The sequence below is a fragment of the Chionomys nivalis genome, chromosome 2 (genome assembly GCF_950005125.1).
Source record: "Chionomys nivalis chromosome 2, mChiNiv1.1, whole genome shotgun sequence".
NCBI classification, from domain to species: Eukaryota; Metazoa; Chordata; class Mammalia; order Rodentia; family Cricetidae; genus Chionomys; species Chionomys nivalis.
Genome location: NC_080087.1, coordinates 135,758,307 through 135,830,395, shown reverse-complemented (window position 1 = coordinate 135,830,395; position 72,089 = coordinate 135,758,307). Strand labels below are relative to the sequence as shown.

Here is a 72,089-nt window from a genome sequence, read left to right as displayed (position 1 = left end):
TTCTGGCAACCTTGTATTTGAAGAACCACTGATTTGGAAAACAGATGATTATTTTACGTGGGGAATAAATTACTTTGCTATGCTACAGAAAACAGAGGTTGGAAGCTCGCTCGGTTCCAACTATGAGATTTTTCTTCTGGTATTTTAGCACAGTTAGCATTCCCTTTTACGACAAGCTCTAACATGTCCCAATAGGCATTGCACGGAAGTGACAATCTAACCTCCACTGGGGCTCTTGGCCAGGATTTCTGAGACCTTTCAAATGAAGGTGAAAAAGAGGAAGCCATTTTAATAGGTTCTCATTAGGCACGGTGGATGTTGGTTCACGATTTGACAGACATTTTTGTGTGCATGTGCAGATGGTGTATTTCTGTCTAATCACATATGTATTCTAGATAGGCTTTTCTGTGCCTGTGCGTGTGAGGGTCAGACATCAACACTGGATGCCTTTCCTCTATTGCTCGCCACCCTATTTTTGATATGAAGTTTCTCACTGAACCTGGAGCTTCCTGTTTCTGCTAGACTGGCTGGCCAGAAAGCCATCTGGATCCGCCTGTCTGCCCACTCCAGCAATCACAGGGGTTCTAGGCATGCTGCTCTACCTGGCTTTCTGTGTGGGTTCTGGGGATCTGAAAGCAAGTCCTCATGCTTGTGTAGCAAGTACTTTACCCTCTGAGCCAACTTACCAGCCGTCTTAGTTAGGGTTTCTATTGCTGTGATGAAACATTATAGCCAAAACACAAGTTGGGGAGGGAAGGTGTTTGGGATTTCTTTTTTTTTTTTTTTTTTTTTTGGCTTGCACTTCCATATTGCTGTTCATCATCAAAGCAAGCCAGATCAGGAAGTCAAACAGGACAGGATCCTGGAGGCAGGAGCTGATACAGAGACCCTGGAGGGGTGTTACTTACTGATTTGCTTTCCCTGGCTTGCTCAGCCTGTTTTCTTATAGAACCTAGGACCACCAGCCCAAGGATGGCTCCACCCACAATAGGCTGGGCCTTCCCCTGTCAATCACTAATTAAGAAAATGTCTTACAGCTGAATGTTATAGAGGTATCATCTCAGTTTTGAGGCTCCCTCCTTTCAGATCACTCTGGTTTGTGTATCAAGTTGACATAAGGCTAGCCATCACACCAGCCCTATGTGGATATTTGTATCAAGGACTTAATGTTGATAAATTTCTGAGTTGACCTAGAAATACTTGGAGGATAACATGGGTTACATGATTCCTTAAGGGTTTAACTCACAGAAACTTATTTTTACAAGTTGTGTGTGTGTGTGTGTGTGTGTCTGTCTGCCTGTCTTCAACCATGGGTTACATGATTCCTTAAGGGTTTAACTCACAGAAAATTATTTTACAAGTTGTGTGTCTGTCTGTCTGTCTTTAACTTATCCATAGGTAAAGAAAATATTAGATGAGACAATATAAAAATATATGTAAGGGAATCTTCCTAGGCTTATGAGTAGAGACCTGTCATTAGTATGTTCTGGAAGCTGATCTGTTCTCTTATGTCAGTATAGTCAAGTGGTCTCTTCAGTCTAGAGAAGGAATTTAAATGTCCATGAAACAGACTGACTTGTCCTGAAATGAAACGATTGCCTGCATTTGTCATTTGTTTCCGAGGTGGTTTGAATGAGAATGGAATGGCCCTCATAGGCTCAGATACCTGAATTCTTGGTTCCCAGTTGGCGGAACCATTTAGGAAGGATTAGGAGCCATGGCCTTGTTGGAGGAAGTGTGTCACTGGGGGTTGCTGTGAACTTTCAGAAGTATTGAGACATTTCCGGTGTGCTCTTTGCTTCCTACCTGTTGATCCAAAATGCGAGCTCTCAGCGACTCCTGCTGTCACTGCCCTCATGGAGTCCTGGCCTCTGAAACTGGAAGTCCAGATTAAACGTTGTTTTTTAAAATTGCCCCAGTCATGGGGTCTTATCTCACAGCAACAGAAAGTGACTATAACATTTACACCCTCTTCCAAACAGGACAGCATCAGCACCTGGGAGTGAGTTCCAGAGTGACCCTTAGTATGACAGTATTTATAACTTTAAAGAGATGAGGATTTCTGTTGGGGAAGTGACTCCACAAGTGAAGGAGACAAACGACCATGGACAAAACCCACTGAAATCATGAGTCAAAATGAATCTTTCTTTCCTCAATTTTTTTCTCAGATTTCTTCTTTTGCCACAACCACAGAGAACTGACACACACATCCACCCGTTTTAGAGTCATTGTGCTGAACCTAGAATCAAGTTTCCATTTAATGCGCTCTCTGAACATTTTAAGGATTGCTTTTCCTTAAAATAATTGTGGATAATTCTGAAAATGTGTCTGTCCTATTGATGTAACAGAATGGCTGACAAGAACAAGGAAGGGGGGTTTCCTTTGGCTCACAGTTTGAGGGTGAGGGACTATGGCGGCAGGAACACAAGACAGCTTCTGCACTATCTGGAATAAGGATGCAGCGAGGGAGTCAATGGGTCTCAGATCACTTTCTCTTTTATTTGTCCTTAGAGTGCCCACAACTGGGGGTAGCCTTTCCATCTCATTAGCTCAAGCTAGAACTCCCTCACAGATGTGACCAAAGGCTTGCTTCTGGGAGAGTCTAGGTGGGTTAAAAACCAGTATCAACCACCAGTTACTAACTGTGCTTTAGATTTCTCTGCCAGGATTCACCCAAGTGTGTTTTGTTTATCAGCACTTTCTAAGGTGGAAATCAAGAGTGACTATAGTTTAAGACTTGAAACTTCCAGCAGGCGGTAGCGGCGCACACCTTTAATTCCAGAGGCAGCCAGATCTCTGTGAGTTAGAGGCCAACCTGGTCTACACAGAGCTAGTTCCAGGACAGGCTCCAAAGCCACAGAGAAACCCTGTCTCGACCCCCCCCCCAAAAAAAGACTTGAAACTTCAAAAGGCTTCACCTTTGTAGCTGTCACTGTGGATTATTTCTCTATAGCTTGTAGAAATCTATAGATTATTTACAGTAAGGAAAGTTGGTTCGGACTGTCACTAACAGAGAGGATTTACACTTCAGTAGTATTCCTTTTCTTAGTTTATTTCCTCATTATCTTCAGCAGCCACTTCATTCTAGACTCAAGTACACTGTTTTATAAGGTACAACATGTATGCCTCTGAATAATATCACCATATTTGAAGCATCAGATGTTGCTGGGAGCCGATTGAGTGGCTGCCATTACAAGATGGCGCTTGGCCCCGGCCTCGCTTGCTGGACAGCTCCATATTAGGCAATGCAGTGGAACCGTGCCTCTCGTATGTGCAGTGACGATGATGTGCTTAGGGCCAATCCCGTGGCCAGGAGCATCAGCAGGCGCGCATCGGCCAATCCAGGCACGACTCGTTCCCTTACCCCTATATAAGCAGCTGCCGTTTGGTGCTCGGGGCCCCTCGCTTCCACTCTCCCTTCAACCAAGAGGCTCCAATAAAGCGTGATTTGGGAAGAATCCTCGTCTGGTGGTCGTCCTTTCCTGCTGGTCAGGGAGTTCGCGGCAACTGGTGCCAGAAACCCGGGACGCTGGGACAAGCTTTGGTACCGAGTGAGGGGCCAAAGAGGATTCAGAACTCGACACGCGGAGCGGCGACGTCGGTTAGTCTCCCAGGTATGATGATTGCTGGGGTTGCACCTGAGGTGTTTTGCTTGATCTTTGTGGCCCTCATAATTGTTGTTTTTCTGTGCTGCTTTTGGTTGCACAGGGAAGGGAGGAGGGCACAGCAAGCACACCAGGACAGCCTATCAGAGTCGGATTCAAAAGGGGGGGACTTAGGCAGGTCTAGACAGAAAAGAATAAAGATAAAAAAGAATAGTAAAAAAGAAAAGGATAACAAGATAAAGGGTATACCTAGAGAAGAAACTCAAGAGGACCCTCAACGGGAGGAAGGGGATAAAAAGCAGAAAAACCGGCTTTACCTACTCCTCACAGAGTTCACTGACTTAAATTTGTCAGACGATGAACTCAGCTCACAGGAAGAGGGGGAGCTAGAGGAGGAGGCTGCTAAGTATGAGGAAGAAAGGTATGAGCGGGACTGTCACCGTCCCCCAGCCTATAACCCACCCCGTGCTCGCGCACCGATGGAGGGTGTGTCTCACCCCTCGGCACCGCCATTAGGTGCACAAGCGGCTGAACCAGGAAGGGGTTGCCATTATATTAGCCAGAGCACTTGGGCACGCTTAGCCTCAGCATACCCAGTGATGGAGGATCCCGTCACCCATGTCAAGACCCACTGCCTAGAGGCCTGGGCGGCTTGGGGCAAACCCACCCGCCTTAAAACTGACAATGGCCCTGCTTATTCCTCAAAAGGTTTCCGTGCCTTCTGTGCACAGCTTCAGGTGGAACATTCCACTGGCATACCCTACAATCCCCAAGGTCAGGGGATTGTGGAGAGGGCAAATAGAAGCCTTAAAGAACTCCTACAGAAACAGAAAGGGGGAATAGCGGAGATAGCTTCCCCCAGGAACAGAGTTGCACTGGCACTCTTTACTTTTAACTTTTTGATAGTTGACGGCCGGGGCAGGACAGCTGCTGATCGGCATGCTGCAATGACCCTTGAAGATAAAGGAGAGGCCGTCATGTGGAAGGATGTGTTGAATAACAAATGGTATGGCCCGGATCCTGTCATCAGAAGATCCAGGGGAACTATTTGTGTTTTCCCGCAGGGTCAAGAGGTGCCTCACTGGGTTCCGTGCCGATTGACAAGAACCATTAAGGATGATTCAATTGCTCCCCAGCCAATGGAGGAAGGCCATGATCCGGTCGAAGATGACGCCACTGCTGTTCCTGATGATGGTGGCAATGACAATCCGGATTCGGGCGGAGTAGAGATGGGGAATACTGTCTGCCTTCCCTAAGCCGATTCCTGTTCGCCACAATGCCATGGTTTTCCCCCACTTTTTTATTACCAACAAGGATTTGGGCCTCCCCATGTTACAGGCTTTTTGGTTCAATGGAACCTTCTTAAAATCTGCTAACGCCCTATAATAGATGGCTCCTCTGCAGAGTTAATGGCAGTTGCTCTGATCTCTCCCCTTTTTGTGTTACTTCAGGGAGGGCAGGCTGGACAGAGCAACTTTAGTTGTGCTACCAATACCACTAATAAGTGCAAAGTGAGTAATGGTACAGTCTATTCTGGGCCTCAATGGGCCCCCGCTAATTTCACTAGAGGCTGCAACAAAAGGTTTTCAGATATAAGGATTGTTTTTTGCATGCTGCATGGGAGAATGTATAGTCTGCCTTTGGCTAATATGCCGCCTCCGAGCTCAAACATCTCGAGATAAGGTTGTGGTTCTACAAGCATTAGCCACTTTGGAGAATAGCGATTCACCCCAAGTATGGTTAAAAGGCCAGTTGATTTGTTCCTTGCACTCTCAGGGAGAAATTCTCCATTGCACTGAGGAAGGTATGCATTTTTACTCTGAGTACTGCCTTTGCACCTCCCAGGAGTTTATTCCATTGCACGGGAGAAGGAGTACCAGGAGTTTTGGGCCTCCTTTGATGGGTCCTCGCATCATGAGGTGAGGACCTGAACAGGAGTAAGACCTTCGCACTGGCCTACAGAGAAAAACAGAAAGGGGGAGCTGCTGGGAGCCGATTGAGTGGCTGCCATTACAAGATGGCGCTTGGCCCCGGCCTCGCTTGCTGGACAGCTCCATTGGATTAGGCAATGCAGTGGAACCGTGCCTCTCGTATGTGCAGTGACGATGATGTGCTTAGGGCCAATCCCGTGGCCAGGAGCATCGGCAGGCGCGCATCGGCCAATCCAGGCACGACTCGTTCCCTTACCCCCTATATAAGCAGCTGCCGTTTGGCGCTCGGGGCCCCTCGCTTCCACTCTCCCTTCAACCAAGAGGCTCCAATAAAGCGTGATTTGGGAAGAATCCTCGTCTGGTGGTCGTCCTTTCCTGCTGGTCAGGGAGTTCGCCGCAAGATGTATTTTGGTATTTCCTCCCTTCTGTTTGGTTTACTGCTAACCCTTATGAAAACAAAAACAAACACAAAATGAAGTTGCTGGAGTTCCTAGGCTTCTGAAGCTCCAAGCCCGCTGGACGGTGAATGGAGGCAGAGACTTGGGCCGAGTGCTACCCAAGTTGTTTCCAACCTGCAGTTGGCATATTAGTTACATTTAAATATTGCTTTGATAAAACACCAGGATCATGGTCATGGTCAAAGAGTCTATTTTGGCATTCAGCCTACAGGACTAGAGGTCATGATAGCAGAAGGGGGCAGCTGGGAGCAGGCATGGTGGCAGGAACAGGAAGCTAAAGGCTCACATCTGGGGCTGCAAGCAAGATGCAGAGAGTGAACGGGAAATGGCAAGAGTCTGTAAGGTGACAGAAAGCTTCCTCAAAAAAATCCATACCCCCTAAGTCTCTTCAAATAGTGCCATCTCCTGGGGACTATAGGCATCCTATGGGAGACATTATCATTCAAAGCACTACAGGTGGAACATAGGAGCTGGGGAGATGGCTCAGTGGGAAAGTGCTCATCACACAGGCGTGAACCTATAATTCCAGCACTGAGGGTAGAGTGGGGAAGACAGGGGAGAGGCAGGGCTTCTGGGACTCCTGCCAAGCCCCCTGGCTACCCAGTCAGGGAGTTCCAGTTTCAGTGATGGGACTCCCGCCAAGCTCCCTGGCTACCCAACCAGGGAGTTCCAGTTTCAGTGAAAGACCATGTCTAAAAAAGGTGGAGGAGCAACTGAGGAAAACACTGCTGTCGACCTCTGACCTGCACACCCATGTGTACCTACACACATGTACACATACAGGAACGTGTACACACACACACAGCAATCTTTGAGAAAGATTTAATTTAATCTGTAATCAGCAAATCAAATTATACATGTTTGAAATGAAAGGCTGATTGATGATTTGTTTCATCTGTTGTACATTGCAGACATAGCTATATCAGTTTCCATTTTTGTAGCGAAAAGCATCACAATCGAGACTAAAATCTAGGTCATTTAGAAACGTCCCACTTGCTGCCGTCAACTCAAGAGCTAATAAGGTGGCATCATTTCTCCCTTAAATTTGAGCTATTTTAACTTAAAGAAACTAAGATTTGTTGTTCTTGCTGTGGCGCCTCCTAGGCACATCACCACATCAAGATGAAATTGAGTGTTTCCTTCCTGGCCACCAGCTGTCAGAAACTCATTGAAATGGACAATGAAAAACACATGACAACAGAAATAACCGAATGGTGAATGGGTTCTGTGGCCTTAATCAGTGGTGAGAATGGCAAACAAGGTTTCCCCATGGCAGAGTGTGCCTGCTGTTGAGCAAGGGGCATATTTAAATACACACACACACACACACACACACACACACACACACACACACACACACCAAGGAGCACCAGAGAGAGGAAGTGTGAGTCTGTTCAAAGATGCATTGTGGATGCCGATCTGAGTGTTTCAAGCCAACTTGGTTATTTAAAAAAAAAAAAAAAAAAGAAAGAAAAGAGAGAGAATGTTTCTGAACTGACTGTCTCATAGCTTAAGCCCAAAAGAGCTAGCAAAGCCTGAAGCTTTTCAATCTCTCTGAAAAAGGTGAATGCCTCTAGTATGTTGTCAGAAAATCCTTAAACAAAGAAGGCCAGAAGCCCAGGACTAAAGCACCCAAGATTTGGCATCTTGTTACTCCATGTGTCCTGCAACACAGATGTTGGTGTGCTGCTCTGAAGAAACAATGCACTAAGAAAAACAAAGAGAAGGCTGCAGAATGTGCTGAACTTTTGGCCAAGAGAATGAAGGAGGCCAAAGACAAACACCAGGAGCAGACTGTCAAGAGACGTAGGCTGTCCTCACTGACAGCTTCCAACTTCTAAGCTGAGTCCAGTAAAAAATAAATCTTAAGAGGAACAAATAAATGGCCAAACACTGGGGGAAAAAGAAATAAACTAAGAGTAATTCTTATTTTAGGTTGGAATAAGAACCAACATGAAAGTTCAGGCCATTCCTGTTCCTTTAGTCGTTATAGTTGGTATAATAGTATAGCATTTTATGTATTGTAACTGCAGCAGAAAAATAGATACCTAATACTTAAGAAAATTCAATATTTTCTTTTGGTAATTATTTTATTCATGTTTTTTTCCAAAATAGGGTCTTACTCTGTAACCCAGGCTAGCCTTAAAAACATTATACTGTCCAGGCTGGCCTCAGACTCACAGCAATCCTCCTGCATCAGTCCCCCGAGTGCCGGGATTGCAAACATTCCTCACCACACCCAGCTCATCCCATATATAAAACCTTGAGATAGTAAGAGAAACTTGAAACTCTTTGTTTAATGCTATGCCTACTTTTAGCTAATACTCGTAAGAACCAACGTCATTCCTCCTCAGTAACTATGTTTTCTTGTTTCCTTCAAGGGTCATGTGAAAGACTGTGTAAATGCATAAATGTTATTTCTACAGTGAAAAAAATTACTTCACATTTAAATCAATCTAAGTCTGTTCCTGACATCCAGTCCGAATCTAGGACACATCTGGACAGCTGGAAACATCCAAGTTTGATTGGCTTTTCCAGATTTTAGAACATTTATTACATAAAAGACTAAGGCACTTGTCCTAATCACTATGTTTTTAAGGAGTCAACAGTGTTTCCGTGGACCTGGCAAGCCCATAGCACAACCCTTGTTTCCTGTCCCATGTCCCTGTCAGACATGCCCCATGCTGGTGGGCAAGGTTAACTTTCAAAGGGTGTGGTTTCTGAGGTTGCCACATGCCTTGCCATGACTTAAAATAACCCTCTCTGGCTGCCAGATGGCCCAAGGAGGCACCAAACTGAGGATCCACTGACAGTAGAGACTTAGGAGTGCCTTAGGACTCGCCCTCTTTCAGGATCCTTCCTATGTTCTTATTTTCAAACCCCTGGACCTCTTCCAGCCTTAAATCAGGATCTTCCTCTCCCCTCTCACTTTGTGTAAGCGAAAGCAGAGGGTAGGGTAGTTTTGGGCACCGAAAGTGATTGCTGACCTGTTGCCATTCCCCGGAGAACATTACTTTTAACTACTCTCCAAAGGAAATTGCTGCTTTTTCAGCTCAAATTCTTTGGATTCTGTGTATACAGGAGTCAAGAGAAACCCCATGGGGAAAAATTCTAGGAGTCTACAAATAGACCTGCTTCTCGTGACCACCTAAAGAAAGCATCCTTATATATGATCCTCAGGGTCAATTCTTCTCTGAGTAGAGATCCATAAAAAGAAATTTATTCCCAGTATCTGGGGCAATCAGAGAAAAAAAAATCTTGAGAGAAAAGACAAATAATATTACTTAGGGAGGGAAATAATTTTCTATTAGTTGAACGAAAGAATGAGATAAATGCATTTAAAAAGAGAAAATAAGTATACTGTAAAGGAGTTTTTTCATAAAATATTTCTTGAGCACTTACTCTGCATGAGAAACAATTGCAAGCTCTGGAGATACAATAATCAAGAAACTAGGGGCATTCTTCAGCCTTATGGGCTTTACCATCCAGTGGAAGGGATTGGCTGGTTCCCTAACACTCGTGTGTACACACACACACACACACACACACACACACACACACACACACACAGTGGAGATACTTCTAAGTGATGCCTAATTATTCATCTCGAAAGTCTCAGCAAAGAAGTCCTCCGAGTACGCTGTATCAGACAAGTGAGGACATTGGAGATGTCTGTCCTTCCCCTCATTTTCTCGCGCTTTCAGGGATGGGAATACACAGATGAGTGGTCTCTACCTAAGTGAGTCATTGTTGGAGAGTGTTTTTATTCGTTTGTCATGAGATTTTTCACAGCTGACTGTCTAATGACAGATTATTAACTCGACTCTTCAGACGGTAAAACAGAAGCTTGGCACCGTTAAGGGGCTTGCTCAGGGTCACGGAAACTAGTTAGTGTCCGAGCTAGGATTCAGATCCAGACAGTTTGACTCCTGAGCTAGCGTTCTTATCCTTCCCATGTCACAGGCCTGCTCTGGAGAGCAGATAATTACAGCGCAATGAATGAGGTAAGTGCTAATGGAGAGCTGTAGGGAGCAGCAGGAGGAATGACTGAACAGATCTGAGAGTCAGTCCTTCCTACAAATCCCTTTGCCCACTGCCAGAAACGAGCATAGCAGAGTACTTTTAGGACATGTGATAGTATTACTTTAAGCATAGCTTCAAATATGGAGGTCAATTCACGTTCTCTGCTGCCCCTCTCATACATAACAACACTTAAAATAATCTCTTACTCATACCCTGGGTCCCTTCCAAGAGTTTTGTTCCAGCTTTTGGACAAGGCAGAAACAGGAAAAGGATGTGCTAATGTTTCCTGACTAGAGACCTATGCTGGAATCTAGAAGACTTTTGTAATTAAAATATTGTTAAAGTTCTCAGGCATGTATAAGCATTATCTGCATTTTTATGTCATATAAGAATGTGCTGTATAAAATTACAAACATCAGGCGTATGACTGATTAAATCTTTCTGTGGTTTATAGGTCTAGGTTGAGTAAAAGTTGTTTGTCAATATTTCTTACATCAAATACTTTCTTTTTTTCCATGACAATTATAATTTAGTAGCAGTATCAAATGATTTCTACTTATTGCACAAAACAAATTTACCTCTCCGTCTCATCCCTCGAGGAAGAACTTGTTTCAGTGTGGTTCCCATTACTGGTTTGTCGCTCAGTCTATCTTTGAAATATCAAGCATTCATGTATTTGGTTCTTATATTACTTGATAGAAGAGCCTCATTAAATTTATTTGGCCGAGGGGACACTGAAAGCAGGTGCTGTTCAGTGCTGCCAAGAGATGGCCTACGCATACCAGGATATTAAACACATCCTGTAGTTTGGTGTAAACACCAGGTGGGATTCTAATCCATTCAGCACAGAGCCCTTTTTCACTCCTCCTTAGTGAATGAAAGTGTGGGAAGTCCCTGTGACTTCTACCTTTAGAAGTCAGTAAGTTTCACTCCAAAATGACACACCAAGAGATCTGACCCAGTCACTCCCAAGCCTCCTTTGCACATACACTTCTTTCTTGGAACAGTTCCAGAAGCTTTCAGAGAAGTCCCAAGCTGACACACATAGGTCCTTTCTTGTACTTATTTACCTTCTTTTGGAGTTTGAAGAAGTTCTATTTCCTTTCCAAAGTTGAAATTGTCTGGGAGTCAAGTCCCTGACTCATTATTGGATGACTCCCCTATTATGGATAGAGAAAAATAAAATTAAACCAGGTGACCTTCACAAGCATGGAAGTAATAGCTGGGCTATGGTGCTCAAGGTAGAGTCTTTGGTCTACGGGATCAGAGGTGGGAGGGAACACATCTGGCCAGCTGTTACCTCACAGTTGTTCTCTTGGACTGCAGCTCTGGTCTTTCGCTCTTTAGCATGCCAGTGTATCAAACTAGCACAGGGGTCTGATTTGTAGAGTAATTTGGGAGGCATGGGTACTGCCATAGCTTTGTAAGGTAAGAGTTTACATCTTCTGACAACTTACCCAGCATGAAATGAAATACTTGAAAACTGACAAGTGTGGCAGACTCCTAGCTGTCTCCTACATTGATTTTCTTTATCTTATAGTCATAGAATTCTGAACATGCAAATGGAAACAACCAGGAACAACAATGCCATGTTGGTTGCTGGGAAAGAAGCAGAAATGCTGCCATTTTTGGGTTGTGACCTGAAAGAGAAGGGCATAGCTACTTGGTGGAAGGTAACTGAGTTCTGACTCTTGAGTCAACATTTTGAGGCCTAACTTGCTCAGTTGCTGACTGTTGAATGAGGTAGGAAAACACATTTATTATCTTTAGTGTCTGCCAGTTTGAGTGTCTGTCAGGTGGTTCCAACAGGCTTTTATCCCAAGGTAGTGACTTGGGAGTTTAGCACAATCCTGTCAGTTTCAGTTAGGAACACGGCCTTAGGGCTCCAACTCTTTTGTTTTCCGCAGGTAGCCTAACTTCTCTCACAGACGAGTTGCTTAGACTCTTCATGGCTTTGCTTTAGATTGCTGCCTTTTGGGGATTATGTAATGAAAGATAGGGCCATGGTAGCTGGCCTCAGAATAGGGGATGGAGATCTTGGCTTGTCACCTAGGCTCAAAAGCTCTGCTGAAAACCTTCACTCTTTTAAACGCTGCTATATTTCTGTGCTGCGCCCTAGGATGGATGTCTGCAAGGGCAGGGCTGGTTTCTCAGCCATGACTACAGTGTTTGAATTTGTTGCTAGGACATCTGTTGAATTTCCAAATTCTATCTTAGGAAAGAAATATAATTTTTCTTTGATGCTACATCCTTCTTTAGGCAGAAATACAAGGAAACCACTGTCTGTGGTGGCATTTTGGCAGAGTTCTCAAGTGCAGCCTGGGACTGGGAACCCATAATCCAAGAATAAGGAGCCATTTACGTATAACACTGTTGGATTTGGAAGGATACTAGGTTTGGTATGCTCATGAAGCCACTGACTTACAGGGTCAAAGAGCTTATTTTTTTAAGCAAGTATATTTTACTGTTTATGGGAGACTACCAAAATAATTATTTCCTGTGCGGGTCGGCAAGAGTGAGGTAATCTCAAGGAAAATGTTCCATTGTGCATATTGGCTTGGGCGGGGCAGTGACTCCAGACTTCCCTTAAAGGAACAGTTATTGTATTAAATGGTGAAGTCTGGTTTGTACTTCTGTGGGAGACGGGTTCATCTTTCTTTTTCATACTTTCAGGGACACATGGGAGACAACAAATATGATTGATTGTTCACATATATTTTCACAGACTCATTCATTCTTCTGTGGGTACACTTACAAAGTGGTTTCATTTACATAGTGTATGGATGTGTTCTATACAACATGTCCTGTTTTCATTAATTTGGTAGGAGAAATTTACCTTGTACTTGTCTGCCTTGAGTCACTTGAGATGTTTTATTTGCCTTTATCTTCCCAGCCTATACTAAATGGCCTATAGTAACCTCATTAACCACTTTCAGGTGAATGAATGGCTTTCCAAGGAAGTTGATTCCAATGGATAGATTTGTACCTCCATTCTGACCTCTTCTGTACTCTAACTCTGGCTGAAAGTTTGCCTTGCTAGCCAGGACTAGAATTTGCCTCAGGCAACAAGCTTCATTATTCTAGAGATGAAGTAACTCTATGTTTCATATAGCCATTTGCCAGGCCTTCTTAGCCTTATCCCCCAGGGAAAGGTGAGTGCACTATCCACCCATTCTACAGCCCCGGGAGGCAGGACAATCAGACACGATAGGGAGTCAAGTCAAAGCAGGAACTCAGTTTATTACTTGTAAGCATCAGCTTGTATAGGCTAAGTGACATCGTGTGATGTGGGAGTACCTCCAGCCAATGAGAGACAGCCAAGCCCTCCCTCTGGCTGGAGGGGCATCTACCTGGATTTTGCTGTCTCATCCTTACTTGGTAGCTTTGAGACTATCCTTCGCACTCGAGCCAGGTTTTTCTCTGTTGTACAGGCCTCAAGGTACAGGCCCTGAGATAATTTTGGCCCTAAACCCATCCTTCTAAGAATCAGAGAAGCAGGCAAGAATTACCCTCACCTTGTGAGATATTGGTACTGATTATGACAGTTAGATCAACAGGTGACAGACCATCAAACCAAATCAAATAAGATTCCACTTCTGGTCCATGTACTAGAGGACTTTGGATATACACTGCCTGATATACTTCATTCTGCTTTGCTTTCTCAACTGCTATGAATAGAAGCTTAGAATACACATTACAGTTCATAGAACTTCATATTATAATAGAGAATGTTCAGTAATCACTCATTTTTTTGTGGAGTACCTGTCAGGTGCAGGCATGTATTGGTGGTGCAGGCATGCAGAAGTGAACAAGTCAGGCATGGTTCCTGTCTATAAGAAATTTGGCCTCTGACAGAAGACATACCTAAAGATACATGAAATAACTAAAAATTGCATTCATTTATGGAAAACAAACTACATGTTGAGGTAGGAAATAAGTGGAAATTCATAAGGTGGTGAAAAATGACTGTTAGGGAAAGATATGCCTACTGGTATGACTGTTATAGTAATAACCAACTGTTTCCTGGTTGAATTTGAGCTTGGTTCCACAGGGAAGAATTAACGTCTGGTACTGTAAACTTGGTTAAAAGCCCATGGCTGGAAGGAGGCATAGGGATAATGGTGTCAAACTCCCTCTAAATATCTGTGTTTATACCTATAGAGTGGCACTGTTCTTAGCCTTGGTCAGAAAAGCTTCTCTTTTTAGTAAGCAGTGGTTAATGCAGAGACTCAAAATTGGTTCAAGCACTAAGTAGTTGTCTCTCAATGGGATATCTAGGTCACTCTCTTCAAGGATGAAAGAATATTGCAGAAGTGGACAGGGAGTGTGGAAACTAGAAAGAATGAAATGCTGTCTGCGCATATCACATGGCCACTATACTCACAAATGAAGCAGGTGTGGTTACTTGCATAAGACCTGAATGAGATGAAGGCTCATCACATTAGTATCATGAGGCTGCCACCCCTGTCTGAGGATTATTGGCAGTCAGTGGTTGCTAGGAGAGGGAGACTCATATTCTTCAAGGGTGTAGTTACTCTTAAGTTAACCTACCCCATGCTCATGAAAGCAATCCTACTTAGACTCAATGAGTCACATCTACCCTCTAACAAACATAAAATACGCAAAACCACTAGGGGGAAGTGCTGAGAAGCAGCCAGTCAGCAGGGGCAGGGTTTGTGAGGGTGTGGTGGGTGAATGGGAATGTCCTGCTTTGCTTTCAATTGCTGTAAGAAACATCATGACCAAAAGCAACTTTTGGAAGAAAGGGTTTATTTCATCTTACAGCTTATAGTCATCGTGAAGGCAATGAGAGCAGGAACTCAAGACAGACACCAGAGACAAGATCTGAGGCAGAACCACAGTGGAATTTTGTTCACTGACTTGTCCCTCATGGCTTGCTCAGCCTGTTTTCCTATAAAACTTAGGAACACCTGCTTAGGGGTGGCACCACCCACAGTGGGCTGGGCCCTCCCACTTCCATTATTAATCAAGAAAATAACTCATAGATTCTCCTCTGGGCTATCCAATAGAAGCATTTTATTTTTAAAGCGTGAGTCCCTTTCCCCAGAAGACTCTAGTTAGAGTCAAATTGACAAACAAACAAACAAAAAACTGTCACAGTAAAAAGAAACAAAAACATTGTATACATGTATGAAATTGTCAAAGACTAATACATTTTTTTTTAATGAAGGAAGATAAATAAGAAGAAAAAGTAAAAACAAAAACAAAAGACTCAACAATAAAAACTACCAGGAGAAGACATAAGCCTTGGGGAGAGTAAAAAGGGAAGAACGTGAGGGCTAAAAAGAATTGGTGTTTTAGAGGAGAAAGCAAAAGGAAACACAATGTCAGGCGTCTCCTGAGATGTGAGGGTTATGCTTCCTAACTGGCAGATAATCTCCAAGGCTGTTAGATCCACACGACACAACATACAAAAGTGTGTGTTGAATGTGTACAAGAAGTTGGGGGTTTTATTTCAATATCTAGAACAAGAATTTTTTGGTCTGGAGAGAGGATTCAGTGCTTAAGAGTTCGATTTCAAGTACCCACATTGGGGGGTTCACAGGTGCTTATAACCCTAGTTCCAGATAATTCAATCTCTCTTCTGGCTTCCATAGATACTCCACACAAACATGGTGTGCAAATACGTACACATAAAAATAAAAGTAATTAAACAAACAAACAAAAAGCTAGAATGGGGTCTTCCCTTTTGAGCTTGAGTGAGGTCCTCCCACCACGGGTTTAAGTTTTTGTGTCAGCTGAGTGATAGTGGTTAGAATGGAAAGCTGTACTTCACCTAAAATGCAAGAGAAAACAGGTCCCAGACAAGAAGCTGGTGGAGATTGTGATTCTGTCCCAAGCATCAAGACCACGGTGGGAGCTGCCATCCACATTCAGCAAGCATTTGGAAATGGAGGTTTATGAGCATACTGATGCTGAAGTGTATGATGTTATTCACACTGTCTGTTTCATTAACTTTTAGTATAAAAACCATCTGGGAAACATCCTTGTTCATGGATGTCATTAAGATGGTTTCAGATTCCAGCTTGGTGTGTGTGGAGTGTGTGTTTTTATCCATATGTAGGTAGATGACATGCTGATGGCTGTCAGATGTTCTGTCTTACCCAGGACTTTTTATCTCCGGGTCTATATAATCTTGGTTGGGAGGAAAACTCTATCTTCATTTTCACTATCCTCTCTAGCTGAAATTTAACACTGCAATGATATATTTAGGCAACAAAACCACAGTAATTTTAGCTTAACTTGTGACTTTGTCATCATTAGAAATCACAGTTATTTTCTTACCACAGTATTTTGGTGCAAAATATTCCTTCTGAAAAAAAATAAAGCCAAGTGTTGAGGTGTTACATCTTTAATCCTGGCACTTAGAGGCTCAGACAGGACTGATAGGGAATCCAAGCTGGACTGGGTTATACAGTGAAACCCTGTATCAGAAAATTAAAAGGGGTTCTGGGGCTACAACTCAATGTTAAAGTACTTTTTTTTTTTTACCTGCACCTGGCCTAAAGTTTCATCCCTAGCAATACACTCACTCACCCTTACACCCACCAAAAAAAAAAAAAAAAAAAAAAAAAAACACCATGCATTGACCCCACCCTCAAATATTTGAAAATCATGTCTTTGTTTATTTGTTTGTTGGGCTTTTTTTTTTTTTTTCTTTTTCAAGACAGGGTTTCTCTGTGTAGTCCTGGCTGTTCTGCAAACCAGGCTGTCCTCAGACTCGGAGATCTGCCTGCCTCTGCTCCCCTACTGCTGACCACTAAACGTGGGTGTCACCGTTTGGAGTTGCTGAAAACTGTGTTTTAATCGTTCAGGTGGGTTTTTGATTTCACAATCATATGTATTTTATTTTATACATTTTAAAAAATATTGAGATAAGGTCTCAAATGAGTAAAGGCACTCTGAACACAAAGACCAAGGATAGTCAGGCTTAATTACCAGATATGAGTGTTGCATTTTCAGCAAATTTTATTTTCATGTCCACTTCATATCCGTACGATAGATTTCTTCAGTTTGGGTAGTAAGGAAGGAAGAGCCAAGAAGTACTTGTGAACCCCTCACCTGCACAGATATGTCATGCATATTTTATACAGTTTGTAGACCGAGTCAGACACTGGATTTCCAAGAATTAGAAAGAGCAATAGATTTAGAGATGAGACAGGTCCAAGAGACTGTGCCCATAATCTTGGGTACCAATTGTACATTTCCACAACTGTTCTCTAAGTAGTGATCTGACAAAAGAATAGACATCAATTTTTTTTTTGAAGCTACAATTTCCAGAACCTGAACAAATTCCAGCAGTCCGAGACCTCTCAGTCCCCTTGGGCTGTCCCTCAGAGTCCTCAGGGACCACATGTGAAGGCATAGTGCAAATGGTTATTCAGTCTGTTGCTTCCCACTGCTCGGCCACCTAACAGATTCTATTTTTAGGAAGTCTGATTTTCTCAGCAGAGACAGTAGCAATAGCAAGCCCGAGAGGTTAACCAAATGCCTGAGGTGGCACCCAGAATTAATTATATTGTCACTCTCTGTGGAAATGAAAATGCTCCTATTTCTGCATTTTGGAGGGAGGGAAGAGAGAGAAGAAATGTTTGATCATGTCACCAAAGATTTGAAAAACTGAATGTAAAAATTAACAATTCATTCATCATCCACCACAGTGTATGAGCTAACCAACCTCTCTCTCTCCCTCCCTCCTCCCTCCCTCCTTCCCTTCCTCCCTCCCTTTCTCCCTTCATTCTCTTTATCCCTGTCTCCCTCCCTCCTTCCTTTCTTCCAGGTTCCATGTAGCCCAGGATGACTTTGAACTCATGATCCACAGGCATATAGTGCTGGTTTCTGATGATGCTTCTTCCCCTGTCAATTCCCATAGCCTGACGGAAGTTTATCCTGAAGTTGTGATTGAACGACAAAGAACAAGAAGTCGAGACATCCACCAGCTCCCAGATCACATGCTAGGAGAAGCATGCCTGAGCTCTTTGTTGCCATTTCCTAGGTCTTTTCCTGGATAAAGTGAGCTAAAAGCTCCCACATAAAACTTTTCTTAGATAATAAGGGTGAACTGGAAAAGTGCCTGATCAATGCTTGTCAGTCTCTAGTTTCTGTTTTCCTAGACAGCTAGCACTAAGAAACTGGCATATGCTCTGGACCACTTCCTTTCCTTCTTTGACTCCCCCACCCCCACTCCCAGACCATCTCCTTCTTGGGCCTCCAGTTTTCCTCTTTCTGATGTATCTTGTTGTCGATTTGAAATCTTGCTGTTTTTTTCTCTCAACTTAAACAATCCCATCCCCAATTTCACATCTTGACTGACTCACTTGTATCTCATCCCCACTGCTGAGGTCAACCTTTCTCCGTACCATGTGCTAGCTTAGGGGTAAAAAGACTCCATCCCTGGAGGCCATGACTGCAGTTCCCCAGCAATGCTGGCAGAGAGACGTGCTGAATTCTGGAATGTGTGTTCTGGCCACAGGACTCAGCCACAGTCTCCAGTGATAGTTTTCTGCCCAGCAGCCTGGCTCCTTTGCCTTTCTTGGCCTTTCTTACTTGATTTAAAGCTGAAATTGAAAGTGGCAGACAGTAATTTATTATCCTTTCCAAACGTCCACAGTGGAAAATTACCAAGATGTAAGGGACAGGTGGGGAAGAACAGTTTGCAATCTGATCCAGGTTTACAGCTTGCCCTGGTCCTGAGCTGGGAGTCCCCCCCCACCATGCCACTGCCTAAGCTCCATCTTTTTTTCCCCCATTCTAGGAGCACTCAGAAATCAGGTTGGACACAGAGCTTAAGGTAATTGATATCAATTATGTGAAGCTGATGTTCCAAATATTAAATCTACAAAGCTGATGCCTTCTAAGTCTGTGGCAGAGAAACAGGTGTGTGCTGCGCCCTGTTGCAAGGCTTCGTCACTGAGCTCAGTTCAGATAGCAAGCTCTCCACAGGGCACAAAGAGCCGTGGTGACTAGCCTGTTACAGCTCAGGCCTTCTTCAGTGTGTAGTCATTGTGACTTCATTGAACTCCATGGGTCTGCAAGCAGGTCAGGCACTTTTAGGCCTTCATTGGTAGTGCATATTGTGCCTGAAAAGTAAAATCCCCTCCTGATTGTGGTCTGGACAGTTCTGCTGATGCTCCACATCATGGTGACTCTGCCCACACACGAGCCTCTCCAGGTAGCTTAGGACTTTCTTCCCTGATGGTTTTCCAGGGCTTAAATTCTTTGGGCATACAGAATTCCATTTGTGTTCCGTGTCTGTTCTCTGAACCGTCAGTTGGGTGAATCAATGCGTTTTTAAGTGACGTATGTGACATATAGACATTTCTAGTCTTATTTTTCTGTTTAGACGTCTGCCATACGACTGCCATTTTACCAGAAGAGACCTGTAAAAATTTGGTGCGGCAAACTGGGTAAATGTCACAATAGGAGCAAGAGCACATGAAAAGAGAGCCCAGAGCCAATTCCTGGGGCGGGGGTAAGACTTTCCCATATTTCCGGTCTCCATCCTGCGTCTGTAATGAACAGAGTGCCAGGCACTCCAAAATCTGAGCAGCCTGAGCTATCAGGGCAACTACATTCTGTGAGCACAGAAGTAGCCTGGAGGTGTTCTTTTGGCGATATGTAAAAGACACCATATGTAGTGTTATGTGTGTTTCTAGACAAGCCCTCTCCTTTCTGAGACACTGTATGTAGTGTTATGTGTGTTTCTAGACAAGCCCTCTCCTTTCTGAGACACTGTATGTAGTGTTATGTGTGTTTCTAGACAAGCCCTCTCCTTTCTGAGACACTGTATGTAGTGTTATGTGTGTTTCTAGACAAGCCCTCTCCTTTCTGAGACACTGGATGTAGTGTTATGTGTGTTTCTAGACAAGCCCTCTCCTTTCTGAGACACTGTATGTAGTGTTATGTGTGTTTCTAGACAAGCCCTCTCCTTTCTGAGACACTGTATGTAGTGTTATGTGTGTTTCTAGACAAGCCCCTCTCCTTTCTAATTGCTATTTCATCCTGTGCACCTATGGGAAATTATTAAAGACCTTCTCTCTGTCTCTGTCTCTCGTGTGCATATGTGTGTATGTGTGTGTGTGTGCACGTGGCTGTGCATGTGTGTGTATGTATATAAAGTTAATTAATCATGGTTACTTAGAAGAAAAGAATATTGATTTTTTTTAGAAAAACTATTCAAATTTTGAGATACTTCTAGCTTTGTCCTACATTGGACATACAGCAAATGCTTAATAAACTTTAACCGTAAGTATAAAATTAAATATTAGTAATAGGATACAGTTTTTAAAAGCAGGTTGCATTTATGCCACAATTAAAGCCCCGGGGAGTGCACTGTCCTGGCCCTACATTCCCCCTAGGAAGTAGAGATTGTATATATTAGCTGGAGTTCATCCAAGCTGCCTTTGGGACAAACAGGATAACGTGTTCGGAACAGAGGTCAACAGCTGTTACTCTTCTGTGACATTCTGGAAAGTGGACAGATGTGTTCACATTGACCCTTCTTATTCACTGAGTGTGGGAACTTGTGGGAAGGGTAGGAGACAGAGCCACAGAGAGGTGGGGAGGAGGAACAGATTCCCATGGGGTTCCATAACATGAGCGACCACGGAGTGCAATGTTGAAGCTAACCGCTTTATTTTCTGGAGTGTAATGCTTAAGAGGAAGGAAGGGCAGTAAAAATTGTAGCAGTGGAGGAGGAAGCCAAAGCATGAGAGTTTTCCCAAGACAGAGACAGGATTGTAGTTCCTGAAGAGGTCAGAGGTAGCCTGCTTACCCTCGCATTGATTGCACTGCCGGGAATAGAAGGGGTCAAGTCGGGTTCAACACCAAGAAGCAGGGTGAAATACCTTCCTTACCTTACCCCCCGACTGCCAGTCATATTTAACTACCATTCTGGGCTCCAAAAAATATCCAAGGATCCCAGGTTTTTGTCTGTTTGTTTTGTTCTTTTTAATGACAAATCAGTCAGACACAGGACTCTTCCTGCCGCTGTGTAATGCCAGCCTGGAGGTACGTGACTGTTTTTAGAGGGAACTCAGTGAAACCACCAGATATTCAGAAGTACAAAATTTAGGGAATGGTAGATCACTTCACTGATAACTACCTTTTTAGTGAATGATGTCAGATAAGTAAGAATAGCCCATTGTAGAGGTCTAACGAGAGTTTTGGGGCAGCACACTTTCTCCACGCTCATGATATCATGCTTCCTTTGCTTTCCTCAGACTGATAAGCACGTGAACCTTTTGTCAGAGCCCTGTTGACTGGGCTCATAATATATCTGTCATGCTGACAGTATGTGAGTTCTTTGTCTGCTCAGGATAACTTTGTTTAAGATGATAGCAAGATTGTATGGGCATTGCTTCCTCTGTTGATGGGGTCCACATGAACATAAGGTCAGCATGGAAGTGCTGAAAACCATGTCTTCCTGACTAAAGAAGACTTTAGAGCAGTGGTTTTCAGCCTGCGGGTCGAGACCCTCTGGGGGTTGTATATCAAATATTCTGCATCAGATATTTACATTAATGTAAATATCAGATATTTACATTACATCTCGTAACAGAAACAAAATTACAGTTCTGATATAGCAACAGAATAATTTTATGGTTGGGGTCACCCCAACGTGAGCTGTACTGAAGGTTCACAGCATTAGGAGGGTTGAGACCCCTGCTTTAGAGTCACATTTAGCAGAACAAAACAAACTAAGACAACTGCTTAGAGTTGCATTGTGGGTACATTACTTAACCACTTTGAGCTTTTGTTTCCTTAACCATAGAATGGAGATAATGTTGGTCCTAAGCTTCTGGGGTGGTACTGAGGATTATGTGAGATGAAGCATGCTTAGTGTTCAGCACAGAGTGGTTGGAAGCCTCTAATAAATTTTAGCTTTTATCAAAGTGATAAGCTTACCTCGCTAAGTGGTCAAAGTTTAGGTAACTGTTTTAAGGAAATTTTCTCAATATTGTTTCATGTAATTCTTGATTTAAAAAAAAACCCTCATAAATTGTTCTTGCAAAAGTTTTTTAGTGCTAGGATTAATCCTACTCAGCAAGATTAGACGGTCAGTGGAACAGCGTTTCCTTGCTTTTGATTCCTTTTGGGTTTAGCATAATTTTTGCTGTAAGACTTCGATGCTGCTGGTTTGTGGTAATATCTACCACTTTCTTAACATCACAATTGTCTATCATTTTAAATACATTCTTTAAAAGACGCTAGTAGCTGGAATAATACTATAAAGCTCAAAGACAGAATCTCTGGCTTCATTCTTTTCTTACAGCCATCATGGGAGCATTTGAACCTCTGTAAGGAGTTGTGGGAAGAAGTAGAAAAGAAAAAGAATAGCAAGTTTCCAGCTGGAATCCAGATCTTGTTCCACTTGTTCCCTGAGCCCGTAGCCATTCCTCTTCTTTCTTCTCCTCCTCTTCTTTAGTTTCTTGAGACAGGGTCTCTGTGTAACTGCTGTGGCTATCCTGGAACTCTGTAGACCAGGCTGGCCTTGAACTCACAGGAATTCTCCTGCCTCTGCCTTCCAAGGGCAGGATTAAAGGCATGAACCACCACCACCCAGTTAACTAGCTACAGGTCTTCTTATTGATAATTTGCAGCTTGACAACTGTAACTCTTGGAAGCTTTCAAGGCTACTTTGTAGCTATACCGATATGTGATAAAACTGCAAGAGTGTCCAAAAAGAAACCCAATGATAATTTCCAAAGCAGAGTTCTGGAGGAATCCACCTGTGTAGTAGAAGAGTAGATTCATCTAAACAGAGTGACCACATGTACATTCAGTCATCTGTTCTGACTGATCCAGCAAACATTTATTCAGTATCTACAAGCAGTGTGAAATGGAGATTAAATCTATCTCTGTTTTAAGGGTGTAGAATATGAGCAACATATTGAGTGAGATATTTTTATGTAAGAGAGATGAAGGCTGTAGCTCTCTCGGAACATATAGCCCCTAATTCTGTGCAGTTTCAAATACTGTGCATTTAGCTAACAGAATCCTCAAGCTCACCATCTTTCCCCTTCTGTATACAAGTTGGCAAACCAAATCTTGAGTGTGTGTCCTGTGTAGGAAACATCCCATTTTCCCTAAATCATAAGGGACCCACAGAGGGTCCTGGAGAGAGGGGGAGGGGATGCTGAGTGGCTAGATGTAACTCTGGTTTGGGCTGCAAGACGAATGATTCATGAAAGAAGCAGGACTTTGAGACTCCTACCATCTTAAAGTACATCACAGGGTAGAGGAGCAGACAAGACTACCATGCTGAGGTCCCAGCTTGAGACAAGGTAGATATTCACGATTGCAGTACTATTGACTGGAAGATTGGGAGCGTCATTGGGTGGAGGGTGTTTCATGCCTTTTGTTCCTTCATTCAATGTGTTACTGAGCACTCACTGAGTACTAGACATAGGGATGCAGCTGCGAACGACAGAGATGTGAATTCTGTCCTCATCCTTACATGGTGCTGGAGAGACATTATGCAAATAACAGCACAGAGTACATATATAGACTTTGTGGGTGCTATGTGTTATTAGACTATGCTATGAATAGTGTGATATAGGTTATAGCTGGTAGATGAGGTATATGTTTGGAAGTGGTGTTGTGTGTTGGTTTGTTGTTTGGTTGGTTGGAGAAGGTATTACTGAAGGGGTCCTATTTACTTTGAACTTGAAAGATTGAGTATGAGTTACCTAGACAGATTGCAGAGAGAGAAATATACTAACCAGGCAACAATAAATAGAGAAAGGTCTGGAATTCATTTTCACTCCCTTCATGGCTATGCCCAGTTTTACTTCCTATTATGTTTCAAAGAAAATGTACAATCTAGTTACTTTTTTTTTTTTTTTTTTTTTTTTTTTTTTTGGTTTTTTGAGACAGGGTTTCTCTATGGTTTTGGAGCCTGTCCTGGAACTAGCTATTGTAGACCAGGCTGGTCTCGATCTCACAGAAATCCGCCTGCCTCTGCCTCCCAAGTGCTGGGATTAAAGGCATGCGCCACCACCGCCCGGCTTCTAGTTACTTTCTATTATGTATTTTTTCTTCAGCAAAGCTGTGCTTGGAATTTTGATACATTAGTTGATTGATTAAATTGATTTACTTCATCACTATCTATATCTGTATCTGTATATGTTCTTAATTTTCAAAAGTATGTAGACTTTCAGTGTCTGGAATTATCTTAGTAAAATACTGATCCATTTTAATAAAGTTTTCTAATGTTATTGGGATTTTTCTCCTCTACTTGAATGACTAGTGTTACTGATAAGATAATATGTTATATGTCAGCCAAATGATGTTATAAATATTACTTTTTGTTGTTGTTGTTCTGAAGAATCTCTGATTCCAGAGAAAGTTACAGGGCCAGTATAGTGTAGTGTTTTGGTTACATGATAGCAGCTCTAGAAATGTCTAGATTCTGGTCTGGGCTCCATTGTTTGCTGAGTCTCTTTATCCTTACTGGGATCAACTTTCTCTCTGCAAATGGAGATGATTATAACTTCCTGTTGACTATCAGATGACAGCAGGAGTGTAAAGTAATCGGTACCTAGATGTTGGTGTTGCTCTGGTGGTCAACTGGTCTATAGACACATATGTTGGTTATATTATTTTCAGACATGTAGCAGGGTAGTTTTGTGTATCAGTAGGGTTAAGATTCCTTATTTCACCTCTGTCGTTTCTACTTCTTAGGATTACGTGAATGCCATTGAGTCTCAGGAGCAAATGTGAATTGACAAATAAAATAGTTGACTTTTTAAAAGAGGTCCTGTGAGTTCAAAGTGATAGACATTTCCCAAAATAAGACATCATAAATGGACAGCAAACATAGGAAAAATGATCAACATCATTAATTATCAGGAAAACACAAACCAAAGCAACAGAAAGTTACCACCTCAGTACAGTCAGAACACATATTGCTGAAAAGAAGGATGGCAAATGTTGGTAAGGGTGATTTGGCCATTCTACTAAGGGAAATTAAATCAGTAGTAGAAGAGATAATTACATTTCAAAGTACACTGCACCACTATTCACAATGGACAAGATGTGGGAACAACCTACATGTCTCTTAATAAATGGTTGAAGAGGATGTGGTAACACAGACCCAGTGGTGAAAAAGAGTAAAATGCTGTTGTATGGGCAGAAATGGAGATCATTACATTAAGAGAAGTAGGTTGAGGGCTGGAGAAATGGCTCAGTGGTTAAGAATACTTGCTGTTCTGGAAGAGGACCTGAGTTCAATTCCCAGACCCCACATTGAGTTGCTTACTTTCCAGCTCCAAAGAATCTGACATTCTCTTCTCAATTCTTTGGGCATTTGCACTCATATATACACATACACACATATATAATTTAAAATATAATAAAACATTGTTTGCCCTGAGTTAGAGTAGAACCAAGTATTGCAGTCCACATCTATAATACCAGCATTCAAGAGGTTGCGTGTCAAGATCATTACAAGTTTGAGGCCAGTCTGTGCCACATATGGAGACACTGTTTAAAAATAATCGGAAGAGCCAGGCGGTGGTGGTGTACGCCTTTAATACCAGCACTCGGGAGGCAGAGGCAGGTGGATGTCTGTGAGTTCGAGGCCAGCCTGGTTTACAAGAGCTAGTTCCAGGACAGGAACCAAAAGCTACAGAGAAACCCTGTCTCGAAAAACCAAAATAATAATAATAATAATAATAATAATAATAATAATAATCGGAAGTAGAACAGTGGTTACAAAAAGATGGGAAGAAGAGAGAGGGGAGGAAAGATTGGGGAAGAGAAGAGGAAGGTTGATTAATGTGTAGTAAGCCACAGTTAGATAAAAGCAAGAAATTTTGGTGTGCTACTATAAAATGGAATGACTGTATATAATATAATGAAAATTAAAGCTAGAAAAAAGAGTTTAAATACTTTGATCATGAAAAAAAATCATAAATGTGGCTGGGAGGTGGCTAAATTTGTAAAATATTTTCTGTGTAAGCATGAGTTCACATCCTCAGCTCCCATGAAAATCCAGTATTGCCATACTGGTGTCCACACCCCAGTGGTGTGTGGTGGGGAAGGAGTGGATATAGGTGGATTCCAGGTTCCGTGAGTGACTCTGTCTCAGCAAATAAGGTGGAGATTGGCATTAGAAGACACCTGACAGCTACCTCTGACCTGCATGCATAAACGCAGCCATCTGTACACACACACACTCACACACAGATATAACACTTGAAGAGATACTGTTTAACCTGTTTTAAACATTTAAAAATGTATACCTATATCAAAACATCATATGGTGCTCCATTCATATGTTTAATATTTAAGTTTTAAGTGCCAGCTAAAACTTAATTAATAAAAATAACTATATCATAGAGGGATGCGTTTGAAATTAACAAGTGGTAACATTTATCTCTTGAAAATGATAAACAAAGCTACATAAAGAGTAATGGCTTTGAATATTAAGTATTTTTCCATTGTAATAAGAATATAAGTAAACCTTGATTTACTTAGATTCATATTTATTCATAATTCTATTTATAAATCTTCTGCAGGCAAAATAGCTCATACTTGCATAGTCAGAATAAAAAGCAATACAAATCACTCTTAGAAATATACACAAAATCACAAATCAGGGAACTTCTGAAAAGGCTAATGAGTATAAGATAAACACAACCACAAACTACGGTGCTTATATAAAAGCCAGACTATCAGTAAACCTATTGAGTACAGATGCTGGCCAGGGAGATCAAGGAAGGCTCCAGAAGAGGAATACAAAGTTGGCACAAACCCTATCTACGGAAGGCTAGAAACGGGGGAGAGGAGTGGGGTACTATAGAGGCCATGTTTGCCTATGTTGAGCATCTTCCCATGGTCTGCTTTTAGAATGGTTCTTTGAGGGACACAAGGAACATGAGGCAGCAAGGGGATTTTGGTGGCTCTCCTGTCTCCCTGAGAAAATATGGCATTTTTAGAACTTGCTTTTTGCTTTGGAAACTTCTGCAGACACACAGATGCTTGGGGGCTTGCCAAGTGGGTGTTTGGAAGCATTTTGTAAAGTTTGTAGAAGTGAGTTGTACATACATTCCATAAGATTACGTTAAGACTATCACAAACATCGATTCTGTAACATTTATGTAGAATTTAAACACTCATGTAGAAATCTCCCAAGTCCCCAAACAACTCCCTGTGAGAACTTCTCTTCTGTGAGGTCTTCTCTCTGCCTTAGATTGCTTTGTTTGCCTGCTCTTGTCATTGCTAGACCCTAAGTACCTACTTTCACAGTGCTGTTACTCATCGACAAATAAAGCTTCTGAGCACATTGTCCTGTGATTGACACTCTTCAGTGACCAAAAAAAAAAAAAAAAAAAAAAAGAAAAAGAAAAAAAAGAAAGAATTGTTGCTAAAAGAAGTAAAAGTCTAGTCATCAAAAACAATGTAATTTCCTGTGTGAAAGTCACGAAGCCTTGTGGTGGGAGTCCTTTGATCAAGTGCCCTGTAAAGTGGCCTTGGATGACAGATACTCAAAAGACCTTTGCAGGTGTGTCTTCAGTTCATCTCACACCCTGCCCTGCTCAAGGAGGAGGGGCTGAAGTCCTGACCCTCATTAGGACAATGACACTCACGCTGCTGTTCCTGGCTCTCAGCTTCTACTCAGTTCAAGCAACAGGTATATAATTTTGATTTTATTTCTTTTCTGTTTTTTATTCATGTTCTTGTGATCAGCCTGGTTTATTTTAAAACTGTGGTGACCTGTGAAATTTGAGCACATTTAAAGTGTTTTGCTTTAATATGACAAACTACTATTGAGAAACTAATTCTCATAATACAGTATATCAAAAAAAAAGTATATCAAAAAGACCTTACCAAAAGTTTTTTTGGAAAGAGATAGCATTTTATTTAACAACTTGTTGATACTGTTCCAAGAACTTTTATATTATATTCAGGACTTTATTTTTTAAATCCTAGAAAACTCAATAAGTAGGTAAGTTCTGAAGGCTTTGGATTAGTTTGCCTCAGTTTTCATTTCAGAGTCAAGTCTTCCTAGGTGAGTTTGGGAGAGTATTTAAACTACCCAAATCTCTGTAAAATGGGACCCTTAGTAACTATCACCTCAACTTCATTGTGAGATAAAATGAAATGATCATTGTGAAAAACTTATGTTACTCAGTACTTGACCAGTAAGCATGGGATTCATTTAAGTACTATCTGAATTTAGCAAGAGCCAAGAAGATTCCAGTAGTAAACACAGATGCTAGTACAAATACCAGTAAGTTTCCTTTTACTGTTGGCTGAAACATGTTTATTTAGGTTAAAATCCTTTACACTTCCAATAGCAATGGCAAGGAGTCTGTACCTATCAGTTAGAAAGCTCACTCTGAACTACTTTCAGTTCTCAAAACTCAGAGTTGTTTCTTGTTCCAAACTCCCTTCCAGATGGGATTCACCCACTGAGGAGAATGTTCAATAATTTCCCCAGAGGATGCAGGTCCCGGCTATGGACTGCAGATTTCAAACCACCTTAGTCTGACTCGAGAACCTGTGCTCTTGACCATAATGCTCTTCCAGCTAGCATGATAAGATTTGTATTTTTACAGACTTAGACAAAGTCAGTATTATATTATCTCTAGAAATTATAATCCCTAACAGAAGGAGATAGATACATTAGCGCTGGAACAGAAGGCAGTAACACTCAGTTTGAAACTGGAATGCAAGGAGTCTATAGATGTACTTAGATAATCTCTCTGGGAAAGGTAAATTATGAAGCCAGTGTCTCCGGTTTTCTTCTCATACATTTTGACGGTACAGACTGCATTCTTGGTAGATGTTATTCTTAAATACCAATGAATGCTCACTCCAAAGAATATCATTTCCAAATTTTGCAGAAAACAGTAGTAACTCATAGATGTCCACCTACTTTTGTTGTTTGAAGCGTCAGTGACCATGACTATTCATAAAAAGTGCTGCTGGGAAGACATGAGCTCGTGTCTGGCCATGCACACCTAGAGCTAAGGAGTCCTCAGAAACTTATTGTGAAAAAGTTTCTGAGCTTTGTGTTTAAGGGATCTTAAGTTTCTTTTGAAGGAATAGTTAAGACATACTAATTTATTAGATAGTAAAGCCTTACCTGGATTAGAAGTTATTCAACATTGGTAATTGTACACAAAATGCTTTTCTGATGCCCTCTGTAACCATCGGTTACAAGCTCATTTATTTTCTTTAGAAACTCTTTTGGTTGGACTCAAAGCATTGTATGTTTTTCCTTTAGAACCTTTATTAAGAGGGATAGCTAACAGAGAAGTTGGAACATTTACACATGCAGACCTTTATTTACCTTAATATATATTTACTTCTTAGACACCAATTCATTTTCCTACTAACTCTTGGGATTTGATGCCAAGTGGCCATTAATGAAGTAGGATGGAGAGGAGGTAGAGGGAGCAGTTTTGAAATGCCTCTTCCAGTGAGGGAGCTTCAGAGAAGGAAGATGAAAGAAAAAGAGGATAATTACAACATACAAAATATATGACCCATGCAAAACGGGGCAAAGCCTTCTGTGAGCTTTCCATTTCTCTCTTCATGTTTACCCCCTCCCACAAAGAAATTATACATAAGGAAATGCTCTTCCCAGAATAGGGAAGTGACACAATTGGCAGAGTGCTGTCTAACAAGCATGGAATCTTGGTTTAATTCCAGCACAGCACAAACCAGGTATGGTAGCACATTCCTGTAATCTAGTGAAGGCAGGAGGAGCAGAACAAATATGAAGCTAATCTGAGCTACATAAAACTCTGTTGTTTTTTTTTAAAGCTGTTGTCCTTGATCTTCCTAGAAGTGTAAGAAACTATTATAATATCTGGATTAAAATGTGTGTGTGTGTGTGTGTGCATGCAGGTGGGTCTTTATTTCCAATAATTTAATAAGTTTGATTCATTGGTTCACAGCATGGATTAACATACTTACTTGATGATGGTTAAATCTAGCCCAATTCTCATGTTTTGGATGATGCTGCCAAAAAGATCTTTAAGGCTCAATTAAAGAAGTAGGATAAGGGAAGAGTTAGGAAGTTGCACCTTAGTTATGTCCTCTGCTAAAGTTACATGCTTTTATGAATATTGGATCACGGTGCTACTGAGATCCGAAGACAGAATTTTGTTACATTTTAGGTTGTGACTCTAGTTTATAGCTGCAGACTCCTGAGAGTAAAATCATTTGTGTAGAAGTGTATTGGTCATATAAACATTTTCTAGTCAGTGTTTCTTATTTTTTCCAGCAAACTGACTGCATAGTATGGAGACTAAAATCGGGAAATATGTTCACTTCTCCATGAGAGCATTTCTGTTCCCTTCTTTCCAAATCTTAACTGATGAGCTATGTCAAGTTGGTCTGTTGAACCAGAATGATCCCTCCAGTTACGATGCTTTCTCCTCAGCACTTCTTTTCCTCAGAGAGACACATAAAATGATTGGCAAAGTAACGGAATGAAAAGCTTTATCTTTGCTCAGTCTTTGGCAAACAATTTCCTTTGTGGTAGATGCACAGAAGGAAGCCATTGACTTCTCACGGTTAAGCGTTGCTCTGAGGCTGGACTTGGGAAAGTGAGAAACAATGAACGGCCAAAAGTGCAATGTAAGCATCAGACGTCTGCAGTCACACAGCTTTGACTACACTGTAGCCAGCTTTTTTGGCCACTAAAAATTAACAGGGTGTTTTGTCACTTGAAGTAAATTTGATAGCTATTTCCAAAATATGGAATTTGCTAAGAATTTGCTTCATGACCATGCTCTTGATTAATACACTATCTCTTTAGCTCTCTTCTCCCTTTTAAAAGCAACCCATCTAGCAAAGACTTTAATAGCAAGGACTGTTAAAATTAATATTGATTTATCAATTCCCAGAAGTAGGGTGAGTCATCACCACAGACAGATCAGAAGAAATGAATCTGTGATTCTAACTGTGAAAAGCTTGTGTATGCAAAGTTTGGCTATGGGGGAAGGGATCTCAGTGCCTCCCTGACTTAGATATGGGCTCTTCTTTTCAATGACTTCCTTTTTTCTATTTTCCCCAGTGAAGAAATTCTCTGTGACTCTGTGTGCCATGTGTGGGTATCTTCCTTCAAGTGTTTCTTGTACAAAGTGTGCTGACCTTTACATTTCAAAGTGAAAAAAAATTATGCCACCAACATCCCAGAAGAAAATTTCATTTGTGATTTATCATCTAAAGCAGTAGTTCCTTTTATTCAGTGGCTGGGATGGTGGTAGGACACAGGGTTTACTTGTCCAGAGATTAGAAGGCTGGTGGCTTTGGTAAAGTATTATTATTTCACAAATCATCTCAGTTAAATTTTAGTTTGCCTTTTTCTTTATGAAATTTATTCACAGATGTGGGAACTTTTCTGTTGAGAGCTTACTCAAACTTTGGGACAAATGACACCTGCTTTTGCGACTCACTGGAGGGGTCTCTGACTTTCTAAATCACATTTCTTTGGACTCTTTTGGTCAGTGATGTGGTAATTGCACCGCCTGCCACCACTCACCCTCCCAATCAGCCAATTAACCAGCCAAAACAGAGGACCAAAAGAATACAAGCTCAACATACCCAGAACTTTTTGCAGAAGACTTGGTGAGTGGCAATCAGTCCCTGAAACTGGGATGAGGAGTGAAGGACATTCAGGCCTCAGGGGAAAAGAATTCACAAAGTAGGTTTTCATGTTTTTGCTTGTGACTCTCAGTTTGATGACCCTGAGTTCTAGGTGTTCTGGGTGGAATCAAGAAGTCCCCAGTTGCTCGGCAGAGACTTGGGAACAGGGTGTTTTTTTGGCCTGAGTGATTCAGTACTAATGTCATAGGGACTGGTAGTTTTGTCTTTGTGTCATTATGCAAACTGTATTTGTGTTCTTCATGCGTAGGAGACACCCCACAGTGGTGGAGATTTTTTATTTTGATTAACTTTGAGCTCCTTTATCACTATATCCATCATGACTATCGTCATCTCTTTGTCACCATCTTTGTTATCTTGGGGATGCCGGTTGACAAGGTAACCAGGTTAATGGTGTCATTCACCATTACTTACAGCTCACATTAGTCTCTTATTTAATTGTGAGATCCTTTCTGCAACTTCTGAATCACTTTGTTGGCTCCTAATCCACCATACAGTGTATAATCACAACATCTAGGTCTTATCATCCACTGTCATTTAGACATCTGAATTAGCTGGCGTGGCTCTCATTCTGACAACACATGGGTCCTTTTATTGAAACTTTGATGGTTGTTTGGATTTTTATCTTTGGTTTTCATGTTTTATTGTATGTGTATGTTTGTGTATTTACAGGTGTATGTGCAGATGTGTGCACGTGTGTGGAAATCAGAGAGCAGCCTCAGATTCCATTTCGCAGGTGCTGACTGCCAGTTTTTGTTTTTTTTTTTTGACACAGAAGTCTCTTACTTCCCCCAAATTTACCAAATAGGCCTCCCTGATAGACCAATAAGCACTAGGGATATGCCTGTCTCTATCTCCTTAGCACTGGGACTTCGAGTGTATGTGCCATCACTTAGTTTTTTAAATGTGAGTTTTGGTAATTGAACTTGGGTCCCCGTGCTTGCAAGGCAAAACTTTACCAACTGAGATCTTTTCTCAGCCTCAATAATTTAATTTTGGAATCAGCAATCAAGTAAGGAGAAAGAGTCAGATCATACACTTAGATATATTTGCAGCATGTTTGGGATCTGACAACTGTCTTTAATATTGAGTACTACTAATACATAATTTGAGATCAGCAGGGATCTATCTAAAACTTATAGATTCTATCTTTATATAGTGTGGGTATGAAAGGCCATATAGGAAGAGAGTGTTTTCTTCCACTGTGACCCTCCTGGAACCCCAAAACAGGGTGCTGGTAAGTTTCTTTTCTATACAGTGCATGCTTCTTAATGCACTTTGGCAAGACAGATTCTCATTTGTGTGCTCCTCCAATAAGTGTTTATTGAATTTCTTCTATGTGTTTGACACTAGTCTGGTTCCTGGGACAGATTAAAAAAACACTTTAAGATTTGATAAAGTAAAAATGAGAATGATACAGTTCTTAATTTTTTTCTTGTAGTTAATTATGAGTAGTATTCTACCCACACTAATTCATTATTGTGGAAAATAATTATAAACCACAGATGGTTAGAGGTGGGAGAAAACAGATATTTCTCAATTTTCAGAGACAAAAACTGTGTAGATGGTCCCTAGAAGATGTTAGAGAAAGATTACATTGCCAAATTTCTTGGCATTTTTGGATGCCTTTAGGGAATCTTGTCTTAATTTATCCAAGCTAATTTCTTTTGTGCCCTAATAAAAGACTCTCACTTCTAACATCCTTCGCTGTGTCACACACCTGCTCCCACCCCTTTATGCCCACACTGAGGCTGTCTTCCTTGTGAGTCCTCCTTTGCTGCCCTGCTGCTCTGGAAGATTTACATCCTTGAGGAACCTTCTGCCTTTACAGTGGATCTGTAAGAGATAGTCCAATGGTAAAGTAGCTTACTTTAGCAAATATTTATTAGACCTCTTGTATTTTAATCCCTCCTGGATTCTGAGGAAACAGAAGAGAAGGACAAGAAGCACAAAGGCATAGCATACAAGACCTGCTTGTATCACTAGTTCCCTCTCTTACCATGGGCTCATAAATTTGGTATAATAGGATCCAACACCTAGAAACAGATATATGATGACAGTTGGCATTCCTCTACCTCACCTCACCGTGCTATTTGATGCTTTAATGGTGTTGCATGTACTATCCTCATAGTCTGGAATACCCCTTCTATTTATCACTTGAAGGTTTTCTTTGAGAGTCCTAATATCAAAACAAGTGATTTCTTTTCTCGTTAGAATTCCTAAAATTGATACTGTGGATTGATAACTTTTTTTTTTTTTTTGCATACTGGACTGTAAGCTGCTTGGGAATAGGCTCTTGTCTTATTCACTCATGTAAGCTTGGTGTTGGGTACAATACTGGAAGCATGTAGGTACTAATAATCAAATATTTGGTGAAAAGGGAAATGAACATGGAAAATGGAGAAGTATGCAGCACTCTGTCAAGATTAAGGTGGGAACTGTTGTAATATGAGCAGCGTCAGGGCTGCATCCCGCCACCCGGCTAGCTTTACCCGAAATAATTACACAGAAACTGTATTTTTTAAATCACTACCTGGCCCATTAGTTCCAGCCTCTTATTGGCTAGCTCTTACATATTGATCTAACCCATTTCTAATATTCTGTGTAGTACCACAAGCTGGCTTACCAGGAAAGATCTTAACCTGCGTCTGTCTGGAGTGGGAGAATCATGGCGACTCCCTGACTCAGCTTCTTTCTCCCAGCATTCTGTTGTTTACTCCACCCACCTAAGGGCTGGCCTATCAAATGGGCCTAGGCAGTTTCTTTATTAATTAACCAATGAAAGCAACAGATTAATACAAGACCCACCTCCATCAAGGAACTGAGTTCCAATCCCAGTATTCAGGAATCGGAGGCAGGAGGATTACCATGAGCTTTGGGCTAGTGTGGCTTTCACAGAAAATTTAATGTCAGCCTGGCTACAGTATGACACCTTACTTTAACCTCCCCCCAACAACAAATTAATGTAGGATGATAAGTCTTTATGAAGAGTTGGGAATTGATGCTGTTGATAGGTAGGATTTTAATGGATGATTTTTAATGATGAAACTTACTAGTTAACATTTAGTTTGCTCTTATGTTGTAGACATTGTTCCACTTGGGTTTCCATTATTTAAGTCATTCAATCTCCCCCCAAATCCTATGAAGTAATTATCATAATTATACTGATTTTCAGATGGGAAAACTGAAATGTCAAACAAGTACAACTAGCTTGCTATCACACAGCTAGGAAATATGTAAAAGTCTAGGGTGTCATTTCAAGGTTTGTGTTCTCACCAAGGTCATGTTGCCTGAGAAAGAAGGAATATTAGTAAGGAAACAAAATCAGGAATAGGTTCCATGTTCTTGGAAGTCAGTCCTGGAGGTCCAGGGAGGTAGGGTACAACCAGGTCAAACAAAGTGCTGTTTAAAATACTGATAAAAATGTTGAAACTCGATTTTCAAGGTATCTTGAAGTAGCTGAAGTGAATAAGAAGAAAGCACTTAGAAATGTTATCTGTGGAATGGAATAGAAGGCACAGGAATGACAGGCTAATTAACAGAAGCAGGAGAAGCGAGTTGCATAAAGTCAGGGTCCTCTGGTTAAGAGGCAGCTGGAGTGAGTACTGGCTTCAGAACGAGGAGGGGAGGGAGCTAAGGGAACATCATTGAAGTCAAAGGGTCGGGGGCTCCAGACTGGAGGAGGGAGGCCAGCCAGATTTTTGAGTTCAGGCAGCGCTTTCAGGAATGAAGATAAAGCTTCAGAAGATTTAGAGAAAACTGAATGGGACAAAATAGACAGTGCAAAGATGAGGGAATTAGCAGATAAGACAAGACTGCCAGGAGCTTAGAGCACCTGAAATATGCACCGTGGTATTTTGTACATAGCAGTGATGTGATAACTGGTACGATTCAGTGCCTTGATTGTGTTTGCTATATGAAGGGAGCTAAGAGCTGGACATAAGTGTATGTGTGTGGGTCTGTGGAGCTAGGGGGAGAAAATACTGTTAGAAGAGAAAGGAGGAAGGAGGAAAGGAAAAGGGAGGTAGGGCAGTTTTCTCAAGGAGACAAGGAAACTAAAGAGAGGACAAATCTCTAAGTATACAGTGTGAGTGGGCTTGACTTCAGCTCATGGGTGACAACAGGATCACAAAGTTCAAACAAACATCGTGGGTAGACTTTCAGGTTCCGTTAGAGACGTTAATCTTAGCATCACTATCTTTTGTTTGTTTGCTTGTTTGTTTTACTTTATATTTCACCCCCAACTCAAAGTGTAAAGTAAGGATTCTCAAGGTAGGGAGGTGTGATTAGAAGTTTTAGTTTGTCGCATCATGATATATATTATCTAGGCACCAGTTTCCTCGTTTGATATGTGAGGGATTGGATTAGAAAACACACACACACACACACACACAGAACTGCCACCCAGATAGCTCTAGAATCTCTTAGATTTGTTATTTGGGATCTTAAATGCCAATGTGCTTAGATATGACTGCAGTGTTTTTGGGAGCAATTTTTGCTTTTGCTGACTCCCATTTTCCACTGTAAAGTTAAGGACTAAAACAGTAATTATTTCCAAACTTCCGGCCTATGCCACCTACCCAGCCTAAAGAGTCTGTGTACACCACAATAACCCCGAACAGACTCTTCAAAGGTAAAAGATTTACAGAGAACAGAGCAGATCAGACAAATTCTCTGTTGTCTTCTTTACATAATTGTTTTGAATGAAAGCTCAGAATGATGATGGTTCAGGACTCCCAAGATCTGGTCATTGGATTAAAATGCATATGTAGAAAACCTTATGAAGGTAGCCAGATTAAGGAAGTCATTCTAACTTAACCATCTGTGTAATCGTCTCTTTTGTGAATTTATACAACACAGTGATTAAAAATATTATATTGATGTAAGTCGTTTTTATATCTGTGTTTTTCTTTGATTTGAAAATTGGATTATTGTCAAAATGTTTGTTTTGAAAGTGAATAAATGTTGCCTACTCTTTGGGTCCTTGATTTGCAAATGGTTCGGTGGTATTTGGTGTGACACCACTTCCATTTAATTAAATTGCTCTGCTCTGATGTGCTTCTAGCTCCAGGGAATAAGAGAACAATGGTTGACCTATGAATGACAGGTGACTTAGGAGTTTCAGTTCTATAGTGGTGTCTCTGCTCTAGAGGTGGGGATGAACTACAGCACAAGAAGAGGCAGTGACTTTCTAGGCATCTTAAAATGACCATTCACCATAACACAGGTGACCTAAGTACATTTCAACCTCTGAATCTTAACTCTAGTCCTATCCTATTTTCTTACTGATCTTTCTTCAAGGGGCTTTATCCATCCTTCAGTTCTAACATTTTTGAAACAATCCGTCGGTTTCTTTTCTCCTAATAGATTTCTTTTATTACCTTACCTAATTTTGTCACTGGGGCCTCTAGCCTTGCTTTTAGTCATCATTTGAACTCATGTCAATTTCCACTCCTGCTCACTGTCTTTGCTAATCCCTTTCATCCCAGCTTCCACGTTGCAACTCAGGCCGTACCAGCTCATATCTATGGTAGGACAGCAGTCTCTCACTGGTCTCTGAATTGTCTTTAATCTAACTGTGAACCAATCCTGACTGCTGGATTAACTCACCCCAGGAGGTTCCTTTTTCATCTTAAATGTAGAGAATTTCTGTTTCCCTTCCTGTTAAAATCTATGTGCCTTTTCTTGTCATCAAAGGCCCCTCATGATTGGTATCTTACCTATTTCTTCCTTAATTAAAATTCTTTGCTACTTCTTAATAAACACTTGCAATAAGGTCATTTCCTTAATCTTACTGTATCTAAATTTGCTGTAGACTTCAAGCTAAAGGCTATTCTGTATAGAAACCTCTAGAATCATTCTATCTGTGACCAAAGCTTTTTTGTTGTGACTGTCAATCACTCTCTATATAGTCCGTACTTCATCCATGGACTTGGAATTTAACTGTGTACTTAACAGGATTTCTCCTCATCTTCCCATCTCCAAAGAAACAAACATATTACAGCCTACGATTTATTTGCTGAGTAAATTATTTTGTCATGTAAGAGTTCTAGATATCAGAGAATAATATTTTGACTGATGAAAATTTGTTTCAGAGTGTATACATCAATTACTCTGTTATTTTTTCTCTCTTATAAATGAAAGCTTTATGTCTCAGTGTTCAGATGAGACTTTTTGGTATCAAACTATTTGACCTCTGAGTTACTGTCTGACAATTACATGTGGGACAACAATATTTTAAAGAGACAAAGACAGGAGTCCTCTACATTGTTGTGTTTGCCTGCATAAGAACATTGGTCAGAGTTAAGGGTATGGCTTAGACCAGTGGTGGTCTAAAGTAACTCATTTAGCTAAATTTATTATTAGGTTTCTATTTTTGTTTTCATTATCACCTATAATCATTTGTTATTGTTTGAGCAATATTTATGTTTTGTTTAAAAATCTTATGTTCTATTAATAAGAAGTTAGTGCATTTAATAGAATTGATAGGTGTGCCATACACAGTCTTGGACAAGATTAGTTGTTTGGTTTGTTCTTATCAACAGAAGCCATGCTTTGTCATGTTTCTGGCTCTCATAACCCTCTCTTCTTATCTAAGAGTGGTCACAGCTGTGCTCTGCATACCACAGGTGTTCCCTGTTCCCAAGGGTTCTGTTCTCTCACAACTGAACTGTGCATCGTTTATAAACAAGCTCACTGACTGGTACCCATGACTGAGTAGACCATCTGTTTTCTGTGGGAATCCTGAAGGAGACAATATACATACTTGTATATCATACTGCTCAAATTCTTTTTCAAAAAAATACTTTACTTATACCATTATTTCTTATTTAAAAAATGAGAATTTCAAGAAAACAATGAATGAAAAATGAGAAAAAATGACCATAGTTATTTTGAAACTTTAACTTGAATTAAAAAAATAGTATAAATTTCAGAGCTCATCCAAAGCACTGTGAGTAATTAACAGGTTTGTTTTACTATTTTAGTAGATCAAGGAGAATAGTGAAAAACATTATAGTCTGATGGGCATTTGTGCTTTCTCTCTTGATATTTGAACAAAGCTAAGCTTCCAACTAGAGTTCCCTGAGTCCCAAGCTGTTGAGTCTTCAGTTCGTCTTACAGATTCCAGAGCAAGCTCTGGATTGACTCATCAGAGAGCCTGTGCCATATAGAGTTTGAAAGGAAGCAAGTGGTCAGAAGGCTGGAAGTTGAATGACCTCCTCACCCAAACAGGAAATAAACTCAGAGGAATGTTAAAGTAACTTAATAAACTCTGTGGTCAGAACAAAAGAGTTCTCCACTAGAGCAGCCAATGACATCTTCACAGTTGGCTCATAAACCCCAGAGTGCAATATGATCGAAAATGTAGAAAACTTTTTTTTTGGTTCTTACCTAACATGTTACAAACACATCATATTCTGTTCAATTATATTTTTTTTAAAAAAGAAATCAGAGTTATAAGCTATAATTTCACTTTTCTAATGTGATAGAAATGTGTGACAAGAATAAATGGAATCCATTAGAACTCCTAGAAGAAAAATCAGTTTCTAGTTGCACTTATTATATCTTTCTAATATCTTCTTTAGCCTCCCAGGTGCATTCTTCAATCTTGAGTCCTGCCAGCCTTGGTGCGCCATTTTATTTCACTGCTGTGCTTATGATATAAAAAGGAAAGAATGAATATTATAAAGTTAAACATGATTAAAAACATATTGTTTTAGTTAAGGATTCATTCATTAAAAGTTGGACTGAAAAGTGACTTTATGAGCGGACTGACATCCCTTTTGTACACAAGTCAGACTGAAATAGAAGAGCTGCAATGGATAATCACCGCTTGTGAAATGGAAATTGTATTTATGAGAGACATATTGTCTGTAGGCTTCACCTGAGATTCGCTAAAGACCTTTAGGCAGTCTCTCAAACTGTGAGCAAAATCTTTGCGTATAGTTATCCCTTATTATCCATGAATAGCATGTTCCAAGACCCCTAGTAGACACCTGAAACCTCTGATTGAACGAATTCTGTAAATGAATCCTTCCTATCTTCGTCATGCCTGCCACGCAACGTGACGGCAGCTTTTGCAGTTGGAGGTTAGCAGCAAACTAGCATGACTTTCCCTCAGCATATATTCTCAGTGCCTCAGTATTTGACTCTTTCTTTCTTTCTTTCTTTCTTTCTTTCTTTCTTTCTTTCTTTCTTTCTTTCTTTCTTTCTTTCTCCTTTCTTTCTTTTTTTTTTTTATTTTTGAGACAGGGTTTCTCCATAGCTTTTTTTGGTTCCTGTCCTGGAACTAGCTCTTCTAGACCTGGCTGGCCTCGAACTCACAGAGATCCGCCTGCCTCTACCTCCCGAGCGCTGGGATTAAAGGTGTGCGCCATCACCGCCCGGCTTTCTTTATTAAGTATAGAAGTTTTGTTGTAATCACTATTCTTACATTGGAGGCCATTATTAAGAAAAACAGCAGTTGATTGAACAAAAGCTGTGAACTACCTCGGTGGTTGATCTGATAACAGGGAAGAGTTACAGGACTGGCTGGTGAGGTGCTGGTAGCACATGCACTGCAGACCACTGAGTGGAAGGGTAGTTCACGCCTTAGATGACTAACATTGCATTTCACCACCATACTCAGAATGATGCAAATTCAAAATTTATAGACTTTATATCTGAACTTTCCCATTTAATATTTTGGGTTTGTAGTTGACAATAGGCAACTGAGACTACAGAAAGTAAAGTCATAGACAAGGAAGAACTAGTTGGAAACACATTTCCTTTAAATATGAGCACAAAATCAACTCAGTCTTGTTGAATGAACAAAGTTGTCTTTTCTTCTGTTCATTCATTATGGAGAACATCAGTTTTTAGACACATTATCTTTTCAGTTATTTGTGTGATCTTGTTTTTTAAAAAAGTCATTATTGCTTTAGTTTTCAGTAGCCTCTTCTATAAGTAAGGGACTGGTTTTATATAATCTTCAAGTTCCTTCCAGCTGAGTAATTTTTTGCATATAGTACTTCACTAATATGGTGGAGAAATGAAATTTGCTTTGGTCCAGGCCTCTTTGCGTTCAGTTTCCCCACTATCCAATGGCTCTCCCTGGCTCTCATTTGAAACTCCAATACCAGCTTCTTCACCAAGTCCAGCCTCAAGGGGATGTAGAACCAAGCACTGAAATTATGTTACAATTTTGTTGCATTGTGGCAGATGGAGCAGAACAATAGATCAAGATCTGTTGGAAGACTCCATCTCAAGTCTTAAGGGTCACACTCATAATTTTACATATGCATGTAGGTGTATTAAAGAGGTCCACAACTCATTTTCCCTGAACCTTGGACTCTTTGAAATCCTTTTGCAATCTCATGAATTCTAAGCCAATATGTTCCCTACATTGTACTTTATGCTTCATATTCTTTGTAAATACAAGATTTGGCTTAGTTGGGAGGGGTGGGTGTGGGGGCAAACTTTTAAGGCCAAGGTTCTTTGACGCTAGGAGCTGTCCTTTAGAGACTGTACTCCACAGCACCTGCACAGAGGCTGGCTTGGTCCTGAAATACAGTAACTTCGTTCTTGACCCACTTAGAATTGATGCAAAGGAAAGAAGTCACTTTTGTAAGTACCCATTCTCTTGAAAATACAGTTAATTTTCAACCTTCCAGAAGCTTGTTCTACCACAAATCCGGCTCTCACAGCCTTGTCATGGGCTGCAGATAAGTTCCTTCTCATCTCTGATCTTGTGAGTTGCCTGTTGTTGAACAGGAGTTGTGAGGGAAAGAGTTTTGAGGTTACTGCTTCCTGTCTCCACACCTTTAGCTCGTTTAGCTGCTAGGACAGGCTTTGAAAAGCAAAGTACTAAGTTCCTCATCAAAACAACCTGCCAGTTAGCGGAGGTAAACCAGCCAAAGCAATATTTTACTGTGTTAAGCAAATGCAGTTGGGAGGGTATCAGTGTTTCTGGTAGGTGTAACCTCGACAAATTACCCACAAGAAGGAAAATAGATCAAGTGTTTGCAAAGGGAAAGAAAGGTCATTCCTAGCATGATTTAAAAACAGCAAATCCTCAAACAGAAGCCAGTGTAAGAAAGCTGAGTGCATTCTAGTTTCTTCTAAGTTAGTGATCCCCAATCTTCCAAGTGCTGCAACCCTTTAATGCAGTTCCTCAGATTTTGGTGATCCCCATCCATAAAATTATTTCGTTGCTATTTCATAACTGTAATTTTGCTACTGTTGTGAATTGTAATGTAAATATCTAATATGCAGGATATCTGATATGTGACCCCCAAAGGGTCACACAACTCACAGGTTTAGAACTGCTATTCTAAGCCTAGGTATGTCTTGAATTTTATAGTATTCCCTTAAGTGATTGGAAACACCACAGATTCCCAGATACCCAAACAAACAAACAAAACAACAACAACAACAACCAAAATCCATAGCCAAACTGAACACTGTCACTTGATTGGTTTGTCAGAATCTTTGTATTCTACTGCTGTACAGTGAGGGGTGTGTCTTCTCACACATGCTCCATTTTAAGGGAAATTAAAAGAAATTAGAAGTACTGTATGCTCTAGAAACCACAATGATCACATATTTAGGATAACTATATGTCAATATCATTAGGATAACTGTAACCTCTCCCTAATACCAGGCATAAATTTATTTTATTTAGTGTGTCTCCAGAACAAATGTAGAGTTTGAAGTCCTGGCAGATAGCTTCTCACATGGACTTTTTAAATCACTGGAATAAATTAAAGTGAGACCAAATCCTAGAAAGGATATTAACTTTAAAAAAGAGGTTTCATCAGCTTGAATTTTATGCCAGGAAGCAGTTAGCCACATATTAGCATAAAACAAGAAATTACCTCAAATATAGTATCTCTCTTTAAGCATCAGCTAATTTAAAAATGTTAATACGTAAACATTAACAGATGAATTGTCTGCCTTTTTCATAGATGTTTTCAAACTCTTTCCCAACAAAATTCTGGCACAGCCACAAAATGAAGTATTTTCCCTTTCCTTGCTCAGTGACAGGCTGTGTTACCAGAACAGTGGCGTGTAACAAACAGTCTTGACTCAGGAGTCGTTGAGTTTCTGGTGAGAATGTTCTTGATTTTTAATCTGAGATCAAATGGGTTCAGAAGAAATCAGACAACCCCAACCACGCTGAGGCTTGAGCTCAGAGGCCCCATGACGGGAAGAAGAAAAAGCTACCTCTAGTCCTTATATTACTCCATGTGAAGAAAAACCGTTTCAGAGAATGACTGCTGCCTCTTCCTTCTGAAAGTTTCCACTCCGTGTCATGACCCCCAAGGTTGCAAGCCTGTCTTCTTTATAGTCCAGATGTCCAAACTTTCTTTGGTTTTGGATCTGTCTATTCTGGTACTGCAATGAAGTAGAAAAAATGGGTGAAGAAGAGGTGTGGGCAAAAAAGAAAAAATAGATACTTTTCCCTTCGTCTGTGAGGCTGAGGAAGTCATTTTAAAATCTTCCTTTTCTCTTTAACCAGACCTGAATCACTGTCAAGTTGTGTAAGCATTAGCCTGTAAACCTTTCTTCCCTCTGACCCAGAAGACAGCTGAATCTTGACTGCTCTCCATACCTTCACTCTTGCACACTCCGAAGTACTCCTTCCATTTTTGCTAAAGTGATCTCCATAAGTGAAAACGCTACACTCACCTCACCTACTTTTCTGCTTCAAAGCCTTCACTTGGTCTCCATCACTGGCAGGAGAGGGACCAAGGTCTCTGATGAGGTGAGCAACGCTTGCCTTTCCACTCTTGTCTTTCCTAACCCTTGGTCAGAAAGAGTGGAGGTAGTTGTAATTCTCTCCAGAGTGTCATACTCGTTCTCAATTACTATTTTCCTTGCTGTTTTTTTCTCTTTTTTCCTCCCCACTTCACCAACTTACTTTTAGTTTCAATGTGCACACACTTACCCCACCACCCCATCTTGAGGACATGTCTTAACAAGGCTAACTTTTTACTTGAGAAACATTTGATAGTCAATGTGGGCATCATCCTTTATCTCCCAGAACAGCAGTCTTCATGTGTACAGAATCTGTGATTGGTTCTTCAATTGCTTCCAGAACCTGTAGGTCTCTGTCTACTGTGTCAAAATTAGTTATCTGTTTATACATTTTTCTTTCTTACTAGACTGTGACCTGCCCAAGGAATTCATGTTTGGGAAATCCGTTTTCTCTCTGATGTGTGAGTCTTGGGAAGATGTCACCTGCTGAATCAGACAGGAATCACTAAATGAACACTGGAGTCTTTATTCCAGGACTTCTCCTTTCCCTTCTCGTTCCTCCCTCTAAACTCCTACACAGATGTCCATAGTAGCATTGTTCACAAGAGTCAATGTTGACTATATTGACACAATATATTATCTAGCCATAGAATAAAGTTCTGATACTTTCCTACAGCATGATGAAACTTGATAATTGCTAACTGAAAGAAGCCATATACAAAATGACACACACTATGATTCCAGGCATATGAAATGGCCTGAATGGGCAAGTAGAGACAAGAAGTAAATGAGTGGTTGCCCGAGGCTGAAAGAGAGAATTATGGGAAGTGGCAGCCACTGAGCATCTTCTTCATGTAATGAAAGTACTTTACAGATAGTAGAGGGATACTCACAACTCCTGGACTATTACTCTTTAAAAGGAGAACTTTATAGATAGTAGAGGGATACTCACAACTCCTGGAGTGTCACCTTTAAAAGGAGAACTTTACAGTGTGTGAATTACACTTCAGTAAAGTTACTCCAAACACCAATACCAACACTAACCACATCTTAACTTATACAAAAATATATCAGAATTTATGGGAGTAAAAGGCATGGATATGGGTTTTCTTTTAAGGTTTTTGATGTATAGAAATACTGATAATTATACAACAAACAAGAAAGAAAACCCCATCTGTATTCATGAATTCAATTCCAGATTAAACAACAAATTTTATTTTAACAACTTCCAATTCTAGCTGACATTGGGGTACAAATAACTTTTTAAAAATTGTAAACAGTGGGCTTAAGATATTGCTCAACTGTGAAGGCTAGGCTCACAACAAAAAATCATAAATAGGTAATTATTAGCTTGCCCCCAGCAAAAATTGATTTTATTTATATTAAATTTCTTTCACAGAAAAATAGCAATGTGTTTACTTCTAAAAAACTGAAGTTATGTTTCAGAAAAAGGTTGTAGGGTCTTTGATCTGTGAAGTTGATTCTCCATGCATAAGGGGTCAGCTGTCTATGTGGTATGGTTTTTGGTTTCAGTTCTGAATTTATTCGCCATTTCTTCAATGACTGTAAATGAACATTCATGTTTCTAGACCTCATTCACCCCCCTTTGGCCACCCCCTTCCCAAAGGAATATATAGGCATGGTGGCCCACACTTTTAATTCCAGCACTCAGGAAGCAGAGGTAGGTGAATCTGAGTTTCTATGCCAACCTGATCTATGTAGTGAGTTCTAAGTCAGCCAGGGTTACAGAATGAGACCCTGTTTTTTTTTTTTTTTTTGTTGTTGTTTTTTGATGTTGTTGTTTTGTTTTCTTTGTTTGCTTGCTTGCTTGTTTAGAAAAATGAATATAGAGCTAAAGACATTGTAGGCACCTGTTGCCAAGCCTGATTTCTGATTAGAAGGAGAGAACCAACTCTCTCCACCCTCCACACAATATCTAAAATGTAATTATATTTTGTGAAATGGGAATACACTGGAAAATGGTATCAATGTGGTCTCCTCTCTAATAGAGTTGATGATGTGATTTCATTTAGTTTGCTTTTGAAGTGAGAAATTGAGATAATATCTAGATCTTTGATTGTTTATTGCACAAAGGTAGAACTTCTCTTGATTTAAGACAACAAACATGCAAGTTTCTTGGGAGCCTGTTCTCTGAATTTGCTATGGAAGAAAAATTAAAGGCAACACTTGAACTACAGATTTCTGCACCTCTTTATCCTACTCTTGGTTTTGTCAATAAGCAAAGTCAAAATGTTTTGAAAGTTTTAAATCCCTTTATAGACACCTGTCACACGATTGAAAACAAATTTACCTGGGCACCAGTGTCAGGTTTTCAGGCTGCTTCCAAGCATATCCCTTAACCAGGAAGTCAACCCAAGGCCTGATTAACATCTTAGGAATCTCAATTTGATTAAAAAATTCCTAGTGCATAGCTCAGTGATGACAGAAGGGTCACATTTTGCCATGTTTCAGGTGGAAACATGTTCCATTTTCCCTTTCACAAAAGGATGCCAACATAATCAAAATATAAACTTTAAAACTTTTGGTATACTGATCACTCCAAGAAGACATATCTTTATCTGTCAGGAGATTTTGTTGGAGATCTATTAAGTTGACTAATTCCTTTTGATTTCAGGACAAGAGAATTATTGTTCTTACATTGTAACTAAAAATTTTCCCTCCTCAGAAAACAAGATTTTGGTGAAACAGTCACCCATGCTTGTGGTGGATAACAATGACGTCACCCTCAGCTGCAGGTACTCTCACAACCTCCTCTTGAAGGAGTTCCGGGCATCACTGTACAAGGGAGTGAACAGTGATGTGGAAGTCTGTGTTGCGAATGGGAATCTCACCTCTCAGCTTCAGTTCCACTCAAATGTGGGGTTCACCTGTGACGGGAATTTGAACAATGAAACAGTGACATTCTACCTCCGGAATCTGCACGTCAATCAAACAGACATATACTTCTGCAGAGTTGAGGTCATGTACCCTCCTCCTTACCTAGACAACGAGAAGAGCAATGGAACGATTATTCACGTGAAAGGTAACTGTACTTGTCTTGGCAATGCTCAACTCAAGGTTGGGGTAAATGGTGAGGCCGGAACACTCACCAATGATCTGAGACTAAAGACAAATAATTTTTTTTTTTTTTTTTTTTTTTTTTTTAGTTTTTCGAGACAGGGTTTCTCTGTGACTTTGGAGCCTGTCCTGGAACTAGCTCTTGTAGACCAGGCTGGTCTCGAACTCACAGAGATCCGCCTGCCTCTGCCTCCCAAGTGCTGGGATTAAAGGCGTGCGCCACCATCGCCCGGCAAGACAAATAATTTTTAAACCTGTTTTCCTTTTACTTTAGAAATAATTCCAGCTTATATTTTGAATGCCTGTGCCTTTCTCACTGACATTATGTGGAAGGGGAAGAAGTTACGGACCATGGGAATAGAACCTATAAGATTATTCTCGATTCAAGTAGGTCATGTCAGGAAAAAATTTGTCATTAAAATGCTAGCCTGGATTTTTTTTAATGCCTTTTGGCTAAGATCAAGTATAAAATTGAACACAGAGTCCTCTAAGAGGAAGCATAGCCTGATGGATCAGGACTCAGGAAGAATGGGTTGGATAACACATTAATTGTCTTTTTTTGTGATCCATGTTCTTCTTCCATTAGCTTTCTTTCCATTTTCCAAAACATAGAAAGGATGCTGAATTAGAAATTTAGGGGATATTAAATTTGTAATCTTGGGTAAGTTAACCAACTTTTTAATAGCCCCAAACTCAATATGATGAAACAGTACTCATGAATCAGTAGCAATAAGTGTACTACATCTATATTGAGATTGTGTTCTATCTAGTCATTGGAAGAAAAATAATAGGATTCTTAAACTTGAGATGTAGTTATTGGCATTAACATATAAAACTGAGAGAGGCCAGGTAAATTTTTGTGTATATACCTATATTATAGCTTTTCTTTTCCACAGAGTGATAAATAAGAAAACATGTTCCATTTTATATTCAATTCTAGCACAATTGCAATAAATGCATTTTCTTTTAGGCCAGAACAAAACTGTCATTGAGAAAAATCAAATACTAAACAAGGAAGAAATATTATCTTAATATGGCAGAGTAGCTTTTGTGTTCTGACAAAGATAGAAGCAATTAATGAGAGAATTCAGTTTTCTAATATCAATATTGCTCAAGCAAAATATTTGGTTGGATTAAGTCAAAGGATAAAAGTGATATATTATTTTGGAAGCCAAGAACAAAACATTTCTTCCATTTATAAATGATATACTACTTAGGCTAGTATTTTGTGTGTATGTATACACATATACACATTTAGGAGAACTGGAAAAGATACTACTGATTATGTACTTATCAGCTTTCAACCTTTTTTGTATATTTGAAATGTAAGCAGGTAAACTGAAAAATACTTACACTCAACTTTGAGCTTCTGACTTAATCAATATGGCTTGAGAAAGGTAAAATAGATAATGTTTTCAAATATTGTCAGATAATTGTAATGTGTAGCCAGGATTAAAACTTCATGGACTAGAGTATTGTTGGTATTATTTTTATTTATGTATTTTTTATTACAACTTAATTATAAAGAATTTGTAAATAAAAATGCTTTCAATTATTTTCAATGTTATACATTCCAATCAACTATGAAGTATTCTTTCTAGTTGTAATTTTCTGTGAGTTTCAATAGAGCTGCTTGTTTTCCCACTTCTTTCTGACACTAGAGATGTGGTGTGTCTCACTCAGCTTCAGATAACCTGTTGGAGCTGGAGACAGACATTTGTCTTTGTAATTTTTCCAGGCTGGGTTTCTGACTACCATGTTAAGCTTGTGGTTTTTCTTAGGGTTTAAAAACATTTATATCATTTTACTTATTTCAAAGATAGAGTTTAGTGTATAGATAAATTACCTTCTGATGGGGGTAAGGGGATGGGGTCAGGTTAAAGTCGTTGAAAATTGCCATTTTGAGTTGCACAATGTTCAACAAGATCCAGTGACTTCAGTGTCACCAGTGTGCCACTCCAAAGCAATGGTTTCCAACCTCAGTGCTGTATGCTGCATGCTGAGATCAGCGGTGGGCTTGAATATGTTCCAAAATAGCAACACTAGAGCATCTATGCTGGTAATAGTTTGCATATTTTAGTACTTTCAAATTCTTCTCTGATGTTCAGGACAGAAATGTACTCAACTGCTGTTGCTGTGTTCTTTAATCTACTCTGTTATGTTTTTCAGAGAAACATCTTTGTCATGATCAGACAACTCCTAGGCTGTTCTGGGCACTGGTCGGGGCTGCTGGAGTCCTGTTTTGTTATGGCTTGCTAGTGACAGTGGCTCTTTATATTATCTGGGTAAGAGAAACAACACTGCTTTTATGTAACTTCTCTACACATGCACTCTGACTATATTAAGAATCCTGCCTGCATCTTTTCTACTGCAATGTTGAGATAGATGATTTTTTTTTAGACTGTTCGACTTTATGTGAAGTAATGATCTGATGTGAGTTCTGTTTTCTAGAAGGCACTAAGTGGCCAGGAAGAATTAGAAACTAAATGGGGATATAAGAGTAGGAGATTAGAGGTAGTTAAATTTCTTATCCTTACTTTTGCAGTATAATAATTGCATATAAAGCATACACATAAATGCAAACATAAAGTATAAAAATCTAAACCTCATCAGGAAGCTAAGAAATGAAACCAATGAACAGCTTCAGCTCAGGGTCAAAAATCAGGAGAAAGTAGGCTGCCGAAATTGTGTATTCAAACCAGAAGGAAACAAGTCTATTTATGTCAGTCCTATTTTCTGTCTCTTGTGAAGCAGTTACAGTGTGTGAGGCCAAGTATGGCGCTGTCATTATAAAAGCATAAAGGGAGGGAGACTGTTTGGAGCTCTCCCACTGAATAGAGTTTACCAGCCTGTTCTGCAAGAAGGTTGAATATATATATATATATATATATATATATATATCCACCTTTCTCAATGTAGAATTTTTGATCCAAGCTTAAGAATTTTTTATTTGTTTCAGTTTTCTGAGACAATATCTCACTAGTGGCCCAAACTGGCCTGGAACTTGCTATGCAGTCCAGACTGGCCTTGTCTCAGCCTCTCAAGTGCTGGAATTATAGGTGTGTGCCACCGTGTCTGTCTTTTGAACATATTTCAAATTTTTAAATTTTATGTGTATGAGTGTTTGCCTGTTTGTGCATCACTTTTTCTGTGTGTATGGTGCCTATGGAAGCCAAAAGAGGGTATCAAATTTTCTGAAATTGGAGTTACAGGTGTTTGTTAGCTACCATGTGGGTGCTGGGAACTGAACCTGGGTCCTCTGGAAGAGAGGCCAGTGCTCTTAACCTCTGAGCCATCCTTCCCTCTCTCTTTTGAACACATTTTGATGAATACATTCACTGTTAGGAAGGAACAACCTTAGCAAGGATTATCTGAAGATTTTCTTTGAAACCTCTTTATGTACAAAGAACAGAATGGCTCATGTATTGATTTCACATGATTCTGAATTTTTTCCCAGAATATACTTGTAAGTAATTTCTTTGATAAGAAATATATGCTGTGTGCAAGAGGAAAGGACTATTTCTCTTGTTATTCTCAACCCATCTGCTATTAAGAACACTTAGGATTTAATGAATGCTTATTCTGTCACTAAATTGTGAGGGCCTACAGTTTTGTATCCATTCCATCTTGATTAAAGGTCAGAGAGTTCAAACCTATTCTTGCTCCTCAAGGACGGACAACAGAATGTTTGACCAAAGGTGTGGCTACTGGATGCTTTGCCCCTCAAAAGTCAGACAGCGGGATGTTTGACTTGGGGTGAGGTTACTGGGTGTTTTGAGACGTAGGGAGGTTATGATGCTTGTTTATTCTTTGTGTCATGGGAGTCTCGTGCCTTCCCCTTTTGATCGGGGCATAGAAGGACTGTGAGCAATGAACTCATGGTTTTTTGTGTTTACTGGAAGCCTCCCAACTTCTGTCTCTTTTCTATTTCTTTCCTCAACCTGCACTCCCCTTATCAGGAACGTATGGCCAAGTTGGGCCGGACCTGATACTAAATAGGTAACCCTCATAGAAACCAAATAAAGACCTAACTAAGCCTGCTTGAAATATTATACCCATTTCAAGGCATTATATATATACACACATATATATTTAACTGAACAATGTACAGTCAGGGACTTCTGGAAGTCAGGCCCTGTAATGTTATCTTATTTTTACTATATTGTTGGAATGGGGACAGGACAACCTTAGTTTTAAGTCACCAAGTTCTATAATCCAGTCTTCGGTTTAAATTATTTTCATATCTAGTATTCCTCACATATTTCTGTATTTACAAGACCACAGAGGACAGATGGATCTTTGTCAGGCTACCTTTTGACTGATCTATAACTTCTACACAGTAAGGGAACATAGTGTTTGAGAATTCTTTCTGTTGTCTTTGGAATCTGCCTAGTTTGGCTTCTATAAGTTGTTCAATATGAATTACAGGAAAGTATTGTTCAAGTCCTACCTCTGGTATTCGTTTAGAAGTTTCTCCCTTCTGGAGTTCTGAATGTGCATTCCTTGCTATCTTGTAGCTCCACAGTGGTTGCCAATGATTTTAGAATCCTAAGGTTTGGCTTGGTTTTACTAATTCTCAACCACTGTCTTTCTTGCTTGCTGTGTGGCTTTCAAAGTCTCTGAGAACTTCAATTTTCTAATTTGAAGGCTGGGTGCAGTGGCCCTATGGGTACTCTTCCAGGAAAGGGGTTCCCTTGTTGTATATTGACCCAGGTCAAAGGAGTTTACTAGTTTCGTGGGCAGTAGTTTTGGGAACTGCTTTAGCTCTCAGTGGTCTCACAGGAACCACTTTAAAACTGATGGTAAATACGCATTAGAAACCAGCTCCTAAAATGAGACACTAAGTTACTGAGTGACTGGAATCATCCATAATAACAAAAGAAGCTTCTCACTTTCAATGAGTTCAAACAACTCACATTTCAAAGCAGACATCAGAAATGTTTTGAGTTTTTCTCTGGCAGTCCCATAATTTCTTGAAAGTTTCATTTCTGCCTCGAGAGAGATGTTTTTGGCTTCTCTCACAAGGTCACTGTGACTTGGATAGTCTTAGTGCTTGAAGTGTCTTGTCATCTGTGGCTTTTGGGAGTCAACCCAGGTTGTCTAATAAGAACATCACTTATTTGGACCTCAAACCCAGGTCTTTGTACTCTCTAACCAAATAGAGTATGTAAAAATAATTTACATTTCATAGAACAATGTAACAATTTTACCTTGGGTTCATCTTTCTCTTTCTACTGTTTGATCAATAAGAATCTTAGTAAGCTTAATCATTTTCTACGATCCTATTTTGGCTGCTCAGTAGTGTGCCTTGATAGGTGTTAACTGTTTCCCAGAGCTTCCCGAGAGCCCATGACATTCTCCTAGGCTGTATGGGTTCCTAGGAGCAGCTTCAGTTCGTTTCTGTACTTGACCCGCTGTGGGCATTTGAGTAAAGACAATGCTTCTCAGGCTGCCGCCTGTCGCTCTCAGTTCTGGATTCCCTCTGAGGAGCTGTCAAACTTCTTTCCCTTCTTGAGCTTAGAGGAAGGCTATGTTTGTTTGGTTGCTTTTAGCATCCTCTTTGGCAACGTGTACTACAATGTGTGGATAATGTGTGCTTAGGGTTGGAATCTACTACATTCGTGACCATTTGAGTACATGGTTTCTGTATGCCTTGTTTGTTGCTGCCTTGTCTAGGAAACAATTGGGTAGAGTTGTAAGGAAGGGCAAAGGTAGAGTGGCACCCATGTGCAGACACAGGAGGTGAGTACTCTACACACACACACACACACACACACACACACACACATTGTGGGTGCACATGAGCACTGTAGATTCCAGATTGAGTTCCCATTCATTTCTAGTTTAGAGTCAGGATGATACAAACAAAACCCGCTATCTGATAATGGTTTTGTGGTAAGGATGGGAATTGATTGTAACAGGTTTTTTTTATCTTTGTGTGTAACTTGGAGGTCTTCAGTCATGGCACCTTTCTCATTGAGTCCTTTCTTTAAGTTATAGTTTTACTAGATTATCCATTGGCAAGGATTAGCGTTTGGGGGTCGGTAAGGAAACCCTAAAGGTTAACATCAGTGCTGAGATGCTTACCTGAGTAGCATCAGTGCATTCTTTGCTTACCCAAAGCCTCTGGGTGTAGAAAGAAAGGCAAGGCTGTCTTCACTCTCTCATTTATCTGTTTGGGAAAGCTTGTTACTCATACTTAGTGCATAGGGCCTGTATGTTTAGAAATAGACATTCTTTTTTTCATAGTAGAAAAATCTATAATATAATTCCATAATAGACAATCCACATGGCTTTCTGCTTTTGTTGCTAAGCCTGGGGAATAGTGGTGGGTGACATTATTGTCTCTGCAGAATACACACACACACAAACACACACGGAATAGGTAACATAGTATTCAGAACTAGAAAACCTCATTCATTTGGTCTCTGCTGACACAAATTTATAATTATTATTTCAGATTCTGAAAGAAATGAAAGATTTTTCTGGTTAATTATGGAAAAACAACTTACTTAATGAATGATTAAAGTAGAAATTCTTAACTTATCCAGAAAGGAAGGGCATTTAAATATCAATGATATTTAATTGCCACCACTATTCCCCAGGCTTAGCAACATCTGGTTGAAATTTTACCAGGAACAGAGAAAAAGGAATGACCCTGAACCTGGAGTTTACATACTTCAAATCTTGACCAAGTTTTTTTTTTTTTTTTTTTTTTTTTTGGTTTTTCAAGACAGGGTTTCTCTGTGGCTTTGGAGCCTGTCCTGGAACTAGCTCTGTAGACCAGGCTGGTCTCGAACTCACAGAGATCCGCCTGCCTCTGCCTCCCCAGTGCTGGGATTTGACCAAGTTTTTGACTGGGGATCAAAAGCATCATTGCTAGATCAATGCGATGGTAATATGTTCTTAAGTATGCTCTTGGACTTTTGATTAGGTGACAACGTTGTGAGTAAATGGGCCCATTTCTATAAATCAGCTTCCTGTAGATTTTTAGTAGACTGGCAGCCAGCTTTTGCTTAATCACTATCACAATCCAATGTTACTTCTTAGGGTCATTTGGCAACTGCTGTTCTGAATAACTAACTCTAAAGTCTTAGGACCTCTCCCATAATAGCTCCTCTAACCTTCCATATTGACTTTTTTCCTCTGCAGACAAATAGCAGAAGGAACAGACTCCTTCAGAGTGACTACATGAACATGACGCCCCGGAGACTCGGGCCCACACGCAAGCATTACCAGCCCTATGCTCCAGCGAGAGACTTCGCAGCCTACCGTCCCTGACAGGGACCCCTATCCAGAAGCCAGCCGGCTGGCGCCCCTCCACCTGCTCAACACCACTGCTCTGGATAGGAAAGGACTGTCTCATCTTCAGCCGGCCACTTTGGACCTCTCCTGGGTCATCTTTGCTAATTGTTTCGGAGTGTCTAGATCCAACATCACGAACATCTGGAGACTCTGGAATAAATTCAAAGAAACTTTTATGGCAGGTTAAATTCTGCATGCCTTGACCCATACTCAAGACTAGTATATTTATTGACCTGATTGAAAAGTTAGAGTAGAGAAAACAAAAAGCAAGAGGATTCATTCAGCTGTGGAAGTCCATTTTCAGGCTGCATTGAGCCTGGTTCGTGTCTCACTCACTAGCTCATTTCAGTCATGTGAAGTGTGACAGCTAAAGATGACTTAGATGGAGTAGATAGGTCAGAGCAGCTTTCTCTTTAGCTAAGCTGGTGTTTAAGGTGGGGAAAGGGTACAGTTACAGAGCATAGACTGAAGTATTTGAAAATAACTAAAACACTGTTTCCCACCCACAAAATGAGCCACTTAGTTCCATCTTTAGTGTTATTCTGTTAGTTTAGAAAGATGTAGACACATATTTAATGAATTCTGACCACTTTTAATCACTTTGACCAGTGGAATGCCCTCAAAGCACCCCCAGGGTTTGCTTTTCTCATTCCTTGTCATGGGAATTCAGTATTATTAATAGTCACAAGATGATTTCAAAACTGAACAGCCCTCCCACACCAAGAAGCATGTGAGAGGAAATAAGGTCGCTATATATATCCTGAATGCTGTGGAGGATTATCTGTTCAGTAGCTTGTTCCAGGCAAACCATTTAAACCATGGTTTCCTTGTTGGATTTGTTGGGACCTGAAGTGGAGTACTGAAATTGCATCTATAGAGTGCTAGTCATGATACTGTGAAAAGGGGATATTAGCATTTAGTAGGCAGTAAGGATGAGTTCCAGGGAGCTTCCTCTGAGGAAGGGGATGAGGAAACTCTTGGTCTGTACTCAAGAGATGGATGTTTTCAAGACTGCATCTTGGAGAGCCCTGCTGTGTGTTCCTTTAGACTCTGAAGCTTAGAGGCACTGTGTTTGCACCAGGGCTCAGAACTGCAGAATTTTGTGAGCCCAGCTGCTTTGTGCCCTGTGGATTCATTGACAGGAAAAATCATTCTGGACTGTGTCTTTAGGGACATCAAAGTTCTCATGAGCATCTACAAACATTTTTCTCTTTGCTTCTGGTTTGGGTCAACTGGAAAACATCTATGAACCTTAAAGAATGAGTCTATAGTCATCTTTGCATTTGTTTAATGCTTTGAATTATTCAGAGGTTTTAGAACCCAGTAGGCCTGGTAAAAATCTCTTTACTATTTGAATGGCCTCAGGCAAATTACTGTTCATCTAAGACTACGATTCCTCAACTGTAAAATGAACATAATGAAACTTGCTGTGATCCTCCTGCTTCTACCTCCCAAGTGTTGGGATTACAGGGGCCCATAATCATGCCCATCTTGTAATATAAATTTATACCCAAACTCATGAGGATCTCTCAGCTTCAATAATTTTCTAGCCAATTAGAATAGATTCTCTTGCAATCAAACATAAGGCATTTCCCCCTACTGCTGTCTTTGTATATAAAGAAGTCTTTAAACATTTTTTTTAATATCATGAGGAGGAAGGGATAGGAATCTTTTCATTCTAGACATTGTGCTCTGATAGATGTTTTTTTAAGTTGGCTTCCACTCTGTGCCTTTAGTTAAGCCAGCAAAGGCCAAGATCAGCCTGACTTGTGTGATGAGAGACTGCTGGCTTGACCCTGGCACTTGTGATCACAGCCAGCCTTTGACATGTGGCATTCTTGAATCAAAGTTACAAAATTATATTTGAAGATGACATCACTGGAGAGTTTTCAGAAAGGGTAAGAGCAAATAACAAACACTTTTTAAATGGAAAGATTTAATCTTTGGTAATCAATAACTTTATTTTCTTACTGGAAAAGGACTGAAGGTGAATCATACCCAAGATTTCTCATAACTCTCTGAAAAGAACCAAAGTACAGGAGTCATCGATGTTTCACTATTGAAATGAACCAACAAATGGTTTAAAAACACTGGTTTAGAGTAATGCTTTTTGCCATTTTGGATGTAGTGTTTATGAGGAAAACTGTGTCATTTGCTGCTATTATTGCAAGAGTCTTGAAATTAAAGGTGTGCCTATAATTTTTAATTGTGAGGTCACCTGTTTGGGATTGAGCATGCCAATTTAAAGAGGCCCGGTATACTTTATATCTGCATCCAATGATAAAATAACCACACTAACACGTGCCTGTTTTTAAACTCATGCTTTAATGTTGTCCTCAGGACAGTTATGCAATGAATCTGGAGATATTTTGCTATTTGAAAGAGTGTATCATAAATCTTTTTACATCTCTTGATTCTCTCTCTGTCTGTCTGTCTCTCTCTGTCTCTCTCTCTCTCTCGTCTCCTCCTCAACTCTATATCTGTCAAGATTTTCAAATATTGGTTTCTGTTGGAAGAAATGCAACTTGTGGTTTCTTGGCTTGGCTTCAAGGGCAGTGTGTCAACAGGCCAATGTTTTGACTCTTTGAGATGTCAGGCTGACTTTACTTGTGCTCTGTCTGCTGTGTCTGCCATGGGACAGCTACAGCTTGACTGAGCCTTCAGACATTTAGTTCTTCAATCATTTAGCCAACTAACTGAGCCACTAATCTACATGACTGTTTGAATGGGCACACTGAGGGTCAATTCGATGTCTGATCCCTCATTCCAGTCTCTGTACTGCACATGGGAACTACAGTTGACTGTGTTCTCACCTAGAAATGTTAAATTCAACTCCGTGAGCTGGATCTGAAACCACCATACTTACTTCCGTTTAGCCACCACTAACCCAGGTCATACAAAATGGGGTGGATTCTTTCAGGACTTGGGGAAGGGAGTTTGTCCTATCCAAAAAGTCAGTTGAAGCTTAAGTCTTTCTTGCACTGATATGTTTATACAAATATCAAAAGCTTGTTTCAATATCAGGGACTTTATATATACTGCATTCTCTGTCTAGAATGTTATTCCCTAGATATCTTACTTCCTTACATATTAGCTTAAATGTTTCAACTTTCAACTGTAATTAATTACCCAATACATCTTGTTTTCTTGCCTTGTTTTCCTCTGTAACATGTTACCATCTATTATACTAGATGTTTTTCTTATTCACTGGTCTATTGTTTCTTTTTCTAATCTAGACTGACTCTTCATAAAGAAAGAACTCCATTTTCTTTTTTTCTTTTTTTTTGCTGTTTTCCCAGTGCTTAGAATAATGCTTAGTGTGCAATAAGTATTTATTGGCTGAATAAACAGATTTCACATGGGCTTATGAATTAATGGTGACTCTAAATGATCTAATCACACTCTGAGAGGGAAAGAATCAATTCTATTTTCCACTTCTTATTAGAAACGTGAGAGGTAAAGCATATGCAAAGAAATCTGTTGGAATAACATCTAATTTATATAAGTTAATTTACAATTTAGAAATTTTTGCATAATTTGAAAAAAGTACAGTTATAATCATTCTAAAAATGGTATTCTAAACAAACCTATTAGGAGAAAGTTGGTTTTCCATTTAAAGTTTCCAAATTCTCTCTTAATAGGTTGTTGATAATGTTTTATTTTCTTTTATCTTTACATTTTGAAATAAATGTTTATTTCATAGACAAATGTCAAGTGCAAATAAGGCTTTTGTATTTTATTTATTTTTGTAATATTTATTTTTAAATTTCAACCACAGTCCTCCTCCTGTCTCCTCATCCAGTCCTCCCAAGTGGTAAGGGCTCTCATGGGGAGTCAACAAAGTCTGGCTCATTAAGTTGGGGCAGGACCAAGCCCCTTCCTCCTGCATTAAGGCTGAACATAGCATTCCACCATGGGGATGGGGCTCTAAGCTCACTCATGCAGGCACCTGGGACAGGTCCTGGTCCTACTGCCAAGGGCCCTTCAGACAATCCAAGTCTCATCACTGTCTCCTGTGTATGTGGTTCAGCGCCATGGAGACTCCACAGCTGTTGGTCTAGGGTTCATGAGTTTCCACAGGCTTAGTTCAGATGTCTCTGTAGATTTCTCTATCATGATCTTGACCTCCCTTGCTCATACCTTCCCTCCTCCCTCTCTTTGATTGGATTCCTGGAACTTGGCTTGTTGCTTGGTTGTGGATCTCTGCATCTTGTTCCATCAGTTACTGGATGAAGGCTCTCTGATGACAGTTGGGGTATTCATCAATATAATTACAGGGGAAGGCCAGTTCAGGCACCCTTTCTACTGTTGCTGGGAGTCTTAGCTGGGGTCATCCTTGTGGATTCTTGGGAATTTCCCTCGCACCAGGTTTCTTCCTAACCCCATAATGGCTCTCTATATCAAGATCTCTCTTTCAAGCCAGGTGATGATGGCACACACCTTTAATCCCAGAACTTGGGAGGCAGAGGCAGGCAGATCTCTGTGAATTTGAAGCCAGCTTACTCTACAAGAGCTAGTTTCAGGACTGGTACCAAAGCTACCAAAAAAGGAAAAAAAAATCCCTTTCACTACTCTCTCACTCTGCCCCTCTCTTCCCTCGACCATCCAGTGCCCTCATGCTCTCTCATGTTCTCATCTCTTCTCTTCTTTACCACTCCCCTCACCCCAGTTTACTCAGGGGATCTCATTTAATTCCTTTTTTAAGGGCAATCTATGTGTCCCCCTTAGGGTCTTCCTTGTTACCTAGCTTCTCTGGAGCTGTAGATTGTAGTCTGGTTGTCCTTTGCTTTATGTCTAATCTCCACTTAGGAGTGAGTACATACCATGTCTGTCTTTCTGAATCTGGGTTACCTCACTCAGGATGTCTTTTTTTTTCTAGTTCCATCCATATGCTTGCAGACTTCATGATGTGACTGTTTTTTTTTTTTACAGCTGAGTAATATTCCATTGTGTAGATGTACCACATTTCCTTTATTCATTCTTCAGTTGAGGAACATCTACTTTGCTTCCAGGTTTTGGCTCTTACAAATAATGTTGCTATGAACATAGTTGAGGAAGTGTCCTTGTTGATTGAATATCCTTTGGGTATATGCTCAAGAGTGGTATTAATGGGTTTTTTTTGATACTTTTTATTTATTTGTTAATAAGATTGGAGAGATGGATCAGTGGTTCAGACCATGGGTGTTCTTCCAGAGACCCCGAGATTAATTCCAAATACCTACATCTGATACTCTTCTTTGGCCTCCATGGACACCAAGAATTCTTGTGGTGTAGCTGACGTACATTTAGGCAAAGCATCCATACACATAAAATAAACAAATAAATAAAAATAAATCATTTGTTGACTTATATATGTATATGATGTATCTTGATAAACTCCTTGCCGCCATGTCCGCTGGATAGCCCTCAATGCATCTCCCTTTCATTTCCATGTCCTCCCCTTTTTCTTTATTTTCTTTTTTGGTACTCCACTAAATCCATTTAGTTGATACTTGCTGGAATGCTTGCCTGTCTTATTGGCTTGACCTTGTCCAGGTCTTGTGTAGGGGATCATAGCTGCTATGAGCTCATAAGTGCCATGTCTGGAGCACAGCATCTCACACACTCCTCACACTCTCCAGCTTGTACACTCTCTTAGTTCCCTCGTCTATGATGTGCCCTGAGTTTTGGGGGAAAGGTTGATTAAATGTCCCTGAGCACTCAACAGTCACTCATTCTCACCAATATGACTAGTTATGAATCTTTGCATTGCTACCCAGTGCAGAAAAGAGGCTTGTTTACCCAAGGCTGAGAGCAGCACTAACATATGGGTAAAAGTGGAAGTATTTAGAAGGTAGTCTTCATGTCCATTTGGAAAAACAATAGTAAAAGTTTCCCTGCCGTGACCCACGAGTCATGCACTTTTGACCAGGTTTATAGTATCAGGCCTCAATTTCCTTCTGTGAAGTAGGACTCAAATCAGAAAAGTAGCTGGTAGCTCCCATAATCTTCTTGCCACTATTACATCTGTGGGCACATCTTGTCTAGCAGGTTGACAGTGTAGCCTTCAGGATCCAGTTCTAAGTGAGACCATTTATAACTCCTGCCAACCCCCAGTCACTTGTAAAGCACTTCTCAGCATTATGAAAGTTAGTCAACCAGAGAGAAGTTCTCGGCTCAGTTCTGGGTTGATTTCTCTGTTCTGTAATGAAAGCATGTTGTATGTCCAGCAATACGACTTTACCACGTGGTTAAGGTGAGCAACCAAGAGCAAGGACAACAGCCTGTGTTGCTTTGTGGGCCTCTGCGGTCTCCGTGACTAATAATTTGTAGGGACATATCCCATGCCTGGCACTGAGGTTTTTCATTGAGAATCCATGCTTTCTAGGGAATGCATTTTGTCAATGCTTTAAACCGATTTTTGCTTATTATTTCTGAAAATATGACTTTTGTAGTTAAAAACTCACCCTACAGCTGAATTACTACTCTTTTCTATGGAGTGATTTTTATCCCAATGAAATCTATAAATGCCTTGTTTGGCTCTGATTCAAAAAGATCTCATTGGTGAGGACACAAAATGCCAATATCTTCACCTGTGGTGTTCATGGCATAGTGGATGCTTGAAAGGCTTGCAGCAGCTTCAACAAAAGAGAACAATGAACAAATAAAACTTGGAGCAAAATGAAAATTTATACCAAATCAATATTTAACACACATGTCACCAGAGAGGGGCGGGGTGCGGAAGAATATACGTGGAGTAGGCAGACCTTTGAATCACAGACACAAGAGCTTGTCTGTGCCTGATAATCCATGTAGCTGTTTCTACTCAGTCTCGAGTTTTACTTTGAAGATGATCTGGAGTAAAAAAAGGTGTATAATTAATTCATCTTTAAACATACTTTTTCTTTTCTTGCAACAAGACTTATTAAATTTAGTAAATATAATGAAATCTTGAGAAAAATGGGCTCACATGCCTGATACTATTCAAGAAAGACTCAACTAGCTTCACAGATGTTTCAACAGAAAATCAGATCAACTGAAAAGGTACCAGACTGATAAATGTGAAAAATTCAACTACTACACAAATCTCAGCAAGGAAATCTTTATTGTATTGATGAAAATTGTATAACCCACTTCTGTTAAAAAAGAAAAGTTCAAGTACCTTCAAACTCCTCTTCAAGGTGGAACACAATGCAAACTTCATGACATCACCAGACAGAACCCTCTGCCATGCCTTAACTGTACAAATGTGCCAGTTTACAAATATCAGTCCAAAGTGCACTTTATTCCTTTGTCTGGGAATTAAGTCCAGGACTTCATGTAGGCAAGTACACAACCAGCTGAGTAGCATGTCCAACCCAGATCAATTTCCTTCGATAGTGGGGAGAGGAATGTGTATATATATCTTCATGTACTTCATGTGTGGGTGAGTGAATAAGCACATGTGTGTGCATATACACGTTGATGATGGATATCTTGGTCTATTATTTTGCACTCTATGTTTTGAGACAGACTCTCTCTCAGTCTGGAACTCATGCTAGTGAGCTCCAGTAGGCTCCTGCCTCCACCTTCCCAGCCCTAGTATGACAAGCAGGGAAGCACCAATGCCCGACTCTTTATGTGAATGCTTGGATCCTTGTGCTTGTGCAGCAAGTCCCCCACTGATGGAGCCACATCCCTAGACCCACATTCCTATTTAAACAATATTGTTCGTCTTCTTTATTGTATCTGGAACAGAGATAATGGATAGGTAAGACACATGGAAGGGATATCTGGACTCATTGCGACGGAGGTCTGATCACCACAGTAAAAGGCAGCATAGAGATGTCCCGGGAATCATCTCAAAAACTTGCTGGGACTGTGGCTTCTCCTGGGCTCCCTGAGCTCTCCTCCACTGAAGCTCAATTGACTTGCTGGCAGTGGTCCTCAAGAGTTTGGTTCTTCAGAAACACACTTTCCCCCATCTGGCATCCTGAAAGAAAGGTGTGTTTTTATTTTGTTTTGTCTTGTTTGCTTTGTTTTAAGACTCACGAACTTCTGGCTCTTAAACTCCAGATCACTTTCAGAGCAGGATGTGAGGCACTAGCTTACATGCCTTTTGCTCATTTCAGGGTTCACATCGAACGAAATGCTCAAAATCACTTGCAATGAACGTTGGGGGGTCCAAGAATATGCTAGATTTCCTGAGCTGACCTCATTCTTGGGGCCAATTCAAAATCGAATCCGTGCTTTGGACAGGCCATGCCTTTTCCATTTGCCCATTTGACTCTGTGAAAGGATTTGATGGGCTACAAACTCAAGGGGACAAAAGGGTGTAGAGAGGGTAATTTGCATTTCAGTCAAAGATATCTCACTGACAGATAATCTCCTTTGTCTCCAAAGAGCAAACTGTGAGCTGGGTGGAAATGTCAGTTGAGACAGAAGAGCAGCAAACAGCTTTGTTTTCCTATAGTTGTGGTTTTACACGCGATGGTGACACACAGAGATGAAAATGTGCAGCATGAACTCCAGTTATTATCTGAGTGAGCATCTCTGCCAGAGCTGAAGGGTATGTGTGGGTGTCACCTGCAAGCAGAGAGAGAGGAAAGAAGAGAGGGAGGGAGAGAGAGAGAGAGAAGGGGGGGAGGAAGGGAGGGAAGGAGAGAGGGAGAGGGTACAATAGGTGAGTTTGAATTAACATCAGTGAAGTTAGCCAGAGTCATATGGATATTTTTTCAATCTGTGTGTACACTGAACATCTGATATGTTGGCTTCCAAAGTGGGGATTTTTGCTAACTTCTGGGAACCAGTGATGTATGTTCTACATAGCAGACTAACTGGAGGTTGCTATGGGGACACTCTTTCATTCCCAACAGTGTGCAACTCATGCTTCATCTGCTTTATGCTTCTTTCTCCTGTCTTCCTCTTCATTCATCAACAACTTTTTAAGGACCATCTTCCCATTTCTGAAAAGTGAACTGGGTCCAGGAGATAAAATAGAAAGCAGCACTGTTTTTCTTCTCTCTGCATGTACTAAACAGAGGATATTTTTACAACTCTTCACATCCCACTCCCTGTTCATTATTCTCTGCTCTTCTGGAAGATGCCTAGAACTTAGACCCTGTGGGTATACTTGTTCACCTTTGCTTTCCTGGTTTGCCTGAAATTTATTTTTCTGAGATGGTCTTGCTTAATATCTCTAACATCTTTATGTTCTCAGACCAGAAATTGGATTTTTTTGAAGGAACAGGTAGTACAATAGGGTTGGTGACTGCATAGTTTCTTGTAGCTACTTCAGTCTGTCATTGTATTATGAACATAGACATAAATTAGTGGGATTACCTTATCTATTCATTTCAGCAAACCTTTATTTGTGGATACTGGTATTCGATTTTCATGTAATTTTCTTATCAGATATTATGATTCCCTTGATTCCTCAACACTCATTCTAGCCATATGCACATGTAAAATCCGTTCTTAAACTCATGGACTGTACAAAGTCAGACAGTGGCTGGACTTGGCCTGTGGGTGCAGTTCGGTGGCCCCTAAGTTAGAATCAAGCTGCTTCAAGCTTTGAACACCAGCCACCATTTAGAAAGGGACCAGTCTGGATTTGTGTAAAGATCTTTGGAGAGTGGTAAGTGCCCAAGTAACTGTTTGGAAAGATCAGTGGAGAATGAAGGAGAAACTTTACCTCTCAGAAAGTTGTCCTTGGGAGAGGAAACAGGAATTCAGAGGTAAAGGGAATGAGATTCCTCTGGAAATGAGTGCTAAAAGTCTAAAAATTTTTAGGAACTATTGTTGCATTCCCCTTGCTCTTTTCTCTTATGTCTAAATCTTTGTAATCTCCAAGGAAACAAAGTAAATTTTTATTCACAGTCGGCTGGGGGGGAGAATATGGCCTGTGTCCAAAGTAATGAAAAGGATTGTTTTCTTCTGCAAATCCTTCCACATGGAGCACGCTCCTCTCCAGTGTACAATGGGTGGGACGGAAGCAGAAGTAGCTGCCCCAGGACTAGCCTCCCACCACTTTCCATGACTTTTTCAATTGAAGTTTAGCTACTGTTTATAGATGACCAGGAGTAGCACCCCCACCCCAAGTCCAAACTAAGTCTTAGCATTTCACAGGTAATGGCAAAGTCAGTTTTGCACAGATCAACAATGCACTGGTCTGACCTTTGCCACCCCTTATCATCACCCCACCCTGCCTGTCTACAACTGCTGGTTACACCCAAGGTACAAATAGTTCTTTCTGGAAACAGTATAGTCTATGGGGCATTCTGAGCCACACACCCTTTGGTGCCATCTGGACATTTTAAAAATAGGGTCAAATGTAAGATTCAGCTTCGTTTATGCAGCCAAGAATAGGAAATTGCTACCAAAAGGTCAGAAACCTAAGATTTATTATGCTAACAGTCCAGAACATCTAGAATATCTAACAAAAAGCCTTTGTTAGGTGGCATATCCCGGTTTTGTACACACATGCAAGCTAAAGTCCAGGTGGACAGCCTCAGGAACTCAAGACTTTTCTTACATGTAATGTAGGGTTACTATGTATTTCCTGCACAGGGACCTCTTTAGAGAAAGGATAAGATAGACTGAAATCTGTTCAGCCTCCTCTTAGGAAGCTATGAAAGAAGAACATACTTATCCTTAGTGCTTCATGTTGTGCCCAGTGAGATACTTCTACCCTTTGGTTAATGAGTTTTATAGCGTGAGGCATACTACCATCCTCAAATGGAAATGATCCAGGATGAAAACCACTAAAAACAAAACAGAAATGGAGTGGTCCTGACGACTATAAACACTTCACCCCTGGGTTGTTTTTATCTTCCCTGCCCCCTAACTCTGCCCTCTTTCAGTGTGTTGCTTTTTGTTCCCATCTAGGGAGGCTAGAAATGTAAGAATAAACTTCCTTGTCTAGATCTCAGAAGGAAAATTAGTGCTACTGTGTTTTGTAGAATACCCAGTTAGGGGTTAATTCTCTCTCTTTTTTTTTATTCTTTTTTAATTAAAATTTCCAACTGCTCCCCGTTTCCCATTTCCCTCCCCCTCCTCCTACATATTGCCCCCTCCCCCCACTCCTCTCCCCCATCCCCACTCCTCTTCTCCTCCCCCCAGTCCATTCCCCCTCCCTCTCGATACTGAAGAGCAGTCCAAATTCCCTGCCCTACAGGAAGACCAAGGTCCTCCCACTTCCATCCAGGCCCAGGAAGGTGAGCATCCAAACAGGCTAAGCTCCCACAAAGCCAGTTCATGTATTAGGATCGAAACCTAGTGCCATTGTCCTTGGCTTCTCATCAGCCTTCATTGTCCGCCATGTTCAAAGAGTCCAGTTTCAACCCATGCTTATTCAGTCCCAGTCCAGCTGGCCTTGGAGAGCTCCCAATAGATCAGTTCCACTGTCACAGTGGGTGGGTGCACGCCTCGTGGTCCTGATTTCCTTGCTCATGTTCTCCCTCCTTCTGCTCCTCATTTGGACCTTAAGAGCTCAGACCGTTGCTCCAAATTGGGTCTCTGTCTCTCTCTCGATCTATCACCAGATGAAAGTTCCTGTGCTATTCTCCTTGGCCTCTCGTCAGCTCTCATTGTCCGCCACATTCAGAGAGTCCGGTTTTATCCCATGTTTTTTCAGTAGCAGTCCAGCTGGCCTTGGTGAGCTCCCAATAGATCGGCCCCACTGTCTCAGTGGTTGTGTGCATCCCTCATGGTCCTGACTTCCTTGTTCATGTTCTCCCTCCTTCTGCTCCTCATTATAACCTTGGGAGCTCAGTCCGGTGCTCCAGTGTGGGTCTCTGGCTCTATCTCCATCCATCGCTAGATGAAGGTTCTATGGCGATATGCAAGATATTCATCAGTATGATTATAGGATAGGTTCATTTCAGGTTCCCTATCCTCAGGTGCCCCAATGAACTAACTGGGGACATTGCCCTGGGCATCTGGTAGCCATTCCAAGTTCAAGTCTCTTGCCAACCCTTAGGTGGCTCCCTTACCTAAGGTATGAGTTTCCCTGCTCCCCTATCCAACCTTCCTTTATCCCCATTCACCCCGATTCCCCCAGTTCCCCTCATCTTCTCCTTCACACTTTTCTCTCCCCATCACCCCTCATCCCCATCCCACCCCACCCCCAAGATTCCAATTTTTTGCCCATCAATCATTTCTATTTCCCATAGCTGGGAGGATATCTATATGTTTTTCCTTGGGTTTACCCTCTTGTTTAGCTTCTTTAGGATCACAAATTATAGACTCAGTGGCCCCTATCCATGGCTAGAAACCAATTATGAGTGAGTACATCCCATGTTCTTCTTTTTGGGTCTGGGTTACCTCACTCAGGATCGTATTTTCTATTTCCATCCATTTGCATGCAAAATTCGAGAAGTCATTGTTTTTTACCGCAGAGTAGTACTCTAATGTGTATATATTCCACACTTTCTTCATCCATTCTTCCATTGAAGGGCATCTAGGTTGCTTCCAGGTTCTGGCTATTACAAATAATGCTGCTATGAACATAGTTGGACAAATGCTTTTGTCATATGATAGGGCATCTCTTGGGTATATTCCCAAGAGTGGTATTGCTGGGTCCAGGGGTAGGTTGATCCCAATTTTTCTGAGAAACCGCCACACTGATTTCCAAAGTGGTTGCACAAGTTTGCAGTCCCACCAGCAATGGATGAGGGTACCCCTTTCTCCACAACCTCTCCAGCAAAGGCTATCCTTGGTGTTTTTGATTTTAGCCATTCTGACAGGTGTAAGATGATATCTCAAAGTTGTTTTGATTTGCATTTCTCTGATCGCTAAGGAGGTTGAGCATGACCTTAAGTATCTTTTGGCCATTTTAACTTCTTCTGTTGAGAATTCTCTGTTCAGTTCAGTGCCCCATTTTTTAATTGGGTTAATTATCCTTTTAAAGTCTAGTTTCTTGAGTTCTTTATATATTTTGGAGATCAGACCTTTGTCTGTTGCGGGGTTGGTGAAGATCTTCTCCCAGTCAGTAGGCTGCCTTTTTGTCTTAATGACAGTGTCCTTTGCTTTACAGAAGCTTCTCAGTTTCAGGAGGTCCCATTTATTCAATGTTGCCCTTAATGTCTGTGCTGCTGGGGTTATACATAGGAAGCGATCTCCTGTGCCCATATGTTGTAGGGTACTTCCCATTTTCTCTTCTATCAGGTTCAGTGTGTTCAGATTGATATTGAGGTCTTTGATCCATTTGGATTTGAGTTTTGTGCATGGTGATAGATATGGGTCTATTTTCATTCTTCTACAGGTTGACATCCAATTGTGCCAGCACCATTTGTTGAAGATGCTTTCTTTCTTCCATTGTATACTTTTAGCTCCTTTATCGAAAATCAGTTGTTCATAGGTTTGTGGGTTAAAATCCGGGTCTTGTATACGATTCCATTGGTCGACTTCTCTGTTTTTATGCCAGTACCACGCTGTTTTCATTACTGTAGCTCTGTAATAGAGTTTGAAGTCAGGGATGGTAATGCCTCCAGAAGTTCCTTTATTGTATAAGATTGTTTTGGCTATCCTGGGTTTTTTGTTTCTCCATATAAAGTTGATTATTGTCCTTTCAAGATCTGTGAAGAATTTTGATGGGATTTTAATGGGGATTGCATTGAATCTATAAATTGCCCTTGGTAGAATTGCCATTTTTACTATGTTGATTCTCCCAATCCAAGAGCAAGGGAGATCCTTCCATTTTCTGGTATCCTCTTCAATTTCTTTCTTCAATACCTTAAAGTTTTTGTCAAATAGATCTTTCACTTCCTTTGTTAGAGTTACCCCAAGATATTTTATGCTGTTTGTGGCTATCGTGAAAGGTGATGATTCTCTTATTTCTCTCTCTGCTTCCATATCCTTTGTGTATAAGAGGGCGACTGATTTTTTGGAGTTGATCTTGTATCCTGCCACATTACTAAAGGCGTTTATCAGCTGTAGGAGTTCTTTGGAAGAGTTTTTTGGGTCACTCATGTACACTATCATATCGTCTGCAAATAATAACTTCTTCCTTTCCAATTTGAATCCCCTTTATCTAGGGGTTAATTCTTGTGGCACAAAGGCAGACCTATTTTTTTTCTTACTTGTGTATGAAAGGATTAGACAAAGTAAGTTGTGGGCCTAATACTTTTCATATTCCATATTACAATTGCTGTATCTTATTTTCATATTATGACTTATACACACATATATTTTTGAGATTTGTCAGTTGGGATTATTTGAATAAGATTATAATTTCTTGTACACATAATACTCACTAGAGGTTGAGAGCACTGACTGTTCTTCCAGAGGTCCTGAGTTCAATTCCTAGCAATCACATGGTGGTTCACAACCATCTGTAATGAGGTCTGGTGCCCTTTTCTGGCCTGCAGGCATACATGCAGGCAAAGCAAAGTATACTAAATAAATAAATCCTTTTAAAAAATCATGAGTCACCTTTTCTTAAGGAAATAGTCAATTGTTTGTGGATTTGGACTAGAGATATTTGTGACATTAGTGTGTTTTCTGGTGTGGACTTAATTTAAGAATCACCATCACGTAACAGCACGAAAACTATTTCATTGCTTTTAAAAGTTCAATATTTCCCTAACAAGCCTAGTGATTACTGAATTCTTCACAGTTGATTATATCTTGAGTATAACGTATGGGTGCTCAAGACATCTTAACTGTGAGCAGTTATGACCAAACAGCTGACTAAATGAGTAGACCATCTTTCATTTGAAAGATGTGCACAAGCTGTTTTGTCTTTTGGCAAATCAGATGAACTGGGTATTATGAAAAGTCTTTGGAAATTTGAAAACTACTGATAAAACTAACAGTTTCCTAAAATATCAAAGTGTACTTTAATACTATGTATCATAGGACATTGCTCAGGCACTCAAAATCAAAAATTGTGTCCTCTGACTTGGCAACAAACAGAACTCTGATTATATTATTTTCTTTCTGTATGCTTTCCGGGAATTCCAAGGAGCTGATTATTGTAAGTCTAAGCTATAGCAGTGGTAAGTCTCTCATCCACAACTGGGTGGCACATGCGTAGACACATGATACAATTCTAACCACTAAAGCAGAGGGTGTGTCCCAATGAACCTGGTGTTATTTCTCCTTGCACTTAAAAGAGATATTTCAAAATAAAATATTAGAATATTAAGATTGTTTTTTGACTGTTGTGTCTTCAAACGGTATCTGGACTCTGGGAGGAACTGACCTAGGCAGGGCAGTCTAAGACCCGACAGAGAAGAACAAAGAAGGTGGCTGAATCCTGAAGATGTTGAGCTGGAGACTGAACTCTTGAACTAACCCTGAAAGTATCTTTTTTCAGCTTCTTTATTATTTAAGCCATTTGGTTCACGTTTTCTTGTTACATGAAGAAACTCAAATCCTAACTAAGAGCTTCTTCATGTTGACTGGCATATATATATATATATATATATATATATATATATATATATATATATATATATGCACATACACACACACACACACACACACACACACACATATATATATATATATATATATATATATATATATATATATGAGAAATAAAGAACTGAATAGCACCTCACCCTCTTGACATGCTCAGTTATTAGTCTCTAACAACCTGGAAAACTAAATATTATCAGTATAGTTGTGAGAATGTTCTTATCTCAGAACAGATGAAATTCAGGCTACTGGCTTCTTTGAAATATTGTCTGCTAGGTTACTATAAGTTGGAGAAAAGCAGAGGATTCAAGCAATCATTTAGGTTTTCTCCTCTTAAAACCTACTACCACCATTGCTTTACTAAACCAGCATAATCCCTAATTGTCTTCTAATATATTTAGGATGCTTATCTCTCATCAAGGAAACTTCCTGTTGGAGGAGGCCGCTTGTTGATTCCCAGCTGCTCAGCCCCAAAATAATCACACAGAAACTATATTATTTAAATTGGTGCTTGGCCCATTAGCTCTAGCTTCTTATTGGCTAACTCTTACATATAAATTTAACCCATCTCCATTAATCTCTGTATTACCAAGTGGCAGTGGCCTACTGGGTAGTGTTCTGGTGTTTGTCTCCAGCGGGGCTACATGGCTTTTCTCTGACTCTGCCTCCTTTCTCCCAGCATTCAGTTTAGTTTTCCAGTCTTATTTAAGTTCTGCCCTATCAACAGCCCAAGGTAGTTTCTTTATTCACCAATAATACAGAAGAAAATCCCACATCATCTCACAGCATCCATAAGGGAATCCCACATCAACTTCCCTTTCCAACAGAAAACCACAATGAATCAAAGGGCAGAGTTATGGCGCTCAGTACCACTGGATACATCTACAGTTCAACTCTTGCTTCTAAAGCTCAGAGTCATTGTGGAAGAGGGGCTGGAAAGACTTAAGATCCAAAGGAACAGGGAGTTGTCATGAGATTGTATCTCTTAAGAATGTCAGAAGCCACATCCATAATGTCTCAACAACATGACTGCCTAAATATGAGCAGAACAAGAACAATACCAAAAGACAGGTTAATGTGGATGGGGGCAGCGACTCATGAGTCCTCAACCCTACACAAAGAACTACAGGCAACTAAAGAATGCTGAGAGCACTTTCCCCAGTTTCCTCCTCAGCCCATTCATCATTTAGGTACGGGGGCCTACTGATTTTTTTTTTTGAGTTTATTTTATATCAGCTGTAGGAGTTCCCTGGTAGAATTTTGAGGTCGTTTATGTATACTATTATATGTCTGCAAATAGTGATACTTTGACTTCTTTCTTTCCTGTTTGCATCCCCTTGATCTCCTTTTGTTGTCTTATTGCTTTAGCTAGAACTTCAAGTACTATATTGAATAGATATAGAGAGAGCGGACAGCCTTGTCTTGTTCCTGATTTTAGTGGAATTACTTTGAGTTTCTCTCCATTTAATTTGATGTTACTTGTTGAGTTACTGTATATTGTTTTTATTATATTTAGGTATGTTCCTTATATCCCTGATCTCTACAAGACTTTGCCTATAAGTTATTCTGGGACAAAGGTGACAAAGAAATTAAGGGAGTGGCCAACCAATGACTGGCCCAACTTGAGACCCATACTATGAGAGGGAACCCACCCCTGAAAATGCCTGGAGGGTCAGGACTCAGTGGTTGGACAGTTAAGAGACTTAGGATACAACCAAACATGACTGACAAAAAAGAAAAAAAGTCAATGAAATGATTCCTCATGAGATTTTACTATACTCATAGATTGTTGCCTAGCCTGATTGTCATCAGAGAGGCTTCCTTCAGGAACTGGTGAAAACAGATGCAGAGACTCACAGTTAAATATTAGAAGGACCTCAGAGAATCCTGTGGAAGAATGGAGGGAAAGATTATGGGAGTCAGAGAGACCAAATATACCATGAGAATACACAGAGTCAACTGACTTGGGTTCATGGGTCTCACAGAGACTGAACTATAAGTCAGAGAACTTGCATGGGACCAACTTGGGCCCTTTGAACATGTGTTGCAGTTGTGTGGCTTGGTCTTCTTGTGGGACTCCTGGCAGAGGGAGCTGGGGCTGTCTCTGATTCTGTTATCTATGCTTGGGACCCTTTTCTCCTGCTGGGTTGTCTCATCCAGCCTTAATAGGAGAGGAGGTGCCTGGTTTTACTGCAACTTGATATTCCATGGTGGATGACGTGCATGAAAGGCCTGTACTTTTCTGAAGGGAAGAGAGAGGGAATGGATGGGGAAGAGGTGCTAGAAGGACGGGAGGGAGGAGAAACTGTGATCAGTCTGGGAAAAATCAATTAATTGATTATTAATAAAAGAGATTTAAAAAAAGAATGCTGAGAGCAGGAGAAATAGTCTTCCTCAGGGAAGAGCCATCAATTGGTTATCCAATACCAAATAGTCATCCCTGAAAACATATACATATAATAACATTACTCAAACTGAGCAGGTTGTATTCATGTATTTAGGAACACACACACACACACACAAATTAATTAAGAAAGAGGTCAAGAATTTGAAAGAGAGTAAGAAGGTGTGTATGTGAAGACTTGAATTGGAGGAAGGGGAATGATGTAACTATACTATAAACTAAATAATTAAAGAAATAGAAAATACTCTTTCTCTTCTTTATATGAATTGATGCTCTAGAAGGAGCCTCGGAGAATTAAAGTTTTGCTTTGAAATAAACAGAAAAGTAGGAATATTACACTACTTTCCAGAGTCCCCTCAAAACACAGCATTAGGCTAAGATTTTTCTATGCCCTGAAGCCTCTTTCTTCCACGTACCCCCTAGTTTAAAACCTTCTTAATTTATTGAATTTAAAATATACTTACATTTAAAAATGTTTAAATGCTACTAACATTTAGATCAAAAGCATATTTCTTTG

At 40.4% G+C, this 72,089-nt stretch overlaps 1 protein-coding gene across 1 annotated transcript; it reads left to right on the top strand.

Moving 5' to 3' along the window:
- Positions 1-36,234: 36,234 nt before the first annotated feature.
- Positions 36,235-53,763, top strand: Cd28 (CD28 molecule). Its single transcript, XM_057761312.1, has 4 exons — positions 36,235-36,298; positions 46,091-46,447; positions 48,652-48,767; positions 53,635-53,763. The coding sequence occupies exons 1-4, from the start codon at positions 36,235-36,237 to the stop codon at positions 53,761-53,763; spliced, it is 666 nt and encodes a 221-aa protein (XP_057617295.1).
- The last annotated feature ends 18,326 nt before the right edge of the window (positions 53,764-72,089 follow it).

What these genes read in the sequence shown, in the direction of transcription:
- Cd28 (XM_057761312.1), top strand. Translation starts at nt 36,235, where the DNA reads ATGCCACCTACCCAGCCTAAAGAGTCTGTGTACACCACAATAACCCCG. An exon ending in CCCGAACAGACTCTTCAAAG is followed by an intron (nt 36,299 to 46,090) that starts GTAAAAGATTTA and finishes TTCCCTCCTCAG; the next exon opens with AAAACAAGATTTTGGTGAAA. An exon ending in TGGCTCTTTATATTATCTGG is followed by an intron (nt 48,768 to 53,634) that starts GTAAGAGAAACA and finishes TTTCCTCTGCAG; the next exon opens with ACAAATAGCAGAAGGAACAG.